Below are 72,089 nucleotides of genomic sequence, written 5' to 3' on the forward strand. Positions count from 1 at the left end.
AAATTATTATTCACTAGTGTCCTAAGTAGTAGTCGACTAGTCGGCTGATTTGACTAATCATGCTACTGGAACGACTAGGTAATATTTAATTAGTGATTTTAGATTTACTAACTGTTTTACTAGAGTGTACTCGTACTCTTCTCGTACTTAATACAGAAAAGATTATTGAATTTAGTTGACTTATGACTAGCCATTATTCTTTGAAGATATAAAATTAGCAAATGGTTTTAGTTTATAATGATTACATGTTCACATCACAACTACTCTGTCCTAACCATAGTATGAGGTCTATACCATAACCACTGTGTGCTGTGCCAAATTCCAATCGACTATTTAACAATTCATTAATAAGTTGTCATAACATCTGTTACTTACAGTATAACAACTAACGAATATACTCTAATTTATAGTTGTAGATTAAGTGAACAAAGATACTAGATCTCTATATCGTATTGTTTGCTTGTATTTACTTTGGTAACATTTAAAGATTTGGTCACCATGCCTTAATTGATTATTGTGGCATAGGAAAACAATTAAGAAAACTCCCTAATGACGTAAATCTGTATTTTATAGAACGTGGGTAGAGTCCCAGAGAACTGATATAACTAAATCATTTTCTAAAACCACTAATAATGGTAATATTAGAGGAGACATCCTTATTAAATTCTAAAATCAAATAATTACACAAATGTATGTTTGAATAATTTTGCTGTTTGCCCTAATAATACCTTTTTCAGGTAAGTGATATAAAAATATCAATTTAAGTATTTAACACCTTCACTGTTTGTCTATACTGTGTTCTTGTCTTGTCTCTGGAGGCTACTTCATACTAGTGCGTCTGCTGCAGTCAACGTTTTAACTAATTTGTTTAGGAGTTATTTTTGTGATTACTATTCAGGTATTATTTCTCCTGGCCTCTTAGTGTTACTGTAGGAATTAATTTTGAATTTTGTTAATACGACTCGATTTTTGTATATCTTGTACTGAACATTTTTGTATCACCATGAGATTTAAACCAATAATAGAATTTCAGGTTCAACTCCTTAGTAATAAACAAATAAACTAAAGTCACGACGATATTATAATCTGATCTCGATATTTTAGCAATCAGATTTACACAACCAAATTACGTTCAAAGTTCACAATATTTAAGTTATATTCATTTTATACAGTTATTATATTTTTAAACGAGGCACTTTTAATTTATTTGAAACAAAAATATATTGATAAAATATTAGTAAAAATTACAATATTAGATTATACGTAGAGTATTTGTTTTGTAGATCCAGTGGTGCCAAAGCAATGTAGATAGGATATTGAAAGTCTGTGATGGAAGAAGAAGACCTCACTCTCACCGGCCACCACACTAATAATGAATGATCAAATTTGTGTGTGTCTGTTTAGTAATTTAGTATTGCGTAATATATTTGAATTCGGTGACTTTAATTTAAATCCCCTCTAAAACAAGTGTTAATCCTTAAGTGTTTTGAATTGGTTGTGGAATCAGCCAAGTCTACAATTTGGTGTAGAAGTAAGTCAGTAACATACTAAATATAGGTTAAAGTAATGTTTAAAGATATCCGGTACATGCCGCTTATAAGCTAACCTAGGTAGATAATCTTCATGCCTAATACTTCAGTTACAATTGTTCATACTCATTTTCTTTGACTCAAATATTCATAAGCATTTTGTATGATGTGTAGCTGATTGCATAAAGGTTCGTTTAATTCTGATAATATTTATTTAGTATTTAAAATAAACTATTCAAATATCGGATAGGCCTTAATTCTAATCAGAATACCGCCAACTTTAAATGTCTTTGAGAGAATGGTTTCAATATTTCCTGGGAGATTATCTAGGATCTTATGCATTGCTAGTCTAATAAATGGCACATATCGGTGACTTGGAAAGTTCAGTATACTTTTATTTTGGCAACAAACTCTCTCAAGAGTTCGTGATGAGACACTAGAATTTTAAACTGATAAATTTGCCACTATCACTGGTCACCTGTGGAGCCTTTAAGACCCCTAACTTTGAAAAGTTGTCCGATTTTCACAGAATATTATTTAAAACAATTTAATAAAAAAAAAACCCACAAATATTCATATCCGTACTAACCTTGGGGAGGCTTGGAAAACCCTGATAAACCGCAAAACAGAGATTGTCAGTGTTCAAGTACTTGGTGCTAACCTCATTTATATGATAACGTACAGATTTGTTGAATTGAAGAGGTAATTTAACAACTTTGTTGACTTGACAACCTCGAAGGCCTTCCATTAGAGGGTATTTTGAACCCTTACTAGTAAAAGTTGGTTATTTGTAAAAGCTGGTATAAAAAAAATTTTTAACACGTGTTACTATGTCCGTTTTTATAAATTCCATAAAATATTTTTCGGGGTCCAGAAATACTACCAAACAACATGTCAAATATTGGGATATTGCATCTTTAAATTAAAAAAAGGATTGCGGGAATTGTCTTGTTTTGGTTAAAACTAAGACTCCGAGCATGCCCGATAAAACATTCTGACACACATACACAGTTCACTGTGATTAAAATTCAAGTGGATGGTTGATCCATTGTTAAGACACGCACTCGATCCGAACTGCAGTGTACACAATATCTAATGAAGCAATGAACCAGAGCGCTCAGATAAAAAATTACGCTCTTAGCCACAGAAACATTGAGGTACACAGATATCGAGACACACAGCAAACAAACAGAACATCAAAATATTGAAAATACAGTATTTATGAATATAGCCTACCCTCTAAAACCATGTTTGTCATTTCCACCTTCTTAAACCATATATATTTTGTTCAGGTGAAGGAAACAGGATTTTTCCGGACATTTGCAATCGTTCAGTGATACAAAAAAAATCAGTAACACTACGTTTCGAGATCTGCATTCTGATCTCTTCTTCAGGTAAACACCTAACTAACCTAACACATAATTACAAAGTAGGTTAAAATAAACAAATCATACCACCCTTGTAAGTCTGGAATCATAACCACCATGTTGTGTGTTAACTTCACTAACCCTAAAACATGCACTTAATAAAAAATTAAACACAACACTAATTAATAAAACTGAACTACAGAATACAGGTCACAATAAGTCAAAAGGAGTGGGCCTTTTTTATTACTGGTTTATGCTAGGTGAAATTCTTAAAACCATACTGTGACTCTGCATTGGTTTATTACAAATACCTGTTTGCTTGATACTTTTGGTTTTCTTCTTAGTTTATTTTTCAGAACTGGTTACCAAAGCCACCTAATCTTGACTGATGCCAATTTAATGTATGTAGCCTCGATTTATTTCCTTTTATAGAAAGGAATGAGTTCAGGTGGATGAGCAGAATATGTTATTAATGTGAAACTTGTGATTACTGGACTGTACATTTTCATTAATGTGTTAAATTATAAGATTCAATCAGTACCCTATTAGTGATGAATAATATCTTGAATTATGTTTCAGATTATTCTTATATTTAACATGAGACAGACTTCCATTAATTCTCAGTACAAACTATATGAAATGGCAACTCCCAAACCTGTACCTTCCCCCCAAGTACACACCGAAGTTCTGTCACAGAGTGACCCGAGATTCCGAGTTAAACCATTCCAACAGATGGCAGCAGCGTGCACTGGAGCAGTCATGACGTCATTGATCAGTGAGTATTATTTCTTATATGTTTTAACCCTTATAGCGCCATATAGTTGCTGCCTAACTTTATAATACCGCTTTATTTATGAAAAAATGAGCACTTATTTTATTTTCCATTTATCAATGCATTTTGTTTATTTTGTTTGTGCAGCTTAACAAAAGGAAAAGAAACTGCATTGTAATGTTTTTAATCCTTCTATATACGAGGGGTATTAGAAAAATAAGGTTCCCATGATTTTTTCAAATAGACAGCTCTATATTTCTACTTAGTGTTATACATCAATTTAAAAGTTAAGCTGTTTTTCCACATATCACCGTTTCTGTCCAAACACTTTTGTAGACGATGCTCCAACTTTTCTATCCCCATGTTGTAGAATTCTGCCGCCAATCCTTTGAGAAATCGAGTAACCTCTTCCTTGACTTCATCATCGGTACTGAAGCGTTGGCCACCCTATTGTTCCTTTAATTTTGGGAATAAGTGATAATCACTTGGGGCTAGGTCTGGGCTGTAGGGGGGATGGGGCACAACAGTCCAGCCAATATTTGTCAGCAGTTCTTGAGTTTGACGTGAGACATGAGGTCGAGCGTTGTCATGGAGAAGCCTCACACCACTGGACAATTTTCCTCTGCGGCGGTTCTGGATCGCGCGTCTCAGTTTTCTTACTGTGTCGCAATATCTGTCAGAGTTTACTGTGGTTCCTGTGAATGGTGATTCTCCGATCTTCAAGCAATATTGTCTCAACTTTTTGAACAACTCCATCTGAAACTGAAGGCTGTTCACTTCGGTTTTCATCGTGAATTTCCATGCGGCCTTCACTGAATTCTCTACACCATTTCCGAACGTGTTGAACAGATATGCAGTTTTCCCCATAAACTTCGATTAACTGACGATGAATTTCAACAGGTGAAATCTGTTTTGCATTTAAAAAACGTATCACAACACGAATTTCGCATCTGGCGGTAACAACGATAGGGAGCTCCATCTTCGAAAGCAGCTAGGCCGGCACTGTTGGACGTAGCGAGGCGAGAGTGGTATGGATATAGGAGAGGGACAGCTGATGAGTAAGACAGTGTTGCCAGATTTGTCCCAACATGTCGCATTCTGTCTCGGCGGCATAGGGAACGTTATTTTTCTAATACCCCTCGTACCCACAGTACACTTAATTTTCTATTTAGCTTTATAGCCTATTTATGCATTCGCTATTCTTAAACTTTTATTTCATAAGTTTCAAATATCCAAGAAAGAGAGTAATAAAACACCTGAAATGACGCAGCTGTTTACCGTTCAACTATTCACACCCTTTCCAAATGTTAATGAGTAACATTTTTATTAATGATATTGTGACCAAAGTCGATGTGGGGGCATTGCTGTTTGCTGATGATATAAGTTTTTCAATGAGATCTCTCATGCTTGGGACTGCAGTAATCTTCAGCTTAACATTGACAGAGTTAATGAAATGAAATGAAAAATGTCTTTATTTACAGAGGCGAAGTTAGGACTTAAAAGTCCTCTCTACCACTTAACCTCCACAGAGTTAATCAGTGGTGTGAGAAGAACTCGATGACCTTGAACAGGAATAAATATTGTCTTATGTCTTTCTATCGTTGTAGAGAGCCTATTCTTCACAACTATCCCTCAGGAGGTGACCACATTATTCAATGCTCTGTAGTTTGTGATCTAAGTGTTATCTTTGATGCCTGTCTCTGTCCACAGAGGCACATTGAGGATTTTTATTCCAGAGCCAACAGGAAGCTCGGCCTCCTTTATAGATTTCCTGCAAATGTATTCAATATACAAACTCTCACAATGCTGTATGTCACCTTAATTCTTAAATACTGTTGTGTGATCTGGTCTCTTCACTATAATGAACATTTTGCTTTTGGATAGGATACAAAGGAGATTGTTGGAATGAGAATTGGTTTCCCCTATCTTTAAGTGCTATTTGAAGAACTAGCTAATCACGTCCTTATACAATAGAAGACAACTTCCGGACACCACATTTCTATTCAAGCTTCTTAACCATTTTATCGACTCCTCATTTCCTCAGTCGAATCGATTTCTGCATCCCTACTGGAACTCGCTCTAGAGACACCTTTGGTCGCAGGCAACATGAAAGCTTGGCAATGAACTTTCCCTTAAATTGAACTTCTTCACTTGAGTTTCATCACTTTTAAGAGGAGCGTTCTCCAGTTTTTGAATCGCACGTAGATGAAGACTCCTCCTTCATTGTGATTGGTTTGTTGTTGTTAGAATTGTTGTAATGTCTGCCACTCGAGCTTAATGTGTTTCACATTATTCTTGTTGTATTTAATATGTTTATTGTTTGTTATATATTGTTGCTAAGTGGTTGTACTGTTGATAAATAAAATCAAAAGAGACTCGGCGCGACAGTAGGGTACGCATGCGACATTTGAGTGGTACTACCAAATTGCCATCTGTGAGACAAAAACTGATCTAGCATCGATCAATAAGCACAGAGGTGGTCACATGGTATGCAGCACATCTCTAAACTTCTGAAACATACTTCCCAAAGCAAACAATCGCTTTGCATTTAAAGCATGGTCAGCCCTCATACTTCTATGCACTTACGGCCCTGCAAGGGTTAGGTGTGGATAAAAATTTTAAAAAAATGACAAAGTCACAATTTAATATACAATTCCTTATCTTAAACAAAATTAGGATATTCATTTAATACTGTAACATTCAAATTGTGACTAATTTCAGTGACCCCTCTGGATGTTGTCAAGATACGGCTGCAGGCCCAACAAATGGCGTTGTTATCTAAACAATGCTTCATCTTCTGTAATGGATTAATGGACCACGTTTGCCCCTGTCTTGGAGGGGACCAATGGTATCGTAGACCCAGTCCCTTTACTGGCACCTTGGTAAGCAACAGATCTTTTTATTGGTATATCCTCAACTTCTTAAGTTTGCAATGTGAAATAGATCTTTATGGTGAAAATAGTTAACATATTTAATTTAGAAAAAATAATTTTAAATAAATATATGTTGTTTTAGATGGTTATGAAACATGTTTATTGGGCTTATAATAAATGAATACAGTTTTTTTATTTGTAGAGAATTATACCTAAAAAACCATGATTAAGCCGTAAGTTTCGTCCACCATTTAAAACACCTTAAGAAGTTGTGAAATTCATATATAGTGCGTGAAAATCTCTAAGACTTCAAACGGTCATAGTAGACAGTGGGTAATAGCTGGCCAATCGTAGCTGACCGTAGTTTGCTGGTGCTTGGTTGACACTAGCGAGTTCGCGGTGATATGGTACAACTGAATTGCATAAACAACATCAATGCCTTAACCCTTTGACGGCCACGGGCCGATATACTGGCTCTCGAATTTCTTTTTCCGAAACGGCCGTGAGCCGAGATAATCGGCATAGAAAAATCAGTTCGAAAACGGCATCGCGCCGAGAAATCGGCACCCTTCATTTGATTAAATTATTCCCTTACCTCTTTATTTTCGGTTTGTAATATAATATCAAAACGAAACGTAAACATATATCCTTTCAAATTATTATAATTTATTATAAAATGTTTTTACTTTTTTTTTGTTCAGTAGAAAGATGCAATTCAGAAGGCAGTGACGTGTCAAACAAGATGTTCGGTTCTCTTTGGAAGCAGCTGTTTGTTCGTTGTGGCTTTGTACACTTGGTTTTGTTCTTAGACGTTGTAATGTGAGGTTATGTTACATTTGCTGTGAAGTTTAGTAATGTTTCTTTTCTGGTTTACATTTAGCAATGAGTAACAAAAGACGTCGTGAAGCATCGCCTGTAAGTGAGGACACATTGTTTTCCTGTCTTCAAAATGCTAATGTAAGGACTATTAGTAATGACACTTCCAATTATGATCTCTTTTCTTCTGAAGACAGCACTACTGACTTGGACGATACGGACGATGATCCTACGTTCGATCCTGCCAATTTAGGACCGTCTACATCACAAACCAGATTTGGTCTGCCCCTACAAACTAGGCCCTAGATTTTTTGATGTGAGTTCTAGTTCTGATTCTGAGCAAAATGTTAGCTTAGGCCCTAGTGTAACAAATATTCCAAGGCCTAGAGGTAGGCCTAAGGGTAGTACTAATGCTACTCCTAATGATAGTGACTTAGCCTATTCTCCAGAAAGAATATGGGTTCCTGTCAGTGAAAATGATGATTCATCTATTAGGCCTAAACATGATTTTTCATTCAATGAGATTCCTGGTCCAAGACATTGCCCACCTCCAGACTCAGCTCCCATTATGTATGTGCTGCTTTTTCTCACTAATAACCTTATTGAAAATTTTGTTACCGAGACCAACCGCTATGCTCAAGATGCCATAAATAGGTAGTGGAATGAACAGGGTATGGGAAAAAGTTTCTTTTGCGGAAATGAAAGCTTTCATAGCAGCAAATTTGAATATGGGACTGAATAAAAAACCTTCTATAGATATGTACTGGAGCTCTTCTTCTTCTCCAGGTTACACCATGGTATTCTCGATTGTTCAGCAGAAATAGATTTGAAGATATTTTAAGATTTTTTCATATGGTTGACAATAAAAAATTGGCAAAACACGGTACCCCCCCATATTATGACCCCACAGCAAAATTTCAGCCACTTGTAGACCATGCTAATAGAGTTTTCCGTCAATATTATATCCCTAACCAGCATCTAAGCATTGACGAGTCCTCTAGTTGGAACCAAAAATCATACCCAACTATTGCAGTATATGCCTAACAAAAAGCACCACAAATGGGGGATCAAACTTTGGGGTGCTGTGTGATTCCGTCTCAAATTATTGCTTAGCATTCTTTTGTTATAAAGGAGCTAAAAGCAATGAAGACCAGGAAAACATAAGAAAAAGAGGTCTAGCTTTTACTGTAGTTACAAAATTATTGGACATGGGGAACTATCTGAACAAGGCTTATCACTTGTATACTGATAACTTTTTCACGTCCATTCCTCTAATTGAATATTTATATTCAAAAATGACATTGTAACAGTACAATCAGGAAGAATAGGAGAGGAATCCCTGATGAATTGTTAGGAAAATACAAGGTAGGGATAAAAGATACATGAGGAGTAAGGAAATTTTAGGTTTAGCTTATAGAGAGAAGTCATCTCCAAAAAAGTCAGGTGATTCTTGTGTCCTTCTGATAGCAAAGCTGCTAAACGTACAAGTAAGCAAGAATAAGGGAACAAAAGTGGTAATAAAAACAAAACCAGACATGATCCACCAGTATAATAAATTTATGGGTGGGATCGACACCACGGACCAGATGTTATATTCATATCTAGAAGACGAGAGCGTACCGTAAAATATTGGCGTAAGATCACATTCAATATTTTGTCTAGAATGATTTTGAATTCTTATATTCTATACAAAATGAACTGCAAAGACAAACCTAAGTCACGTTTGAATTTCACAATAAATGTTATTGAGACACTTGCTCAAGACTGGCTAATTGCTAAGAACATTCCCAGCTAATTTAGGAGGAGGTGATGGCCAAATGCCCCTTAGTCGGTTTGGAATGGATAAGATTCCTGAAAAGAAAGAAAAGAATTGCTGTGTCTGCAGTACAAAAAATCAAAGAAGGAGAACAAGACTGCATTGTTTAAAATGTACCAAAGGAGTACATGCAGAGTGTTTCCATAAACACAAATGTGCATAAAGAAGCACAAAAGACCGTGTAAATATTGTATATAGATTTGTTAACTATAATTATTATTGCTATACATTTTTAAATGTTCATGTATAAAGTGTTTGAAGACAATTGTGTAAACAAGAGAAAACTATAAGGTGACCATTGTACAGTAATTCACATGGCCTATGGACAAACAAAAGTTACAAGGTAAACACTTGTTATACCAAACTTTCATGTTGATTCGCATGGTGTGCTGTGTTGTATATTTTCTATAAAAATATTTCTAAAAACTTTATTTCTGAAGATATCCATATGATTTTTTCTATACTTGTTTGAAAATATGTATACTTTCTTATAATAATAATGGTTTCCTTGAAATAATTTTTTTTATCCTAGTTGTCACCAATCAAACACAAAAAATAAAAAAACATCCTAATTTTTTGAAAAAAATAAATAAAAATAATAATAATAAAAAAGTTTAATTGTTACAAAAATATATTTTGATGCTTTTATATATACTACTAAATAAAACAAAACAAACATCACTAAGATACTACTATTATAGATGAGTTACACCAGTGTTTGTAGGAGTGTGTCAAAAGTGCCATTTTGAGGCTGGCCTTTTTGGCAAGTAATCTGGATATAATGGCTGGGGTGTTTAGAAGTACAAATGAATTTATGGCTTGGCCTTCAAAGGGTTAAGATGGACGTGGCAAGATATAAGAAAAGTGTGTTGCGTTTGTTTATTATTTAATGTTTCTACCTAATAATAGATACTGATGCACCTTAAATATTCCATAGATCAATGAATGTACATTTTTACCGTAAATCTTGTATTCTTCACAACTATATGAACGAGCTTGGGATGACTACAATTTCAAAAATCCCTTCGGGCTACGCCTTATTGGTCTATAGTGCAAAATTCTATATCGGTCCTAAAGTTTTATTATAGCTAATAAATATTATTAATTGAATGATAAATGTGATCAACTGTTCTGTATAAACATTGTTTAACGACAGCACAACCATATGTTTAATTCATTTAACCACTATTTTCAATTTGTGTACAATTGTAATCTCGAAAGCATAGAGTAAACTTGATAGTAACGATGCATATAGTTATTTTAACTTTTTCTGAAACTGCTGTTGAGCACATAGTAAGAAAATATCCAGAAAAGAATATTAAACATTTAAATAAAAATACACTTTTAACTGTACATTTTAGCAAATATTAAGTATGCAGTGCTTGTTCAGTACTGTAATGCAGATATTAAAGACAAAATTACTTCTAATTCTTACTATAAATTTAAAGACTATTATGAAACCCATCTTAGTTCTCTTCTGAAAGAAGTAGGCTTCACAGACCTGTGTGTGTACATATATTTTCTTGATCAGGGAAACAAGGAGAAGTTAACCATGGCACAATATATAATAAGACTGGAGTAAATTACAATGGCCATAAATGGCCACACACTTAAATGGTATACACTTTTTGGCATATTTTTGTGATTGAGGCAATACTGTAAGGCAAACTCAATATTGATGTCGGAAATATAATTCACTCCAACCAGATGTGTTTATAGACGTACAAAGCTTACGAAATTGTGTGAAAAGCTGTCATTGCTAATAATAATCTATAAATGTTTTCTTGATTGGCATGAGTTAATTTTTAACTATACTATTTACGACATATTTACAAAAATAGTTTAGGTTTTAGTTTACTGTCTTATACTTATGTTGTGGGAGAACAGTGTGTGAAAACCCTCTTTACATTTTTCTCGTAAAGTCAAAGTCATTTGCTAATGCTTCATAGGATTTTCTGGCCAGCAGTAGGGTTGTATCACCAGCAAACATCAGTAGTTTGCAGTCTTCTTCGAGATACTGTGGCATATCATTTGTCAGTGAAATAAAAAAGTAAGGCCCATTACAGAGCCTTTAAGTACGCCTTGATTAGTAGGGAAGGTTTGGACTTTACCTTTTCCGTTGATCTAATGTATGTTTGTCTCAGTTCAACAATTTGTTTTCTTCCCTTGAGATTTTTAGGTTGTGCATTATTAGATGGACCAGGTAATCAAAAACCTTACTGGAGTCGAGAATAATAGCCGTTACAAAGTTTTTATCTTCAAGATTCTCAAAGATAAATTGTACTAGTTTTACAATCGCTGTGGTGGTTGATCAATCCTTGACAAATCGATGCTGTTGGGTCATTGAAGGATTTTGTAGATGCAGTGATCTATGATTCTTCTCAAAACCATTCTCTCAATTATCTTCGAGAATATTGATAGGAGTGATATTGGGTGATAGTTGCTGACATCCAGATGAGAGTCGCTTTTAAACTTACCTTTGCTACTATTAATGCTGAGCGGAAAATGGCCTGCCAGCAGTGACATATTGGTTATTTTAACTAGAGGTTTAGTTAAACCCTACAGTTCTGGCCTTCGCCTTCTGTACCCTTGTGTAATAAATGTATCTTTTGATAACTTGACAACAACTACAATAACATTTCATAACTATGCATCGATTGCCTGCCATCAACTGTTATGAACAATTTTTTATTTAATTTTAACTCATTAATTATAATAATTACATTTACTGCCAGAGCATACAGTTTCTTAAATGATTAAATGTTCCTATACAATTTGAGTAATTTAAAAAATAATAAGTCCTAATTTTGAACTTTACAAATAGTCAATGATTGAGCCTTTAGCCTTTTTCTCAAAAAATATCTAGACCATCAGATTTTGGTAGTCCGGTATATAAAATACCTATGAATGATGGAGTAGCCCTTATTATTCAAAGGAGTTAAATAAATAAATCATATACAGTGATTTTGTTAAAATTGGCAGACTGTCCTTTTAGGAAATTGTAACAAGTTTTATTGTTTGTTGCAGGATGCAATAATCAAAATTTCCCGCAATGAGGGCATAACCTCCCTCTGGTCAGGGCTAAGCCCCACACTGGTCCTGGCAATACCTTCAACGGTTGTGTATTTCACTACTTATGAACAGCTGCGCACTCGACTAAATGACCGCTATAAAGACCCTGTGACCAACAAGCAGCCTATCTGGGTGCCAATGTTGTCTGGACTGACGGCACGGTTCTCCGCTGCGACTTGTGTGAGTCCTATGGAGCTCGTCAGGACAAAAATGCAGTCACAGAGATTGAGTTATCTCGGTAAGTATTTAGAAACTCCAAAAGGAATTTGACTGAACATAAGTTGAAACATTTTTTCTTTGGTACCTAGGCACAGCCATATTTAGTGCACAACACGTTAAAACACAAATATATGAAATACATTTTACATCTCTGTTGCTCTGTATTGGTTTAGTAGCTTTCTGAGGAGTGACAGCTAGGTTGTAGAGATAGTTGAAAACAGTTCTGGATCAGTCCATAAATATCTATACCCTTCCTGCTATTTAGAGGCAGGTGTACCCCAAGAGTCCGTTTTAGACCTCATATTATTTTTAATTTCTATAAATGACTTACCCAAGCAACTCAATTTACGTGGCAAATTAATTCTCTTTGCTAATGACATCCAAATCTGGTAAGAAACGTGACCTAACTCAAAAACGACATGAAATCATTAATTTAATTTTTAATTGGCTTAAAGCAATCAAACTTTCCTTAAATATTCCCAAAACATCCATACTTCATTAGAATCAAAGAAGAGCTTGAAATTCCTTTTTATCAGAATAAATTAACTTCCACAAAAAATTGTTAATTTCTTGATGTTACTTTGGATGACAGCCTGGGGTGGAAAAATCACAACAGTCAGTTACATGAGAAACTAAATTTAGCATCTGTAAAATTCAAGATTTGACGGATTTAAGAACAACATAAACTATTTATTTAGGCTATTTTGAATCTGTAATGAGATATAGAACTGTTTGCTGGGGTAGTTCACCATTTATTGAACAGATTTTCAACACTCAAAAAAGAGCAATCTGAATTCTAATAAATTTTAATTTAATGAGAGTTAAATTTTTAGTCTTTAAATTTTGACAGTGAGCATTATTTACGTAATGAAAGTTTTAACTCAAACTTACAAAAGAATAGAATCCTATCCATTTATCTCCCATCATATATATAAAACAACCCATTTTAAAATATCTTTTTCTTACAATAGTGAGCATTTTTTCAATAAACTACCCTCAGCGTTGACGGAAGATTCCTACATTAAAGGTTTTTCAAAAAACCATTAAATAATATATGCTTTCAAGTTGTATAAATAACAACTTGATTTATGATGTATGTTTTATGATTTTTGTCTAAATTCACTAGAATACCTATATAACCTAATTTTAGGTATATATTACTAATGTTTTAGTTAGTATTTTTTTATTCATATGTAGTGTTTTTCTATCTTGACGAGACTTATAACAATGTAATGTTCTATTGGGCTAATAAATCGTGTCACTTCATTTCAGAAATCATTTAATTTGAATCGGTCAGCTTTATTTACTTCCCTTTATCTATTCATTTTTTTTATATTTGTCGGGAATGGGAAGGAGGCTTTGAAGGTGGTCAAAAAACCTATTTGTGGACACAATTATGATCTTCCTTCATGTTCATGGATTACCTTGAAGAAGATTGTTGAAGAGTTAGGCAGAAGAATACCAGGGGTAGACAATCCAGACTGTCCAGCCTGAGATGCCTTGAGACTGATCCTTCACGTGATTAGGAAAAGTAATTGGCCTTCAACCTCAGAAGAAACCCAGTGAAACTGTTAAAACCAAGATTTGAATATCAGTGTATGACAGAAACTTTTAAAAACCGACAATGTTTGTGAAGTTAAATAATAAGCGAACATGACGATCATCTCAAGATCTGTCATGGATGATTTTACCTGAAAAGTGTAACTAAAAAGCCCCTACACCTCACCGATCCTTCAACCTAATCAATAGAACTCTAGGAAAATCAAATGTCCAAAAGAGCCTTGGAGCCTAAGCATGTAAAATTTGAGAAAATTATTCATTACTAAATCAACTGAGTGTGAGAATGTCACAGTTACATGTGTTATTTTCACAATCAGTGAGAAAAAAACCGCTTACTCGTGGTGATGAACTTGGCAAAGTCAAACTTGATAACAGAATAAATGTTAAAAATGAAACACATAATTGATGGACCAGCACCAATTACATAAATAGTATCACTACACACAATTTGCACTCACCACAGAAGTTTGACTTTGACAAGTTATCATCATAACTGTATTACAAGTTATCGTCTTAATGTATTGATAAATACACAATGGTGTTTGTGCATGCTTAAACTTATGTCTTAAGTTTCAACGCCTGAAGATGAGGAAAGATTCCAGTTCTCAATATGTAATGTTCTATTTTTGTAATATACAGTGATGGCAAACATTCATTCAAAGTTTTGTTATCCTTTCAAGGCTTCTACCGTTAATAATTAACTTAAAACGAAAATGGTGTAGTATCGTAAAGTATACTATGTTGAGGTGACCTCTTGAATTTGCTTAAGTTTACCATACTTTGTGGCTAGTATTATTGTGTTCTACTAGTTTCACTAATAGTAACGTACAAGTGTCGTTAAAATTTGAAGTTTAGTACATTGCATGGTTGTAATTCCCCACGCTTCCTTTTATCTCCTAGTTTGATAATAAATTATGTTCCAGATGTGCATTATGTGATCAAGGGCCTAGTGAAGCTACACGGGTACAAAGGGCTCTGGAAAGGGCTAACAGCTACTCTCTGCAGGGATGTGCCATTTTCCGGTGAGAATTTTATTGCTACTGTTAATTATTGAATTTTAAATCGTTAAATAATTTATTTCAAAAGTGATTTAGTAATTTTTAAAGTGCAAATTTATAGTTATGCCTACTATATAAAGTTATATTTTGTTACTTGTAGTATAGTTACATCAGAGATATGTACACTGTATTTTTAATTACAGAATTGTTTAGATAAAAAAATTCATAATTTTTTTAAGTTAGTAGATACATTTACAAATGGTTCTCATTTCACTAGTTAAAATGATGATAATCACTAGGAAACAAAACACTATAATAATATTCAGACACAATAGATAAGGCCAGAAAGTACAGCCGACAGCACTGTAATGTCTATTGATCACTTCGCAAGACGTTCCCTCTCTTCCATCAACAACGTTACCGGTAGCTATATATTTAATGCTTATTCCCTCATTGACAATAAATATAACAAGAAAGCTAGTTAAAAAAATGAGGAGGTCATTTTCAGACTTATTCAAAATGACTTGAACCATGTCTGGAGTTGGTGCAATAGCACGAGTTTCAGCATAAATTCAGGCAAAACTTTAGTCGTACCATTCACTTAGAGAGGATATCAAAGACTGCCTTGTTGGCAACAGTCATCTTCTATAGGCTTCTGGACAAAACTTAGGGTCTCAAACCAGAAACGTATGCATTGGTCTTCCAAGGGGAAGTCTATACAGAAATGTATCTCAATAATCCTTGAGTAGAAGTGAAGAGAGCCACAATCAATATAGTGTCAGACAGTCAAACATTTCTAAAAACTCTAAGTTATTATACCTGTGAGTTGAAGACTGTGCTGCAATACATTAACACATTGAAAACACTGGTAAGGGACAATCATGTAAACATTGCATGGGTCACAGGTTGATATAGAAGAGAACAATAAGACTGACAAGCTGGCTACACATTTCAATGGCATTTTCAGATCATGGGAGTTGAATTCTTTGTTTAAAGTTTGTTTTTGATGATGGAAGGATTGTGAAGGACACAGGATTTTTCAGGACATTTGATATTGTTCAGTGATACACAACATGGTAGTTGTGACTAACTGAATGATGGCATAAGTTCAGAAAAAGTAGTTTCCTTCAAGGAGTTGAAACTGTGAGGTAGCCTGTACATTGTTGCCAATTTTCAGACTCGCAGGAAATAGGTTGAACATCGGTGCCAACTATGTTTCTAACGCTAATAATTTAGTTAAATTGGCATACTTGACTGGGTTCCATTGAATACCTTCCAATAAAATATAGGATTTTTGAGATTATTGATTGAAGTCGAGACAATAATCTGATCCCTAATTTTATTTGTTAACTGGTTATATATATATGATAGCTGATTTAATTTTTTTGTGTATTACTTTGTTGTTTTTACTAACCCTGGAGCTGGCAGTAATTTTTCCTGAGATGGCAAGTAGATTTTTGTGAGTTTACTAGAATCAGAATAATAAATCACTGCTCATCTGTTTTTCAAGCTACAACATTTCTAACTCATTTCTTTTCGTAAAGAAATCCATTTTTACAAAAATGGTAATTGTTAAACAAGTTTAACACATCTCACGCTACTAATAAATCCAATCACTTTCCTATTACGCCAAGACAAGTAAAAAGATTTTTTTTTTTCTTTAAGTTCATAGCTAATTTTTATTATAACCAAATTATAAAAGGTAAAATAAAAAAAAGTATAAAATGGCATTTTATTAAAAACTACTGTATTTATTGATAAAAATAAAAAATGAACTATTTACTAAAATGTTAATTTAAATTAAATTAAATACACCTCGTCGCACTATAAAAGAAGATAAATATTGCAAACTAATCACAACACTACTACACGATGAAGAATAATAACGAGATACGTTGTAGACGTGCACTCGTGACAATCAAGAAAGCTGTAGTATACGCCACGGATATGTTTGGTTATGGCTCTGTAAGAGACGCAGAACTGGCGAGCAATTCGTCGGAGTTGGACAAAGGGCTCTCCCCTCCCCCTGCCGCAGAGTGAAGATTGTTAATAAATGCTTCCTTGGCAACCGTGGTAGACACGGAGCGTGCACCTGGCATTTCAAAGGCCTTTTGTGAACTAAAAAATTCCAAGAGACATTATCTATAATATCGGATATAACTGTATCTGGCGTTTTGTTCAAAGCCTACCATTTTAATACATCTGTCTACGGCAAGGGAAGGGTTGACCTTTTCCACTTGAATGTCCTGCCACTTCTGCGGCATTCATGCATTGTTGGGTATTCAATATCACCAGAGCTTTATTATAAAAGCTCAAAAAAAAAAAAAAAAATCTCAAAATTCTCAATCTAGTTATTTAGTTTTACCAAAGCCGTTTTAACCTTTGTATTAACCCTTGGGAAGTCGTGCCTTGGATCGCGACGCCAGTAGTCACGTGCACGGTCAAAAAGACCGCACATGTTACACACCTTACATTTAATGTTTTATGTTAAAATTTTTTGTTTGTTTTTGTTTTGTTCTGGTTTTTTTATTTATTATTTAAAACTTATTTTTACAAAGTACAAACAAATTTTATGAATAAGTAATATGCTATACTATAGAATAATAGTATAATATAGAATAATAGAGTACAGTTTAAGGTAAAGTAAATAAGCTAATCAATTAAGGTATATACGTAAGAATATAAATAGCTATAATAACTAAAGTACGTGTAAACTTGATGAGAACAGAGGAGTTAGAAAACTTGATGTTTGAAATGTATAAAACTGACATAGTATTTAGAGCTATATACCAAGGTCTTGCAGCACCTTCTTTGTATTATTGTTCTTCTTCATCGGTTATTACATCTTCTGGTCTTTGACAGCATTCCAGGCCTGAAAAAATGGTATGCTCTCTGCATATTGGAGCCGAACATGAAGCACACGACGTTTTTGTCTTTCTGTTCTTCTTTCTATCACAGTAGTAACATCTCCCTGTGTTTGGATCTTTTAACTTCCTTTCCTCTCTCTTTGTCCCAAGGAGCTCGTCAAGTCTTAATTTGATGCTTTGATGGATGGTTTCTATACTATGTCGATATCGCAGATGATCTTGGCACAGGTCTCGAGACAGCGTTTTCAAAAATGACCGACGATTGATATCAACTTTGTTTTGAAGTATTACGAAGCTGTTGATACCTCCAATGTTTAGCATACTGTAAAACAAAGTCAGAGTCCACCTGCGGGAAATCCGAGACACAGAGTAGGACCCCTTCAACTTGTCTACGACGTCCACACCACCCTTTGTTAGGTTGTAAAACGTCAACATTTCGGGTTTGTTAGCTCTCCACTAGTTTCATCAATGGCATCGTCATTTGCATACTGGAAAGGAGTAAAACTACTTTGTTTTTCTTCTGCACATAAGAAAGAAGAGTGGAGACATTTCTAAAGCCAAACATACTGGAATTTACTGGCCTTTCTTTAGTTTGTACGAAGATTGGAGGAATTTCCCGCTTGTTTTTCCTTACTGTCCCGACCATTGTAAGGTTATGATTGGCTAAAAGACTATTTGCTAAAGGTATGGAAGTATACCAATTATCCATGGTGACATTTCTTCCTGAGATGGGTTGTACTAGTTTTTCGACTACATCTTGACCCTTGTTGCTAACTTTGAATAGGCCTTTGGGCTGTTTTGCTACGTAAACTTCCAAATTTGCAGTATAATAAGTTCTTGCATCACATAGAGTATGGATCTTCAAGCCGTATTTAGCAGGCTTACTTGCAATGTATTGACGAAACGAGCACTTTCCACGAAATGCGTCCAGCATTTTGCATTTCGTCAACTGTCACGTACTCGCTCAGAGAGTAGTATTTTTTGCACTTCTCAACGAACTCTTCAAATACCTCTCTGAATCCAGCGAAATTGTCATCTTTTCGTGTCCTGTAGTCATCAAAACGCAACGCTGTCAACAAAAATCTAAACTTCCGCTCAGACATGGTTGTGCGAATAATGTCAATACCAGTTCCGTCATTGGTGTAAAGATCCTTTAGGTTTGTGTGAGATGCTTTTAATACTCCGGCCAAGTACAAAACGCCTATAACTGCTTTTTTACTTCTGCTCTATTGGTATCAGCTGCATCACGAGGTCTTGTGAAGTTTTTTCTCCTATTAATTATCCACAAATTTGTGAATTCAACTATTTTGTCCAACGTACTATCTGGAAAATAAAGCTGCCATGCTTCCAAAGGATTCGAAACCTGCTTTGCGTCATTTAATGGTCCCGGCAAATGAATAACAATGTCATGGCTTTGGGTTCGTTTACGATAATAAGTCTTATGCATGTTCCATTTTGTTTCGTTAATCTTTTCCGGTAAACTGTGGCATTGGAACTTCATTGGGCACAGGATGGTCAGTTCCAAGAGCTTGTTCGTCCAAATCACTAGCAGACTCCTCACTTCCACTTTCATGTTCACTCGCTTCGACAGCTACTTTCTCATCATCATCTTCAGAAAAATAATCCACACGTTCATCAATTTGGTCATTGTCGATCTCGTCAAATAATCTTTTCCTCACTCGTTCTTGCCCTCTTTCAAGCTGAGCGTTCCTTCCTTCTTCTTTTTCAACACTTTCAAGCATTTTAGCTAGCCTATCTACATCTCTTTGGTTCATTATTTACAAAATTCAACTTAACTGAAATTGTAAAAATCATATACGCCAGTGGTCGCGCACAGAAAGGCACCGCGATAAAGTTACACAGTTCGTCGCACCATGGTCAAAAGCACCGCGAGGTCACTGAAGCAGCTCTCACCACGGATCAGGGGCAACTAACATAAAGGCTGGTGGCGAGGGATGAGGGCAAGGTAGTGGGGGTAGAGTAGCAGGAGCGCCAAGCCAATCTGACAGCCAGGCTAGCCACACTCAAAAAAATAATTCCCCCACGATGCTTTCGACCACGCGCACGACTTCCCGAGGGTTAAAAAAAATAAAATATATCATTTTCCTGCTATTAAGCTGCGTTTTTGTACAACATTTTAGTTGCAACACCGTAGCATCTAAACACACTGACATAGTTTGTTTTTATGAATTGTAGATATCTAGTCGTGTTTTCTGTTGGTGATTGATGGGAGTGCTTTATTTTTGTTGCCCTAAAATTTGCTTTTCATGATCTTTTGTAAAATTTTTACTAACCTGAATAAGTTTATGAACTTTGAAAAACTTGTTTAATAAATTAAGTCCAACAAATCAGTATAAAAATTACAAATTTCTTATAAATAAAAGTTTAAGTTGAGTTTTGGTAAAAAAAGGTTTTTTTAACAAGTATTAAAACAAATACAAAGAATAACATTACAAAATGAACACCAACATTTCTGATTACCAAGAATACATATAGCAGTTTACAGAAATGTACTATTATGTATGTTTATCGAGGTTATTTTTAAGTAAAATATAAAAACATGCTACTAACACAAAATTAAACCCAAACGGTGATTATAAATTTCAAAATCTAAAGTAATAATTTCCTGATAAAACTATTACATAAGATTGGATGATATACTCTTCTTCAGGTGAGAAAAATCCTGAGTTAAGCATACATAAAAAATTTGAAAAATAATCTTTTAAGTTGTGATGAAATGATCCCTCAAAACATTTAACATCAAAACAAGTTGTGTGTCAGAAACATGTTTCGATTTACTGTACAAAATGTTACTTGCTATTTTCAGGTATTTACTGGGTTTGCTATGAGTACCTGAAATCGTACTTCTACCCTGAGGAAAACGTCACATTCTGGTTCAGCTTCCTGGCCGGAAGCGCATCTGGCACTGTAAGTATATTTGTATAAGAGAATATTTCTCTCCACGTAGCCATTATTATCATTATCAAACATTTTCCTTAAAATATTAGTAAACAAACATACAGACACATAGTTTACCATGCTACATTTAAACCTGAATCAACTGTATGTTTTAAATTATATGCTGTTTTTAGCATACTGTACTTGTATGAAGTTATATTCCAGTTGTATTTAATGGAAATGTACCTTGTTTACAATTTAAACACCATTTTCTTCCCGACAGGCTCGGGAACTTATTGATAATCTTTCCTCTGTGATGAAATATACTGGCATCTATTTCGTTCGGAACTTAACACATTTCGGTGCTGCAAGCCTTACTGTTGTGTTTTTATATTTATCTTGCATATTGTTGCGATCTACATATTTTTTGTTGTGAGCTTCACTGCCATCCCTCAGCGAGTGTTACAAGCAAATTGTTATTAGTTCTAATCCGCTAGGTGTCAGGAACACGTGTGAATGTGTAGCGCTACTGGGCGAAGTCAGGTAGCTCCTACCAAACTCTAGAATGTGTCTCATCTTCAACTCAACCGCGGTTGTTTCAGTAGTTTTACAACTACATCTTTTTTACAACATAACGTTGATACGGTGGAAAGGGTTGATTCAATGTGAATGTTGGGTTTAGCTCCAGTTCACCTCCCTCTTAGTGCAGCGTCTGGAATCTGTCACAGACTTGACTCCTGGGATCTCATGAGAGAGTCATGTTTGTCTGAAGAGATCTAAAATTGAGATATGTGTAGAAAACTTGGTTGCTTCACTGTGCTTAAGAGATTGTGTCAGAAACCAGTGAAAATACCTCTTCCCCCGGCCCATACTATATTTTTATATTCTGTAGCCTAGGTGTCTCTGATATTGAAACAATGTACAGAGTTCGTTTTGAACTATTTTGTGACCAATTCTTCAGATGAACATGAATAAAATTATATTTCAAGAATAAAATTAAGGTTTACTACATTAAATATCCTCTTTTTTGTTCTTATAAAATATAGAATATTTAAATGTACATAATATTATCCGCTCTATTCCTTTAAAGAATAATGTTTTTCTGTAGAAAGTTGACTTTTTTGGTTAAATCAATAAAATAAAATTTTATTTAACTTTCTGTCAATTAATTTCGTTAATTTGTTTTTCTACACAATGAGTGTTAGTAGTAAAATTTGATTTTAGAAACAATGATATCATTATAATTGCCTTATTGTACATAATTTTCTACAAGTTTCTCTGTAAAAATTTGTGTTTTTATTACCTATTTAACAAATTATTTGTATGTTAAACATAAAAAAATCATTTTTGAATGTTCTTTTTTGTGTTTTACATAGTAAATCTTAAACAATAAGAGATACAGTTATGGAACAAACTTTATTTTATTTATCATGTCAAAAAGCATTATAAAAAACTACATTCGTCTCTAAATCCTTCTTCCCAAACTCCCAGCAAATGTTCATTTAACCTCGGGTACTAAATTGTGGGTGAAATCTTTTGTTGACCGTTACTCAGTAACAAAGCATTTCTGAACCTATGTTTATATGAACTTTTTTCTTCATTTTTTATATTACATTAAGCTCAGAAAGTGCCGGTAACACTACCCGAATCACCCTGTATGTGGTGCGTTAGTCAACACGTTTTACATATCTTGTTAGTTATAAAAAAATGCTCAGTAAGTACTAGAGCCTACTACATCGATTTAACATCTGATGACCATAATCGTCTGTCATTTAATAATTTTACAAGCACAATCGAGTAGTGGACACTGTGCTAGAGGATCTCAACAAGAGATGACATAAGTCTCCAATATTCTTTCTGAACTTAAAAAGTAGCACATTTTAGGTTCAAGTGTAATGGGTACTCTCAGGGCCATCCGAAGGGGGGGGCGAACAGGGCGGTCGCCCCGGGCGCCGCGCCACGGCTAGGAGGTGCCTTACTCATAGTCAATATTAAATTTGTAAAACAAAATTTCAACGATATTCTACTATATACATACAAACCCCCAATCCGGTGCCTTAATATTTGTTAAAAAGAACTTGGTTTGAACTATATACTTAAAAATACTGTTTATTTTTAGTAAGTTAAGTTTGGCAACACCACGCGGCAAAAACAACTTAGACCATTTGGCAACACCGCACTCGCAACTCCAACTGTCACTGTCATTGCGTCTACACCGTATAGGTTAGGTTGCTAACTACTCTCGTGTGTTTAGTGTTTGTAGAGACTTAGAGCTGTGAAATTAAGCGAATGTGTACGTGAGAGGTGAGCTTCGTATTGTATTAGTACCTACATATACAAAAGCTACAGACATGTGGTAGTTAAATATGTGTTGGTTGTCATATGTATTGGTAATAATTATGTAAATGTTGTTTCGACCAAGGTACTATGTGCACTCTAGCTTGCATGTCGTAGCGTAGGCATAAAAACTACGCAACATGTAGACCAACAGATTTAAACATTATTTTTTAATTTCATTTTAAGTAAACAAGCATAATTTTTTTAAGAAGTTTCATTTTATTTCAGATTATTTTATTAAAATGTCTAAAAAACTATCAGGTGCTCGGAGACGAAAATTAACAAAAGACAGTGAATTAGCTCACAGTGCTCTTTTAAGTAAAGTACCCAACTTGACAAAATTCTTCACAATAGCTGAGGGCACTACCCAACAACCTACTTCATCTTTACTCGCTACTTCAAATACCCAGGACTTCGACCATGAATGTGAACAAGACCTAATTTTAACTGAGGTAGAGGAGACTGCTGAAATACTGAAGGAGGAAACCAGTGACAAGCTTAAGAAGGGAACTGTTGAAATGTTAAACTACCAAAATAAAAATGTTTCAAATGACCCGTCAACTTGGCCTGAAAATTTAACTGTCAGAGACAGAGATGAAATCATACCAAGCAGTGCTCCGTCATTTAAAAAAAATAATGATGACTATCCACTAAACAGTGAAAAGCGTCATTTTTCAAATGATTTTCAATATCGCCACGCAGAAAATAGCGAGAAAGTGAAAAGGCGGTGGTTAGTTTATTCTTGCTCTTCTGTTGCAGTGTTCTGCTTTCCATGTCGTTTATTTGACAATAATCCACACTCAAGTTTTGGCAAAAAGCAAGGATTCAATAATTGGAAAAAATTTCATGAGCGAGCTTCATCTCACGAAACGTCATCTGAGCATTTTAAGTTTACCCAGCAGTGGATTGAAGCTGAACGTAGAATCAACCAAAATGCAGCAATTGATACTGAGCTCATGGGCCAAATACAAAAAGAAGCCGAGAGATGGCAAAACATACTAAGAAGAATTATTGCTATTATTATTTACTTAGCAGAACACAACTTGGCTTTTCGTGGAAACTCAACAAAACTTTTTACAAAAAATAACGGAAACTTCCTTGGCCTTATCCAGTTACTAGGAGAGTTTGATCCGGTTATGATGGAACATTTAAGATGCATTGAAGAGAGTGAATATCGAGTTCAAATGTTAAGTGTCGATATTCAAAATGAGTTGATAAACTGTCTGGCAAAGGAGGTGAAAAACAATATAATCGAGAAAATAAAGCTGTCACGGGACTTCTCAGTTATGTTGGATTGTACGCCAGACGTAAGTCATAAGGAACAAACATCTCTCACCATTCGCTATGTTCACGAAGAAGAGGAGATCGATGGTGAAATTGTTATTGAAGAAAGTTTTATAGGCTACACGATTACTGAGGAGTCAACAGGGGAAGCATTGACTCAATTGTTAACAGAAGAGGTAGAGTTATGTGGTTTGGACATGAGTAACTGCCGCGGGCAAGGGTACGACAATGGCGCAAACGTGGCAGGAGCTAAAAAAGGGGTCCAATCACGAATATCCTCAGAATATCCTTTAGCTGTATTTACACCCTGCGGATGCCACAGCCTCAACTTGGTTGTTGCAGATGGAGCCAGATCATCCGTCAAGTCTACTCTACTTTTTGGAATCCTTCAAAGGATTTACACTATTTTCGCATCATCTCCAAAACGTTGGTGCGTTGTCAGTGACCATGTTAAAGGTTTAACTTTGAAAAAGGTTTGTGAAACAAGATGGGAGGCTCGAATAAGTTCTGTATCTGCCGTTCGATACCAGTACAAAGACGTCCTTGACGCTCTTGTAGAACTGAGTGAAACTGTCAATGACCCTACAATCTCATCTGAAGCTAAGTCCCTCCAAATTCACATGGAAGACTTTTCATTTCTGGTTTGCCTTATTGTTTGGCACAATGTTTTGTTTGAGGTAAACTTGATAAGTAAAACCTTACAAGGTAAAAGCACTGATATTACTTTAACATCAAATCTGCTGCAAAAAACTTTACAGTTCATAGATGATTTTCGTAAAGACGGTTTAAATGACTCAGTTTCAAAAGCCAAAGAGATTTGTAGTGAAATTGACGTGGAACCATTGTTTAAAGAAAAACGCCAAAGAATAAAAAATAAGCTTTTTGATTATGAAAGTAAAAGTGACTACAAAGCAACCCCAGAAGAAGAATTTAAAAGAAACGTTTTCTAACCACTATTGGACATTATGCAGGCTTCCCTAAAAGAAAGGTTGATTCAGTTTTCAAACCACAACTTGAAATGGGGGTTCTTATACGACCTTAAACAACTCCCTCACGCAGAAGATTTGAAGGAATGTTGTGGAAATTTACAGAAACACCTATCGTTTGGGCAAACCTCTGACATAAGCGGAAAAGAACTTTATCAGGAACTCCTTCATGTTAAAACTATTGTGAATGAAGTAAGCCTAGCTTAGGCAACCCCATTACAAGTTTTAAAAGTGATTAAGAAGACAGACAGAAAGGACCTATACACAAACTTATGGATTGCACTTCGAATCCTTCTAACTATTCCCATATCTGTTGCTAGTTGTGAAAGGAGCTTTAGTAAACTTAAATTAATAAAAACCTACTTGCGTTCTTCAATGTCTCAGGAGAGACTGTCATCCCTTGCCATGCTGTCTATTGAAAATGAAGAATGTAAAAGGCTGAAGTTAGAAGACGTTACCAAGAAGTTTGCTAGTGCAAAGGCCAGGAAGATTTCTTTTTAAAAATAAAGCTATCTCTGTCAAAGGTAAATAATAGTTATGACATTAAGATTGAAATAGTTATGCATTGCGTTTATATCTGTTACTACTATTAATAGCCCTAAAGTATTGTATGCCAAAGAGCCAAAGTAATAATGTCTTTATCTAATATATATACAACCGCATGTGTAACTGACTGACTGACTGACTCACGTATACTAATTCTAACCTACTTCCAGATGAGTTAGAGACTTGAAATTTGGTACACAGATAGCTTTCCACGTGTAACCACCAGGAAAATCCCGAAAAGTGAGAATTTTTCATTTTCAACCCCTCAAAAAAATTCCCAAAAAATCGCGCATTCTTCACCCCTGCAGGCATTTTTTGTAAGCCCGATAGCGGGCGAACCGTTGGAGCTAGCTCGGATCTGACGGAAAATTCATGGTCAGGAATGAAGTGAACTACAAAAAAGGTCTCATGACTTTTTGCTCTATCTTCCATGGTTAAGCGACAAAACGCTCGAACATTTGAAATTCCAGAGATTTTTTCGATAAAAATAATGTTTCAAGCCCGATAGCGGCCGAACCGTTGGTCGTAGCTCAAATCTGATTGACCCATCAAATTAGCAAATTGCGCGATCTACAGAAAAGGTCCAGTAATCTTTTGCCCTATCTCGATTGGTTTGGCCGAAAAAAACGTGATTATGTACAATTTTGTTGTAACTTTTACGCGAAACTTTTGTTTTTGGGGTCGATAGCGGCGAAACCATTGGTCGGAGGTCAAAATAAGACTAACGTTTTATTTAGGAAATAAGATGACCTACAAAAAAGGTCCAGTGACTTTTTACTATATTTCCCTTAGTTTGACCGCAAAACGCGATTAAGTGAAAATATTGGACATTTTCGCCTAAAAAATTTACATTCCGGGCTTGATAGCGGCTAAACGGTTGGTCGTAACTCAAAACAAATTTTAAACGGGATTTAGGAAATCACGTGATCTACAGAAAAGGTTCAGTGACTTCGGGAGTTGGCTGAGCGTTAGCTAAGCGTCAATAGTAGATAGGGACAGAGGAATATTTATTATGTTCACAGACACAATACCCTCTAAAAAAGGCCCAAGTGTGTCATTAACCCCCGGTAATATTAACCCCCCCCCCCCGGGGATTTCCTGGTATGACCTGATAACCTCCTGTACATTCAACCCCCTGATGTGTTAACCCCCCTGGTAACATTAAACCCCCCCAGGGAATTTCCTGCCATGACCTCATGTCCGAATTTTACCAGTCGCCAAATCTCTTAACCCCCCCCCCTGGGAAGATCCTGGTATGACCAGATAACCCCCTGGAGACTTATCCCCCGGTAACGTTAACCCCCCCTGGGAATTTGTTCATATGACCAGACAATATCCTGACGAAATTAAACCCCCTCTATTTCTCGCCTTGACTAGATAGTCTCCTGGTGATATTAAACCCCCTGTTCGACTTAAAATACTGCCTTGAGGTCGGTTTTTATTATGTTTATACTAAACAATTCAAGATAGCTGACCGTGCAGACTTTTCTCCCGAGCTCATTTCTGGCTAAACCATAGGTCGTAGATCAGATCTGAGGGCACAATCGAAAGACAAAATTAAATTTCCAACAAGAAAGGTCCAGTCACTTTTTGTCGTATCTCTAACGGTTTAACCGCAAAATGCCCTCAAAGTCAAAAGTTTTTACGAATCCGGAAAAAAATCTATGAAAAAGGTCAATTTTTAAATCCCTTGTCATTTACTTAATGTCCGGACTTAACCAGTCACCGAATTCCGCTTATCCCCGAATTTGCAAGCGTTTACTTTGGGGGCCTGGGGGCGTAGCCCCCAGCGAGCCGAAGGCGAGTATCTATGTATATAGGTCTATTCAGTATTCTATTATCTATTCTAAAACATGTTTAAATGTACATATATAATATATTTGGTATTTTGTTACACACAGAAAACTGGAGTATTTATTTACATATAACAATTTCCAAAAATTCCTTATCACTTGGTATGGCTGTACTGACGAAATGTAATTTTTATGTGGGGGCCTCCAAGGCATGATTTGCCCCGGGCGCATTAAATACTGGGGACGGCTCTGGGTACTCTCTCATGTTTTTTTCCTTACAGAATAAAACAACAAAATTGTTTATTTAGTTTCATTTTTCTAAAGTAGTCTAAATCTGAACCTTTTAGTTTCAGTGTTGATAGAATGAGCTGTTAGGCTCTTAGCTTTGTCCTACCAAACAAATTTCTTTATATTAATTTATATTTTATTTCCGCAGATCGCTGCATTTATAACCACACCCTTTGATGTCGTGAAAACCCACCAACAGATCGACATCGCAGCTCAAATATATAAAGGTAAGTTTTACTTATAAAATACAAATAAAATTTGTTTTGAATAATGTTTCCAGAGTTTGAATATTCAATACAAATTCCATGAATGGCTTCAAGCACATTGGCCTACTAGCTTTCACCAATCAAGTATGTACATTTAGTGTGGAAGTACGATATGCAATAGAGATTTTTCAATATTAGCCACAAGTAAGCCTAATATTTTTAGTTCCAGCTGATCTGAACGTTTTTGAAGAATTCTTGAACTTGGTAATTTTTACTGCAATCTCATTTAATCAACATTTAAGGCAGTTCACATTTTTTAAATTTTACCTGCCAATATTGTCTTGAGTTTTTACAAGTATTAAAATTGTCTGGAACTTTCTGGGGTTGGTTTGTAAATTCCAAACATCCCAATATACACACATATGGTGTATAATTATTTTAACTTTGAATGATCTGCTTGTAACTTTTTCCAAGTAAACATTAGCTTTTTACTAACTTGTAACGTACTGTTGTATTTTGATCAGTATCTTTGACCATATTTTGTCACTCATATTATTTATAAATAAAACACTAAGTTTAAAAAACTGTTGATTTTATCGGTAGTAAGATATGGAAAATTATTTTTTTTTTATAGATAATGAAATATTAAAAATAGAATATTAATAAGTCATATAACTTAATTATGTCTATCCAGAAACACAATTAATAAAAATGGTATTATTCTTGCTATTTCAGGTATATTATTATGGTGATTAGTGATTCAGGGTTATATCAAAATGTTTGTGTATATGCCACAAACTTTTGCTTTTAAAATCAAGTATTAAACATTAATGGTAAAATAACTTGACTACTGTTTGCCGCTAATTGAAGTCTTCTAAAACAGTAGTTTTAATCCCAACTTTTAGAAATTCCCAGAACGGAAATTCCATTAACCACTGTTCAGTTTTTGTGTTGTTCCACACTGGATTTAGAACAAATCATTTATCGGACTCTTCAGACAAACTGTAAAAGTATAGTCATCTTGGTCATCAATAGTCATTTCAAATTGGATACAATGCATTTTTCGTATGTTAAATCTTTTAATACAACAAAATATAATCAGGTAATCTCACTTAAGTGATGAATATTCATCTCACGGAAGGCTACAGGCAGACTGAGCGTGCGTCAGTAGACGTCGTTGGCTCTGCGGGAGACGATGAACATCCGGCAGCCCGCTATTTTGTCGCTCGAACAAATTCCGTGACCTTCAAAATAGACACGAACGGTTGTTCCTTGTTTAACAGTTTTTGCTAAGTTTGTTACTCAGAAATGCTTTTAAATAATTTTAAAAAAAATTGATTTTGCATCAGTGGATGTTGTTGGATTTTAGCGCTAGTTTAGGCATGACGTCTAGTAACGTCATTGGCTCGGAAAGGGTTAATTAATTGTAGTATCCCAAGACTTAAAAACTACTCATTTTAATATCGTCCATAATAGGATTGGCTATACATAACATCCTCACTGAGTAGGATGGGAAGTATACACGTCTCTGAGTGGCTAAATTGTGGTTTTAAGGATCAAGCTTTGGTTTTAAGATTTAGGAAAAATTAAGGCAAGGTATAAGCATAATTATTAACCCTTTCTGTGTGGATAGTGTCTACAAAGACATAACTGATGATAATTTAAACGTGTATAGCTGGCTGACTTATGATGACTGGGAATTGAAGGGTCCTCAAAAAGTCCTGCATTGAAGGGTAGATTTTATGATTAAAACTCATACTATCTCTTTGATGTTAAAGACCACAGAGAGCCGAGCTAGGTCACATTGCTCAAATTAATTAGATAAAATCAGAAGTTTTATTGGCCATTAAGTAATCCAAAGATTACAATAAGCTTCGTCAAAATAAAACATATTTCAGCTAGATTCAAGTGATATCGTATAAAGATATACTAGTTTCCAGTCATGGAATTAAAATCTAAAAATTAAAAATAATAAATTATGAAGTATCCTTATTTCTTTTTATTTACAGCATATCACATTTCATATACTCCTCAACACTGTAACATCCTTAAGCTTAAGCCACTGTGACATATTTGATTTAAATTGTTTTAAAGGTACAGTTCTAACAAAAAGAGGAAGCTGATTAAATAGTTTTAATTGATGGTATTTATGGCTTTTATAATATTTATCTAGCCTTATATTAGGAGTTCTTAGATTATCTTTTGATTTGGTACTCATGGAGTGTACATTGTGTTTCAAATCTATCTTCATTTTCTTTTACATATATTAGGTTATAGAAAATATAAGTACATGCCAAGGTCATAATCTTAAGCTTTGAAAAATGTTGTCTGCAAGACTCTTGGTATGATAATCCAGCTAATATTCTAATTAATTGCTTTTTTCTGCCAGACAACATTTTTGCTGGACATGCTGTACAGACAACCCCGCAGTCAAATGCCATAACACAAGTGGCTATGAAATAAGTCGTTGTACATCATCTGTATAGAAGCCAAGTAGTTTTATAGGTTTGAATAAACTATCATTAATCCAATGATTGTTAAGTGTGAATATTATATTTTCGTAGTAAAATCTCACTATCTTGTTTTTCTATCTTTCCGATGGTAGAAGCAAACTAGGCCTCACTGACACACATTTCACAGATTGTAAGTAATATTTAGGTTTCAACTGCATACGAATATATAACTGTTGTAAATTGCTTTCAGATGAAGAGATGCAGAAGAAGCCAAAGAAATCGATGTTCTACTGGTTTCGCAGAATGTACGCAGAAAATGGTGTGCGAGGTCTATACACCGGACTTACCCCTCGGGTGGCCAAGATCGCTCCTGCTTGTGCCATCATGGTTTCGACATTTGAGTATGGCAAAAACTTTTTCGAAGTGTATAACATGAATAGGTACAAGCGCCAACACGAGGCCGAGTTTTAAATTGTCAAAGCTAAGCCTTTAGCTCACTTCCCGAACATTACATTAGAATTTTTTGTTTGATTTTTGTGTGTTTTAAGTTTGTTTTTGTTCAGTTCTTGATATACTTCATTAATTTGAAATACTCTTGTATATATTCAGTTTTTATTGTTAAGAACACCCCATTTAAGACATTTACTGCTGAAAAAATTACAGTTGACATTACAAATGGATAGTAATGGAAATGAGCCATAACTTAGCCAAACGACTCCTCTAGATAATAAATGGTTTTCATGATGACGTCACCGTTGATAGCACGGTTCCGTGCCACGCGCCCACAGCACAGCCCTCTCAACATGCAACATTGTCACAGCGCTTACTCCCCGACTCATTCCACTCTTAGGTTTACAGTTTATAACCTCTAAATATTGTTAGCTGCAATATCATAACAGATAAGAGATCATTATTTATTTACAGCTCTTCGACCTCCCAAAAATATTTGTTTTTGTTTTGGTGGAGTTTGTCAAAATAACAAATTGGACAAAATGCAGTTTTTTCTGGTACAGATAGGGTAAGTGCTTGTTCAATACATTTTTTGCACAAACTCTGCATATTTTTCTTTTCTGGTATCGTTTTTCATTTTGGACTAGGCCGTGAAGAGGATTTCTCCAAAGAATTCGAGCCGGCACTTTTGGCTTTGGGAGTAAAATTGCGTCTACGAATTTGTCTATAAAATCTTAAAAACTTATTTTTTTTCTTATATGTATTCATATTCAGGAATAACAAACAATTCACCATAGAAATTTGAATAATATGTACAAATATTCTTTTGTACTACCTGATGGTTTTTCTTTCTATAAGGTAGTAAGACATCAGTTGGTCTGCTTTGTCTATTCCTCTCATTTGGGCATTATAATGTACTACAGGTTTAGGTTTTCTTTTTGTTTTCCATGGTAATCATGGTATTTTCAAACTGAGTTTTGATGTATAGAACATTCCGCTCATCCCTCTATTTTTCCTCTAAAACCCTCTTTCAATGTGGCTGTAACAACGGGTTGTGGGTTGAACTTACTCGTAAGATGTCTGTAGAATTCGTTTTGTTGGTAAGCAGTTTACTTGCAAGTCTCACGCTGTTGTCAAAATTGTCCATGTAGGGAGCATGGCCTTTGTTCAAAAAGTCTCGCATGAGGTGCAAAACAACATTTCTTTAGTGTCCTCCTCCCCCCCCCCCCAAATCGTCCAGTCTTCTAGAGTAAACTATAAACCTCACAATTAAACCCTCAGGTTCACAGAGAGTGTACAATTTTATCCCATATTTATGGTGCTTTCCTGTCACTTACTGCCTAAACTGCGGTTGCCCTCTTCACAAAATCATCACTTTGTAGCAACAAAGAAGCAATAAACACCATACCGAAACTGTGCAGCGTGCTAGGAAGAAACCAACACAGTTGGGAGGTTATGTTCAATACTAGAACAGAGCACACACACATTCAACCTTCTGCGATGCATGCTAAGCTCACACTGAAGTCATTTGTGTCGAGTGACATTGCGGCATGGTTTCCGTGCAAGACACTCCTAGCGGGAAAGGGTACGGCATGGATCCGTGCCCCTTGCACCGGACAATTTAAAATGTTTTATGCAGTGGAATAAATTCTGGGTACATATCACTGCCTCATAATCTTTTTGTTTATTTTGTAACAAAACCAATTTATTATGTTTTATTTTATTAATTAATAGGTAATATAAAATTCTCATTAAGATGTAAGATGTACTGTTCCTTATGTCTCGTACATAGTACAAATTGAAGAATTTAATAAAGAGTTTTATATGATTAAGAAAAACAATCTTGTTTGAAGGCTGAGATCTTGTTTAGGCGGTTATTACATTACAAAATATATACATAGAAAGACATTCAATAGTGTAATACCTACCTAATCATGACAAAACTATTTTTGTAAATGGTGCACTTTTTATAATAATAGCACCTTTTTGTAATATAGTATTGTTTTATCTTAGACTTATGTTAGGCCTTACTTGTTATTATTAAGATATGTATGTATATATTTTATTAAGATCTAAGAATATGTGATATTTAGTACTAAGGCATTACTTAATTCTAATTAGTTATATCTTATTTTTAGCAAAAAGCTTGTGGCTGTCCTTGGTTAAGTTTTACACAAAGATTGATGTAATAATTTTTGCAATAAGTAAGCAGTACAAATAAGTAAACTTTTGTGTAAAACCACTGTAGATATCAGTATGAGTTTCATAGGTACAGTATGAGAATGTTTTCTGTTTTACTGTAGAAATAGAAATCTTAAAAAATGAAAAAATTTTTATCAAATGTTTTTTATAAGTCAAGAGTTTGACAACAAGAAGTGCTGGACATTGTTTAATCGTTTATCTTTTATGTAACAAGTTGTTCACTGCATTTATAACTATTTAATTATTAACCCTTTTAGTGCCAACACCCGTATATACAAATGTTTCAGAAATAAAATTCTATGACACGCTCATTTTTTAACGTAATATAAATTTGTTGATTGTGGTCACAATCAGAATGACCCAGATTTGAAGAAAAAAATATTTACAAAATTAATTAACTGTTTGGTTTTTAATTTCTTTTCTTTTCTTTTCAAGTGATATGGTGTTTTTGTGAAATATTTTTTCACAAGTGCTATTTCTCATGAGAAAGTGAGAAAAAATTACTGGTTGAAAATCCCAGAATTCTTGGAAATTACTTCATTTTTGGTCTGGCACTAGAAGGGTTAAAGCACAACTATTTAATTGTTGTAGACAAAACGTGTTACTTGAATACGTTTAATGAGTATAATTAAAGTCCGAATCTGTTTGTTAAATCATGTTTATCATGTAAAAGTTATAAAATAAATTAGTTGTCTTCACTGTCCTTAGTTTTTCATATGTTTACGTTGTTATTTTATAGTTAAAATTGCATTCACAAAACTTTTATGCTGTTATTTTATTTATTCCTAAGTCAACCCTGTCAAAATATTGTTTCTAGAAATCAAGAATCCTATCCATTGTGATCTTGGAATTACGATCTCCTACCAAGCGTCAGGGCTCTTCCTAAGTTCCGTATATTACATTTTACACCCCTCTGTGACTTGAGTAACCCAAACTACAACAAGAACAATAAAAAAGTTGGAAGACAACTTTAAATTCATTTTACAATACACACGTCCCTTTTCAGATTTAATTATTTTGATACATTTATAGGAAATTGTCAATTGAATAACGCTTTATGTGGCAGTTACATCATACTGAAGAGATCTGATTGGTTGATGTACAACATCTGTTAATCAGCTCATTGTCATAAATAAAGAATTTCTGGCAAGTCCAGTTTTGTCTCTCATAGTGGGGTTAAATCTGGACTTCTCGGAGGTCAGAGGATACCTACCTACTTACAACTTACCTACCAATCCATAGGTAAGAAATCCTATCATTATTACCACAGGTTATACCAAGACGAATGAATAGCGTATCATATGGTTAAAAAGTTACAAGACTATCATTTCCTAGTTCGATTTGTGGAAAAGCATATTTATCTAACATGTCAAAATAAAGAAACAATATATGTTATTGTTCACGGAAGATGGACACTTGTGTCTAATCGAATGTTCTAAAGTTTATTAAAATTGGAATCGTTGTATTTGTTTTACTATTTGGGTATTGAACTGAAGAAAATGTATATATATATATATATATATATATATATATATATATATATATATCTGACAAGATATGATGGTAGTACTTCTGCCTTACCACCAGATCCTCTATCCTGTGGTAATGCTTGACAATATACCAGAAGACCATGATTTGTACACAAACACACATAAAATGCAATGACTGGTGTGCCATTTTGGCTGTCTTCATTATGATTACTTGTATCTAAAAATAACAGAAATGAAGAAACTTTTAAAAAAATAGCGAAAACTTCAGGAGATCATAGCGCAGGTATTTAACCCTTTTAGTATCCTTCCCTCTTCCAGTGCCGGTTGTGTCTCCTAACTGCGGTCACTCAGCTGTAGCAATAAACTCGTCAGCATTATAGCCAATTATTGCCATTATGGTCAAACTGGACTCTACAGAAGAGCTCTGTAGGGATCTAAAAATTGAAAATGAAGGTCTTTGTTATCAATTACAAACTGTAGAGACTAAGTTTACAGATCTTAACTCTAGTTATAGGAACAAATGTAACGAGTGTGATGCTATAGAAGATGACTATGATCTTGAAATAAAAAGTCTCCAAAAAAAAAAACTCAGTCTTTGTAAGCAAGAAAATGTTATTTTACGGGACCAAGTGAGTAGTGTAGAAACCGGCTGTATTTGTGGTACTAAGTCAAAGGAGTGTTCTGGGTCTGATGTCATTCACAACACAAACACTAATTTTGGAACTGGAGGTCAAGATTTCTGACATGGAGACAGAACGTGGCAGATTTCTGACCACCGTACAGGTGTTGGAAGCTAACATTAAATATTTAAATAGTGAAATTGTAAGACTGGAGGGGGAGGTGCTGTCGGGGGCAGGGTATGTTGGTTCTCCCGATCTTGTGGCTGAACTGTGAGTCTATGGATGGGGGGGAGATGGATGCCTTACTGCCCGTCCCCTCTGTTTCTGGTCAAACCTCAACAGGTTCTGCTTGTTTAGAGCTTTCAAGTGGCGACAGCCTGAATTTTAAGAATGTTTTATTGATTGGAGATTCAATCATACGACATGCAGGTAAAAGTACTCAACGAAAAGGGGGTCATGTCGTGTGTTGTCCTGGAGCTAAAATTAATTGTATCAAGCAGAACTTGTTGAAGCTAGTTAACAGGCAGTTCTCTGTTATTTATTTACACGTAGGTACAAACAATCTTATACTACAAAGCGGCCATGGTAAAAGTCAAGCACTTCACAGCATGGCGGATTTGCTGTACACTGTAAGGACTCAGTTTCCAAATTCCAAAGTTTCTGTAAACAGTGTACTGACTAGGGCTGACATTTCATACAAGGCCCTTTTTCACTTTAATGAACAAATTGATCTGATGTGTGGTAACTTTGGAGTCACTTATGTGGAGGCTAACTGCTCTGTAGGGAGGCGTGACCTGGCCCGAGATGGACGAAACCTCAATAGGAGAGGTATAACTCATCTAGCTACGCTTTTTGAGTCTGTTTTCATTGCGGCATGACGACCACACGTAATTTAATTTAAAAAGTTCTCGGGTTCTAATTCGGACACGGTGATGGAATCTAGCCCAGGTTGCTGTAATAAAAATTCTCTCCTCGGTTGGCCAAATAAAACAATTTAGTTTATTGCGAAAACAATTCGAATTTTATTGCATAATTTAGAATCAGTTGAACAATTACAAATTTAGAACGGGAGAGAGAGCGAGAGAGCGATTTCACGCGAGCTTGACGCGTTCAAAACCCTGGCACGACTGCGACTCAGAACAACGAACTCCAGGGAGCAGCGTTGTTCCAGACGCTACCTCAGCAAATTCCTGCCTGTTTACCACCCAGTAACTGCGCAGCTGCTCTGGGTATGGAAAATTACCAGGCTTACTGCTGACAGACTTGGACTTACAATTCATGTGCTGAATTAAAATATATATCTTCTCCACCTGCACTGCTTAACCTAATAAGTCTGGCTGCATATATTCATTACTCGTTGCTACAATTAAATGTTATGCTGAATAAAAATAAAATATATTACTGATGATTTAATATTTTAAACTGGCTGATTAAGACCGCATACGATGTTACCGGTCTGGTCTTAGAACTATATGCTGGGGTCGTCACACTCCCCCCACCTTAAAACCATACTTGTCCCCAAGTATGAGGAACCATCAGCCAGCAGCCAGAAGAAAAGTCTCTAATCTGCAGGGGAGGATCTCTGTCCTATCCTTTAGCAAGAAAATCTTAGTATATGTTCATTGATTACCATGCCAGCTGTCACTCAGTAGCCTCAACTAAATGAAATTTAAATAAACAATTGAGTTCCCTAAAAAGGCAGAAATTTCTTTTAATAAAAAAAAAGTATGCAAACGCGATACGTAATTCTTTAATTCGATCCGATCGCTCGCTCTCTTCTCAATGATTGAACACAAAAGATTTCAGGCTTACAACACATATATCATGGTATACTACGATACTAATTCAAGACCAGTCATTAACATCAGATAACCATTATCTCTAATGACCCAAATACGACTACCTAACCAGTAACACATTTAAAGCAATACGTAGTACAAGGGAACTAACCAGTGCTTCTAACTTAATCTAAAATACTTAAACATTTCAAGTTGAACTACAACACAACTACATTCTATTAATCTGGTTGAGCACTCCAGGATAACTATGGTTTGATGGGTTTAATTTTAATGATTAAAAATATTAGTTGATAACATACCACATTTTGTAGAGCCTAATTAAATTTAAAAATAATTATAAAGTGGTAGTCTTCTTTGTGAATTTTGAACGCTACTCCCCCATTCCTGGTTAGGCCTCGTGGGTTTTCACTCGGGGCCGGTTTCCTCAGTCACCCCTACTATGGATTATAATGGAGTTATCCTGAGTTAGTTCACTTGTACATCGACTATAACACAAAACCATTATAATATATACAGCCAACAAGTAGCATGTCATGAATGACATCAAACTTAACTAACAAAATAAATCGTTAAGAAACATCCTCAAGAACAGTACAAAAATTGTTAACATCTTAATTGTTCTTATTAAGCTACTAAGGCATCGACCAAACCATTACAGTACTACATTCCATAAGGGCCCTGACAAAAAGACTTAAAACTAGTGGCTCGACCCAGTTTAGTGGGTGGCCGTTACACTGTAAATGCGAGGGGGGTCTCTGGAAAAGCGGTTCAAAAACCTTTCATCTTTTAAAAAGTTTGCGTTGACGTTCTTCTGAACATCCAACAACTGGAGGACACATTCCTCACACTTCTCGACCTTCTTCAGTTTCATGACAGAAACAACAACAAAAAAAAACTAAAACTAAAAGTTCCGCCCCCCACGCTTGGTTTTTAAGGGCATTGTGGACCTGGGGGCTCCCCAAGGTTTTCACCTCGCTTACCCCTGGAAACAGGGTAGCTCACCGAGACCTTCCTCCTACATTTCATTACATTCTACTGATGCCTTAGAGCTTAAAATTAACATAAGCCAAAAATGTTCATATAAAACTCACAATTCACTTAAAAGAAAACTAACAAACGAATTACAACTTTACTACTTCGGCCAGACTGGAGACGTTACACCGCTTAGTTGGTTGCGCAAGCCAACTAGGCAGTTGCGACAAGTTAGTCTAACAATTAATTATTGTTGAACGCATGGGTATCAAGCCAACAATGGGTTACACAGTCCAGAACTTTGGGGTAAAGGTAGGATCAGGGTTAAGGGTATGTTTGGATGGCCGGCAGGTCCTTCCTGTGCCCCATGTGGTTGTCTCACGTGTTTATTTTACTTACGTTTTGTCAATCGCTTAAAATATTAGCCAATTATCGAATAATTTGGAAAATTATATCTCCAAGTCTGCCTGATCAAAACATAAGACCAGTTACACATTCCACAACACTACAATTTAACAAATTAAAATGTTACATCTAAAAACATGGTTACATCAACAATCACCAATCTAACATAACTACGAGTATATTCCTTAATACATCTTCCAGTGTCTCCTTTAACAACTGTCCCGTGTGCACACATCTCTCAACACAACTTGACTAGTCAACCACAATTAACACAAATCGATCATTCCTTACTCAAGTTCTTTGAAAGATTATTCTGTCACAGCATTAACACGAATGTCTGGAGCAATCGGTATGGAGTTTGCCAAGCAAAACTTCCTCACCATACCACAGTGAGTTGAGGGACTCACACTTATTCAGAGTGTCATTACTCACAGTTACAAAGCTTGTATCACGTCCCGCAGTCGCTCGAGATTAACAACTTCGACTGCCTCCACGTTCTGTTCAACATCGTTTATCTCTCCAGGGTTCACACCCTCTTGGTCTCCTTCAGGACTGTCTAGTGACGTCAGGCCTCTCACTTTTGCGAAGACCTCGGTCAGAGTGGCGGAGCGACGCTGTCGGCGACGGTTCCGGCGACTCGACCACCATGCCATCACAGGCATAACAAATCTGTAACACATGTACACAAGCATCAGGATTGACACTAACCCAAAACTACCAGCAGCTGCCACTTTTGCAGCATAAAACCTTCGACCAAACAGAATGTGGGACTTCAGATGGCGGACTACGTCCTCCGGACGGTACTCCTTAACACCTAATGTGCCCAGCCGTTCGTTCAGTCCCTGCAGGACTTTCACAGCCGTCTCCTGCTCAGAGCTAAACAGCTCCTTCTCCTCGCTTGTGTAAATTTCTTCCACATTTGGAAACACAATTTCACTTATCTGTTCTGAGAACACAGAGCTGCCGTGAATACGGGCAGGCACCTTGAATTCTTCAGAGACAACATCACACATATCAATTCCTCTAAATTCACCGACCCCCTTCACTACCGCGGAAGTTATATTCAGGGTCCCGTCACTAGTTAGACAGTTCAAAGTCAATCTGTGCTCCTCTGAGGCACTGTATATCCATCGGCTTGGAGTTTTGACAAGTACCGGGGACCTTAATCCCGATATTAATTTTCTACCACAGAGCCTCACTTGCTCGTAATGAAACATCTCAACCGCACAATTTGGTCTCTTGCTTACGCTTAACAGGACATTCGATAACGGGCAAACAATCAGTTGTTCCCCTCGACACTCTCGGTCGAATTCCAATTGATTGTACATCGAGTACATCAACCGATCCTTACTGATCAATAATTTTTGGGTACCAACTTCCCACTGGGTCCATACTTTGAGAGAGGCATCATACACCGGATAGATAATAATATCATATAATTGGAACATCTTATTATCGTTTGAAAGAGGCAACCTCATCACTACCCTTAGGGTGTGAATCGTTGTATAACTATGAACAACTACAGCAGAATAAAATTGATGAATATTTTCTAATTTAACAGGTGAATACAATTTAGTCGTTGGAGGTATAACCTTTTCAATTTCCTTCAAAATTCTTAGATACTCATGAGGTGTTAGCAAGTTACTGTCAACCTTCCCAGCTGCTAAGCTCTCAATTGCTTGATGGAATTTAGTTATCTTTCGTCTTGCACTACTTACTGTTTCTTTAGTATCCGAAAGCGCAGAACTTAACTTCAAATATTCAAAAAGAGTTTTTAACTGATAATGAGCAGCATTTGCTTGTGTGAAAATTTTAACCATTTGTTCATGCATATTAGAATGATATTTTTTTTAATATAGAAATTACGTTATTTATTGTTTTTGCATGTGACACTATTTCCGCCTGCATATTTGCTAGAACAGTCACCTGCTCCTTAGCTTGATGCACTATTTTCTCGTTGGTGTTGTACAAATAATCCATTTTTCCATCAATAATTTCTAAATCGCTATTTTCAAGTGTACCAAACAGAAACTTTAACACATGACCTCCTGCATCTACTAAACCTCGTTTTCCACGTCTTTGTGGTAACAGTTTTATTAGATCATCAATTTCATTTAGGTATTCACTAACTGACTGCTGTAATAGCACAAATTCGTAACGAAATCCGGCTTCCAATTGAATTAATGGAGAGTGTGAACTCATATTTTCATTAAGTAGATCTTCGAAAAATGTATTAAAATGATTCTTTACCTCAGTTACCAAGATACTTAGATTTCGGGATTCCTCTTCAATCTGCGTCAAGTTGTACTGCAACGTGACCCTCCAATGGCTGTCCGTCAGCAGCACATCTCTGCCTCCTTCAAATATGACCCCTTGCTGGAAGCAGCTTACTACTCCCAGGATTAGAAAAATCAATCCTAAAACAGAACTTCAAATTTATATCGAGTTTTACCTTTACAACACGAAATACCAGTCCCATAAGCATGTCAAGCACTTCCCACTTGTCAAAGCACCACCGATATAATTCCCAACTATGAAACATAGTCTTCGAGGCGTGCTGGCCTCCTTTTTACACGTGGCAACCTATTTCCCGTACGAGGTGTACCAACACTTGGTACAGGGATACCATCATCTGCTGATGGTGTTCCCTCACCAATACAGATATTCGAGTCTGGAATCTCGATATCGCCAACATCGTCGTCAACGTGCACTTTCGGCACCTGGTTCACCTTGGTTCTACTCACGTACGGCTTTACTCGATTCACGTGAACCACGATTTCTCTATGTCTCACTTTCAAAACTAAATTCATCAACGATAACACCTTGACTATCCTGTAGGGACCCTTCCATAGTTTTGACAGTTTCTTCACTCTGTGACGTCCGATACTCGGCACGTGCAGCAGAACGTACTGGCCTTCCTCGTACAACGACTCCTTCACTTTCTTGTTGTACTGCCTTTCATACTTGGCCCTGGCCAATGCCTTACGTCGCGCAGCAACTTCATGGGTTTCCTTTAACTTCGCGCGCAGAGTCTCTACATGATCACCAAATACCTCGTTATCTTCTGTGATAGTCAAGTCACCCTCCATAGGAGCTTCCATTTTTCGCCCAAACAACATTTCGTACGGCGAAAATCCCGTAGCCTCATGGCTTTGACTGTTATAAGCCATAGTTATATATGGGAGATATTCATCCCAATCAGTCTGATGACGGTTCACAAAGTGACTAAGCATTTTGGCAATAGTCGCGTGTACTCTCTCTAGCCGACCATTACTCTGTGGGTGAAACCCTGTAGTCTGGATTTTCCTGATGTGCAAGAATTTGCACAACTGTTTGATCAGGTCAGAGGTAAAGTTTGCCCCTTGATCTGTAATCAAAGCCTTGGGAACACCAAACTTAGTAATCACTCTCTGCACTAGAGCTCGAGCCACCTGGTCTGCTGTTTGGTCAGGCAATGGTATAAATTCACAATACCGTGTGAAATGATCCATCACACTCAAGATGTACACGTTTCTCGACTCACTGATGGGCAAGGGCCCTACTATGTCGGCTGCCACTACTTCGAAAGGAACCTTGGGCTCGTTAAACAACGTTCCAAGGGGGCCTTTGCCTTTCCATAGTTGGTTCGTTGACTACAACTGTGGCACGAACGCACATAGTCTAATACGTCCTTATCCATGCCCTTCCACCAGAATTTTGCCTTAATACGGTCTAACGTCTTAGCCACCGCTGCATGTCCCGTCGTTGGCAGGTCATGGTTCAACCTGATTACCTCACGAGTAAGAGATGAGGGGACCACAATCTTCTTGTCACCTCCGCTCACTCTGTACAGGATCTTTTCTGGGCTCAACTTAAAACACTTGGCCTTCCTTAACTCTTGACAATGAGGATCATTCTTTTGATGCTCACGCAGTGTGGCAAGGTCAACCACAGGGAGCTCGTCCCTGCGAGTAGCTGCGCACATAGCTCTACTGAGAGCATCAGCGTTGGTATGTCTCTTTCCCGGCTTGTGTTCCACGGTGTAAGTGAACTCAGCAAGCCTCAGCGCCCACCTCATTAGTCTACTACTTGGATCTTTCAAAGATAACATCCACTTTAGTGCTGCGTGATCTGTCACAGCCTTAAATTCACGGCCTAACAAATAACATCTAAAATACTTTGTAGCCCATACTAAACCTAGCAGTTCTCTTTCGGTCGTAGAATAATTCCTTTCAGCAGGAAAAAGAGTGCGAGAAGCGTACGCAACTGGATGTTCTTCTCCATCTACTTCTTGGGACAATACAGCCCCTAGAGCGTCAATACTGGCATCAGTAGCCAAGGTGAACGGCTTACTGAAATCGGGGAAGACCAACACTGGTGATGAGACTAGCTTCTGCTTAAGTGTCTCAAACGCAGTTTGGCACGCTTGATCCCAATCGAACTCCTTCCCTTGCTTGGTCAAGTCAAAAAGAGGTTTCCCAATGGCAGCAAAGCCTTCTATGAACCGGCGGTAATATCCGGCCAAACCTAAAAAGGACCGTACATCTTTTACAGTCTTAGGTACAGGGAATCCCTCTACAGCCTTAACCTTTCCTGGGTCGGGTTCTACACCATGGCCAGTTATTACATGACCCAGGTAGTTAACCTCGCCTACTGCAAATTTACATTTACTGAGTTGCACGCTCAAATTCACATCACGTAGCTTACTCAACACTTCACTCAAATGCGACAAATGCGAAGCCAAATCTTTCGAGAACAAGATAATATCGTCCAGATACACTAAACACTTTTCCCCTTTTAATCCCATAAGAACCGAATCCATCAGGCGCTGAAATGTTGCAGGCGCCGTAGACAGTCCAAAGGGCATACGTAGATACTCATAGTGACCTCCTGGCACATTAAAGGCAGTTTTCGGTCGACTTTCCTCATCTACCATAATCTGATGATAACCACTTCTCAAGTCAAGTGTAGTATACATGGTACAACCTCCCAGCGAGTCAAGTGTCTCAGCGATGTTGGGTAGAGGATATACATCAGGTACAGTCACAGCGTTGACTGCTCTAAAGTCTACGCAGAAACGATATTTCTTACTGCCATCCACAGATTTCTTCGGGACGATGACTACAGGCGACGCCCACGGGCTATGACTAGGAGTTATTATCCCCTTGTCCAGTTGGTCTTTAATCAACTCATCCACTATGGGTTTCTGATGAAATGGAACCCGATAAGCTTTCTTATAAATCGGCGCAGCATTTCCCGTATGGATAACGTGTTTTACGGCCGATGTGCATTGCAGAGGCTGGGCCTCACTATGCGCAAACACGTCCCTGTATTCCTCTAGTACTCTTTTAACCTCTTGTCGCTCGGGTAGTCTCAAATGGCTAAGTTTTTCATCTACACATTTATCAAACAATTCGTATTCTTTGATAGCTAGTCCTACTCGCTTCGTTGTCACATCTACATCATCCAAGATGGTCTTCCGCATCAACTCTGCGAGTTTCAGCTTTCCCTCTTCATTGAGGTGTAGCCCATGCTTGGTATACAAGCGCCTAGCAAACCTTCCTCGCATCTCACAGAAGGACATCCTTCCCCGTCCCTCCGAATTGGTTCTTTTTACGAAGGACCTAAGTAGATCATTCGCTCTCTTCAGATCTCCTATTACATTCTTATCGAACCTATCAGGAATTCCCATAACTACAATGCGAGCATCCCACTTATTAGGTATTGCTTGAAAGGCTTGTTGTAGGGTGCGCGAGTAAGGAGCACCTCTATCCACGTCATTAGTTCCTGCCATCACCAGTACCGTATCACCCTGAGTCAGCTGTGCAATCTCTCTTTTAAGATTACCCATCGCATCTTTAAGCTTACCATTAGGTACAAACCACGAACTGAGCTCAAAGTTCCCTGGCAACCTCTCTTCCAATAACTGCTGAATTCCGCGACCGTGACTATCCGCTATCAAGACTATCTTACGTTTGACCTTATCTATCGTATCGTTACTAACTGATTCCACTATTCCAAATTTAGAATTTACCGTAAGGGATACTTCTTCTCCACTTACATTCACAGCCTTCGCCCAACATTTATTGTTCACTATTTTCGTTAATACTCGTGCCAAATACACGCCCTGTATGGTAAGACCCACTGGTTCGACCACTACATCCGAACCCTCCAGATTATCATTAGTCGTAGATCCAAATTTGCTTAACTTCAACTGAACCAGTTTCTCACTCCGCGCGGGTATTGTGACATCTTTTGCGTTATACACGTAATTCTCTATACAACTGTCCTGGCGTTTAGCCACTCGGACAACCTCAGGTGTCGTAGTAGGGGCCTGTGCCTTTTTGTGGCGCGGCGCAACTACTTGCCTACCTGAATCGGGGACACTCTCACCCCTGTGCAACCGATTTAACCAAATGTCATTTCCAGACATACGGAGAACACCTTCCGTGATGTCTATCGATGCACTTCCCTCTTTCAGAATATCACAACCTAACACGGCTAAATACCCACGGGGTAGGTTACTCACAACAAAGTTCCCTTTCACCGGCACACCCGGCTTTAACATCAAAGTCACTTTTTGTCTGCCGTAAATCTTCAGAGTTCGTCCTGAAATTCCCCGGATAATCAAGTCAGGCTTTGTCATCGGAGCTACAGCGGCTCCACGTTTGATGAGCGACACCTGAGCACCGGTATCAATTAATATCTTTCCCTCGGCATTATCCACACGCCCCATGGCAACTAGTTCCTCGGCTAAATCTTTCACAACCGGAACTATTCGTATTTCTTTATCTACTCGGGCGGTTTCACGACTCTTAACTAAGGCTCCTACTCTAGGTTCACAAGTGTTCTTTCCAGTCGTTACATTTCTTTTCGTCGCCTTGGCCTGCGGTTGTGGCTCATTTACTCTCGGGGACGGGTGGCGGCGACTCCACTGGCCCCTGCCCCGTTTCCCGACTGACTAGCACTAGGAGTGCTGTTTGGAAGTTTTACGCGACAATCCTTTTGTCTGTGCCCTGGCTTATTACATCGCCAGCACCTCAAGTCATTACTGGGTCTACTAAATCCCCTATTGTCTCGACACTCACGAGACGTGTGCCCCGGATTATGGCACCGATAACAAACAAGGTCAGTTTGAAAAACCTTCCGTTCATCTGTAGCGCGAGACGGATCTTTCGATTGCTTCAAAATGTGATCAATTGCCACCGCTGTAGTGACGGCTTCTCGGATGTTAGTAGGGAATTTTAGTCTCGTCTGATCACCAACGTGTCCAATAAGACCTCGGGTAAAAGCATCCAAAGCTCTACGATCGGCTTCTTCCCTTAGTGCAGCATTAACTTCTGGATTTGCAGTGACTCGCACTGTCTTTTCATTTAATGTCCGCACTCGATCAGCAAAAGCTTCAATCGTTTCACCCCTCCGTTGCTGTATTACAGACAACTGCTGGAAGTAACAATCTTTCGGAGCTTTGTCACTAAACCGTTGTGTCAAAACTTCTTTAAATCCCGCATAAGTACTCAACCGGCCTTGATCCTCCGATCGAATAAAACTCAAGGCGGTTCCAGCCAATCTCAATTTAGCAACCCTTAATTTTTCGTCGTTTCCCCAATGACTTAATTCACCGACATTGTCGATACTTTCAAAGAAGTGGAGAACAGCCTCCGGCTTTCCTCCATCAAAGGGAGTGATCGAGCCTACCATGTCGAACGTAGGTCGTTCTGTATGACCTCGCAAAGTTTCCTCCAACATGGTGTTCAGGTGGTCACTTCGATCCAACCTAGCATGACCAAGAGTCTCCAACCGTTCAGTTACCGCATCAATGGCTTCCTGGAGGTCCATTTCTTGCCCTCCAATACTAACGCGACCAGCCATTGTCAATCAGTTCAGGCACACTTACTTTCAAAAAGTGGACAAGTCCCAACTTAGTTTTCCAAAAATAATTTTAAAAGATTTTTTCTCAATTAAATTTTCAATTAAATAATTATGTGCTCTCTCCCGTTTGTGAAAAGTAATTAAAATCAAGAAATAATTTTAATTTATCGACTTGCAATCAATCAATCAACTTTCAATTCAGCTCTAATCAATCCACTTTTTGTCTAAGTCCTGAACACTAATCAAATACGAAATTACACCACGATTTATTCTAAGTCAAGACAACCTACTATGTCTGAGCAAAGAATAATTCCAATATTTCAATATTTACTTTTCCTTCAAATTACCCAAAAAATATTTAAAATACCTTTTTACCTATCACTCAATTCATCATACAATTCATCACGAATGTCGAAACCTATTCCACAAAATTTAATCTTCTTTCTTCGTGCCTGTAAATAAACTTAGCAAACTAACTCAATCAGGGTTTGCTGGTTCCACCACGGACGAGAGGAAGAATTTAAAAAATCAAAAGTCAAAACTTTAAAGTTAACCAAAAGTTTAAAGTTTAATTACAATTTAACTATCATCAGATGAACAAGTTCCCAAAGTTTCAACAAAATATAACCAAGTCCAACGTTAATTCTTCAAAAATATTTAAATTTATAATTTATTTCACTTCCCTTTAATGACTACAACCCCTTATCTTCCTTCTCTCACAACGTGGTTAGCCTCCTGCCCTGTACCGGTACCTTTGAGTTAGCCTAACCAAGTCAGAAAGGTTAGGTTATCAACTAATGTGTATAATTAAGTTAGTTTTAGAAGCAGTTAATTTAGGTTAATCAGGTTTTAACTACCAGTTAAATCAGTACATTAAAACCTTAGTGTACGTTTATTTTTGATAAATATTACGTATAAAAATTAAATTACTGAGGGACTAGTCCAATCAAAACAAAGTACTACCGAATAACTACTCAATTATTCACAACTACCGAAATAACGATTGTCGAGATTCAAGTAATCGACAACCGAATGCCTAACAAAGAATATAACTAGTTAGTAATGTCGAATGGAATTGTGGGAGCTTACAACAAGTATGGCGGACTATTAGCGTCTATTGTTCTCAGCCAATATGGCGTCTCTATTACAAGTATTACTTTAAAATTCAATAAAAATTATAAAAATCAATCAAAAAAAGTTTTCAATTAGTTTTAAATTTAAAACATTAAATTACCTTTGACTTAGCCACCTCGTGATTTCAACAATTTCAAATATTACGTTTTATAAACAGTTTCTAGGCTAGCATTATTCTACGGGCAGAATAAAAATTACTTACCCATCATCCTTGTCCCGGCTTCTTGCACCAACTTTTCGATTTCTTCAACGAAACAAAGAAACACTAATTTATTTTTAGAAAGACGAACCGACCGACAGAACCAACTGACACAACCCCACAGAATTTTACCAACCCCACACCTGACACCAAATATGTGGCGTGACGACCACACGTAATTTAATTTAAAAAGTTCTCGGGTTCTAATTCGGACACGGTGATGGAATCTAGCCCAGGTTGCTGTAATAAAAATTCTCTCCTCGGTTGGCCAAATAAAACAATTTAGTTTATTGCGAAAACAATTCGAATTTTATTGCATAATTTAGAATCAGTTGAACAATTACAAATTTAGAACGGGAGAGAGAGCGAGAGAGCGATTTCACGCGAGCTTGACGCGTTCAAAAACCCTGGCACGACTGCGACTCAGAACAACGAACTCCAGGGAGCAGCGTTGTTCCAGACGCTACCTCAGCAAATTCCTGCCTGTTTACCACCCAGTAACTGCGCAGCTGCTCTGGGTATGGAAAATTACCAGGCTTACTGCTGACAGACTTGGACTTACAATTCATGTGCTGAATTAAAATATATATCTTCTCCACCTGCACTGCTTAACCTAATAAGTCTGGCTGCATATATTCATTACTCGTTGCTACAATTAAATGTTATGCTGAATAAAAATAAAATATATTACTGATGATTTAATATTTTAAACTGGCTGATTAAGACCGCATACGATGTTACCGGTCTGGTCTTAGAACTATATGCTGGGGTCGTCACACAGCGGTCTGAGGGTTTTGAAGAGGTGTTGACCCCTTGCACAGATTTTTTATAAGTGGTCCCCCCGGGGTCTCTGCAGTGGCAGATCTTGGACATCTGGATAGCCCACCTGATACTGTAAAGATTCTTCATCAAAATGTTCAGGGTCTAAATAACAAGATTGATAATTTTCAACTTTTTATTGACGCCGAAAATGTAGATATAATTTGTTTATCTGAACACCACCTGAGAGATTTTGAGTTTGAGGTTTTGTCATTGCATGGTTACACTGGGGTTACAGCTTTCTGTAGGAAAATTTACCAAAAGGGAGGTGTTTGCATTTTTAGTAAATCTTCAATAATACACAATGTTTTAAATGTCTCCCAATTTTTTCAGGAGGGTAGGTGTGAGCTTGCGGCAATGATTTTTCAATTCAGACAGTTTCCTCTTCTTGTTGTTACCGCTTATAAACCTTTTTCAGTGTCAGTGCAAGAACATGAGATGTTTTATGAATGTTTATCCGATTGCCTCCACAAAATTATAAATCCATCAGTTAGAACTGTTGTTGTGGGAGATTTCAATGTTAATCTCTCTGTTGCTGACATGAAAGTAGATAGTCTTTTATCCATGATGGCATCTCACGATTTAAGCAATAAAGTAACTTCATTTACGAGGGAATTTAAAAACTCCCGGTCCCTAATCGATCACATATATACTGATCTTTCTGAAGACATTTTCAGTTGCTCTGTCGTGATAAATGCTCTGTCCGATCACCATGCACAAATCTCACATGTCAGGCATTTATCTAGTCCTGAATGCCCTAATTTTATGCTTAAGCGATCATTTGTAGAGGATAATGTTCGTATTTTTAGACATCTTCTGGGTAGGGAAACATGGCATGATGTTTATGCAGCTAGAAAAATGCTGTAACACCAGAAAGATGAGCTTGTTTATGTCCTCTATAGAGTTTTATTCATTCAGGCTTTTCCTGAGAAAAGAGTTCGGATTCGTGGGCGTTCTCCAAATGCCAAAGTGTCTTTAACCCAGGAGCAAATTGAGCTACGTAATTTGGTTGCGCATTGGTATTATAAAACTAAAGACCTGAGTTCTTCTGATGAGAGAAGAAAACAATACCTTTCTTTGAAGAGGCAATATAGGGCTAGTGTGAGGGAAGCTAAGTCATCTAAAGTTAAACATTTACTGCAGACTTCCTCAAATAAAGTTAAGACTGTGTGGGACATAGTGAACAAGCATAGAGGTAAGGCAATAGTTTCAGCAGATATCCCTCGAACCATCAAGAATAGTAATGGAGTTATTGTTAGGGAGTCGAAGGACGTTTCCAACTTGTTCAATGATTTCTTCATTAATGTGTCGAATGCAAGTTCATCTTCCATATCGTTGTCTCTTCTTCAACAACAATCATGTGCAGGGGTGTCTTTGTTTTTCTTTTCACCTGTTTCGGAAGTGGAAGTATCTGACATCATCAGATCTATAAAAGCAAAGGCTTCTTCTGGCTTCAACAATATATCATCAAAGCTTCTTAAATCATGTACGGAGTATTTTGTTAGGCCACTTGCTCATTTGATATATTTTTCGTTTGAAAATGACGTGTTTCCTGACATTTTAAAGTTGTCTATAGTGATGCCGTTACATAAAAGAGGACTGGTTGAGGAACTTGATAATTTCAGGCCTATTTCGATTGGATCGACATTTTCTAAGTTGTTTGAGAAGGCAGTTTTGATAAGGTTAACGGCTTTCCTGGAGAATAATAACGTTTTGTTTGACAAACAGTTTGGCTTTGTCAAGGGAGGCTCAACTGTGAAGGCTATGTTTGCTCTCTTGGATAAAGTTGTTAAAACTCTTGATGAAGGAAGTTTTTCTGCTGGTATCTTTTTTGATTTGAGAAAAGCATTTGACATGGTTTCGCATTAACTTCTTTTGCAAAAGCTTGACAGAGTGGGTGTGCGTGGCTTGGTAAATCAATGGCTATCATCTTTCTTGAGTCAACGTAGACAAGTTGTGGAAATTCCATACGTTGACGTAAATACTAGGAAAAGATGCTTTTCTGACGAGCAGATTGTCAAGACGGGTGTGCTACAGGGCTCCATACTTGGACCCTTCCTCTTTATTTTGTATGTGAATGACCTCAGCAGTTGTGTTTCGAGGGGCTTGTGTTTGTTTCCTGACTACACATCACTTGTAATTGATGAGTCTTGTCGTTTCAATATGGAGATAAATACGTTTGTTCAGTGTAATTCAATAGTCCAGTGGTTTCAGAGTAATGGTTTGGCCGTGAATACTGATAAAACTACATTGCTAGACTTTTCAATTTCATCAAGACGCAATGACTCTTTGAGTGTCTGGGTTGGCGATGCAGAGGTTTGTTCGGAGCAAGTGGTCAAGTTTTTAGGCCTAATTGTCGATAGGAATCTTAGCTTCTACTTTCATGTAAATCATGTCGCACGTAAAGTCTGTGCTGGTATTTTTGTTCTTCATAGACTTTCATCTTTCACGGGCACTGATGTGCTTCTGACTTCATATTTTGCATTGGTTTATCCCTACCTTTCATACGCTGTGGAAATTTGGGGTTTTGAAAATTGCAGAACAAACCATGTCTTTCTTTTGCAGAAGAAAGCGGTGAGAGCTATTGCTGGCATCCGTCAATCAGAATCCTGCAAATCACACTTTAAGAAGTTCAATGTGCTTACTTTTCCAAGTATCTATATTTACCACACATTGGTCTTTTTTAAGCAAAACCAGGGCATTTTCGAGTCACTAATTCCACAGTCCAGACACTATCTCAGGAATAGCAACAAATTAAATATTCCCCCCATGCAACCTCTTTTTTCAAACATCACTGTTTTTATAATGCCGTAATTTTTTATAATTCTCTTCCTAAAGAATGTAAATAATGTAATGGTCCTTAAGAGCACACTGAAGGCTTTTTTAATAGAAAAATGTTTCTACACCCTCAGTGAATTTATTGGAAATAAATAGTCTGCATGTATAGATATAAAAACTGTACATGTATTTTTGTAATATTTATGACACAATCCAATGCATGTTATATGTCTGATGGAAATAAAGGATATTTGATTTGATTTATAAAATGCTTCGGGATGCTAAAAGGCTTTTCAAATAAGTTTTTTACTGCAGTTGGAGTATTTTTTATTGATTCTGGCAAATCGTTGAAACGGACTCCTTCTTGTGAGGGCAAATGTTCGTAATTTATCGTCCTGTGTCTGCCAGTTCAGTAAGTGTCTCTACCTCTTTCTCATATGTATGTACGTCTTGACCACTTTTCATGGTGCATTTAGACATGGAAATAAAGTTTTTTCTAAACTCTCAGTCTCAGAAGAGTCAATAGTTGCTTGATTTTTTTTAACTTTCCCTCCTTGATTCTGTGTACTTCAAATTTAAGATAATGAGAACTGCTTGTTATTTTAATTTGAAAGCTCTGGAGAACTGGCTGATTGCACTGGCTCCCCACAACACCAGGTCTTAGGTAAGGTGGGAGTACAAGAAATAATAATACACCATTATCAAAACTTGAATAGGGTAGTATTTGGCTAAGGACCTCAAAATACAAGTGCATGAGAACAGTTAAGAGCATACATGATTAATGAGCATTCCAAGTTAATCCCTGATCCATGAATATAATAAGGAATTTTGAACAATTGACTTCATCCAATACAATTTTTAACGTAAGCCAGACTTTCATTAGTTCTATCAACAAACATAATAGTTATCCAAATTCAACTTTATTTTTTATGAGATATGATTGCTCATCATAAATTGGAATTGTTTTCTTCAGTTGCCAATCTTATAACGTGGCAATTCTAAATACACCCCCGCTATTATAGGATAGTTTAGGTTTTCCGATGGTCTGAACGCACTTTGTTTCATCAATGGCTGCAACTGCCATAGCAAGGGCCTATAGATATTTTCTGCAATACGACACTGTGGACAAGGAGTACATTTTATGGTTTCGTTAAAGCAGGATACCATTACAAATAGGTGAAGAAGGGAATTGTATCTTGCGCTCAAAATGAACTTTCTCATGATGGTGGACGAGACTTCATCGTGCTAGTTTGACAAGGTTCTATCTGCCCTCCAACTAGTTTTTAGTAAATTGAGGTTAAAGTTTGAAATCTCTAACTTTTTTATTTATAGATATTTTGTTTCTGATTTTTTTTATTTACTACAATATAGGCATTATCTACGTATGTATGTATAGAAATTAAACAATTTTGTACAGATTGGTTACATAAAAATACCCTTGTAATGCAGTTAGAACCTTGTCATAGCCAACTTGTGGAGCGTTCACTATGACAAGGTTCTAACTGCGCTTAGAACTTTGTCAAACTATTGTTTTGAATTAAAATGTCCAGTGACAAAGTTTTAACGGGTAAAATTAAATTATGTTTCAGTTTATTTTCTTTAGGATGATTCAATAATTGATTATTCTGAGGATATGGGAATAAATTAAGGGTAATTTAATAAAATTGGTAGTAAGGTATGATTATTTACAAATTTATAGGTAATATAGGTACTTCCGCTATTATGTGTAATAGTAAGGAGAAAATTAGTAACGCAAAATATGAAATTGAGGAATGTTTATGACTGGAACTCATAGTAACAAGTCAGGTTTTCAAATATTAATCAATTTTTTTTCTATTTACACCAGAATGCTCATGTTGCAAATCTCTTCTTTTTGACACTACAGGTTTAGTACTGCCTTGTAGTAATCCCAGTCTTGCAGAGGCATGTAGGGAAATGCGGCCTTGATGTCATTCTTTTTTGCCTCCTTCCCTCTCCGGCTTACATATTCTTGACCTCATGGTGTGCTTTCTTTCTTTTAGAACATGCCCAACTTCCAGGATTTGCAACTCTTTTTTCTCACATTTTTCTTTGGAGTGGTTTGTTTCTGAGCTCTAAAACATCAAAAAAACCTCAGGAAAAATGTAATAGAATTTATTTCAATATATTGAACAATAACTACAGATGAATTCAAGTATAAGTTGTATGCTCACTGGATAAGCTAATTTGCATTGTAGCCAATCTGTTATGAATAAAAAAACATATAAGCTAGTGTTACATTAAATGCCCTTCTTATTATTGGGGTGTGACCAGATGTATAAAGTATTATAAAGAGAAATACTGACAGTAAAAAAATAAACAATAGCCCAGCTGCATTCTGAAAAATCTGACTTCATAACTTGTAGGAAGGTCTTATGACTGTCACGTTTGAGGTATAGGATAATTATTTAAAACTAATTTAGCTTTTGCCCATGTATAAATTTAACCTGAATTCTGCCAGTAAACATCATTCCGGCTGAAAAAAGAATGCAAAATAGTGCATTGAATAAAACTTACTCAGTCAATATGTCTACGATATTTTGCTGTTCTTCAAGTTCTTCCTGAATTGTCACTGGTACAGGTAAATGTTCGTTAGAATTATTCAATTCTGCAGCTGGTACACATTTATTGTTTGGGTCTTGAGTGGATCCCTTTGTACCATCATTATGAGCCCTAAAACATAAAGGCAATAAAGAAACATACAAATAAACCTAATGAAATTTAATAGACAATTTTCATTAAATGTAGAGTATTAAAATTATTTCAGATTAAGGAGGCTGATACTGTTAGTCGGAATAATTTTGCAATGCATATTTAAATATTTTACTGTGACCTCAAATAAGAACCAAATGCAATGAAACTTTGAAGATATGCTCAATACAGATAATAGTTATTTTTAAAAATATTTGGAAGATATCAAAATTATTTTTTACTAAAACAAGGTATCAACAAACAAAACTTACTTACCTTTCAATATCTGACAATATATCAATGTCAGTGCTTTGATTTCCAATAATGTTCAAATTGTTTTCAGTTTCTGCTTATGTATGTGAAAAATCATCATTTAGCCCTTGGTTTTTAGTCCTACTTGATCCTGCACTCATTTTTTAATCTAATTGTTTAAAACATTTGAGAGGGTTCTTTCATAAATCTTGCGTTTCTTCTTCCTGAAAAGCACCAGTAAAGTTAGATATGAAGACATTCCTAAATACAAAAAACCCCTTTGCAGAAATAATATTTATGAAGCCCTAGGCCTAGTTTAATTTTAAAGCTAAGGCAATTATTTACGATTCAAGCCTTGTGAGTTTCTTAGTGAAATTTACTAAGAAAAATATGACCTAACCTAACATACCCAACCAATCAACTGCCTATGCTGATCACAAGGCTTGACTAGTAAATAAATACCAAAGCTAATTTTAAGCTAGGCCTAAAATATGTGGGTTTAACTGGAGAGTTTGTGTTATGAAAATGGCAATAAAGATAATGTTAGCTAGGCTAATTTATTACAAATTTAGCTTTGTTAAACTAAGGCGCTTTTTGTTAAACTAAAAAAGCCTTTGAGTAGCTTTTAATGGTTACTAGGCCTACTGTAATGAAATCCCTTACCTTGTGCTAGTGGTTGTAAGCTCATCATCACTAGTTGGAGGAATAAAATCGTCTCCATCGGCACTAAATAAATCAGACACACTAAAACTCAAACTTTCATCTAAAACATTACATATTTTATCCTCATCCATGATATTGTGATCAGTTGATAAACCACAGTTAGAACCCTGTCAAACCTAAACTAACCCTTTGCACTCCTCAGTCCCTAAGAGGTGGACATGGTGCTTTACCATTACCTGTTGCACTCTGTGAATTCTCGACGCAGCTGTGTCCGTACACTCCTCAGTCCACTTCTTATGGCCCAAGGTCATGTTCTCTACTACACTGAATATAGATAGTGCCAGATGTCTGTTCCACTCTTGACATGTTATTCACAATCACAACAACAGGTGATTTTAAAGCGGCATTTTAAAAGGACAATTTTAAATGATCGTTTTATGCTAAAGCGTTGCTTTCATTTTTCTCTTATTGATCATTTAATATATTTTGCATGGATTTAAAAATCAAAGTCTTAGATATATTTCTTTAAAGGTAAAAAGCAAAATTACTACAAGCAAATCCACAGATATAAGTAGTTAATTTTAAGGCAAATTTTAATGTTATTTATAAAAAGTACTAATTAGTAGTAAAGTAATAATTAAAGAATTACCAAAATGTTCAAACAATTTTTAAGTCAGTATTGGTTTGTAATGTGTTGTTTCGACTTTTACCAACTTAGAACATTTCAAACATTCAGTGACAGTAATTCAGTTTGTTTCTTATCATTTTAATAAAATAAATATCAATTTTGCTTTATAAAATTTCTGGTCTACTTTCCAACATAGCTATGTAGAAATGAATTTTAAAAATAAAAATAATCAATCTGAAAATGTATATCATATGGAGATATTGATTTAATGTAGAGATTAGTTCACAAAACTAAAATTATTTCTGAATTTCTCACGATTTACTTATGTATAATTTACTAATATTTATTATGTATAGTGTATATATAGGTGTTTGAAAAATCTGGGTACAGCTTAATATTTTACAAACCATAGCAGATAACATCTATAAACTTTGCACAGTGTCATATGGCTATGTAAACTATTTTTCCTTGCTATTACATGCCAACCATGGGGGGACGACCCACAGAAGAAAACATGGAAACCTTAAATGATTTAGAACTACGTCATCAAACTGTGACAAAATATCTGAACGAAAATAACATACAAGCAAAAACAAGAATCTCATTGGTTGTCACAACAACGATAGCTCACTGGAAGGTAATTGTTTGGGTTTGTTTAAATAGTCATGAGTCACCCAGCTGATAATTGCCAGCTGAGTTTCAGCGGGCAATCATCTTACAAAACAGACTTCAAAAATATTATTTCATATTTATTACCTCTGTTTTGCATTAAATAAGTGGTATAAAAATTAATAAAACTATTTAAAAAATATTTTATTCATCTATAGTCTTGTCATCAATAGAAAGGGTTATTTTATTTTGTATTTTAAGAAACAGATAAATAACATTTCCCCCCAAAAATTGCATAATCTTGTTGATTATATAGTTTAGAATCAGCCAAGATATGACAGAAACATTATATATAATATATATATATAACAGAATTATTTACAAAAAATGTAATATAGTTAAATGTCACTGTCCATAAGAGGTGGCCAGAGGAGTTTTAGCATCGGCCACTACATATGGACAGAGGAGTGCAACGACACGGCTCACAACAAAATATTCAGTGTTGTAGAGGATATGACCTTGGGCCATAAGAGGTGGCCAGAGGAGTGCAAATCACAAGTACTGTCATGCGGACGGGGAGTGCAAAGGGCTAATAAGAAACACTATGCAGGGTAGAACCTTGGCACTTTAAACAACAGTCAGAACCTTGTCGAACCTAAACGAATAAAAAAAACAATGCAGATAGAACCTTGGCACTTTAGTAGTTCGATTATTTTTCAACTGATCGCATTCAAATTCACATCACATGTTCTTCTATGTAGATACACTGTAAAAAGCACATAACCTCAGTGTTGACAAAAATGTTAGTTAGAACCTTATCAAACCAGCACGGCGACTTATTTGCGAAAAACAAGTGAAGTGGTAGTCCACTTGATTTCATAGTCGTTGAATGATTTGTGCTTAAGGACACTATCTCAACCTATGAATGTCACTACCTCAACTGCATGAGTGTAGGTACTCTGATGCATTTGGATTGTATGGTCAGGATTATGATCAGTGTATTCATCCAAAATAACTTTGTTTCCATAAGAATAAACACGACTAGGGAAATGTGACAAATCTTTCAGTGCCTAGCCTGTTGCCATGTGTCAGATTGCAATTTACATAGCAGAAGTTGACCTCAAACAGCCTGATGCTGAATATGATTCGTTACTTACAATTTTGTCGTCTTAGGCAGGATCAGTTGTTACTTTTAATGAGGATGCTATAAATTCAATATAACATGTAAAAGAAAGGACAAACTATCATTGACACTCAAATGGAATGTAGAATTCCTGTATTGATTAGTTTGCATGCTGCTAAAGTGGCAGAGTAACTAATTATTAATATTGACTTCCCATTAAAGCCAATAACACCATCTTCAATTTGAACATGATTTTGGCATGGCATATCGTAGTTCATAAAGATCTTGGTGACTTTGGGCCTAGTACATCAGCTAGCATGATAAAGTACCAGCCATGAGCTTTATAGGGTAGAATAAAATGACTACCGTTCACATATGTAAATGAGGTAATTTAGACAAAGATCAATATAGAGGTTACCAGCAACTCTCCTATACTTCCTACTCCTATATTTGAAAAAGAATTGCCCAAGCGGTTTTCAAATATATTTTACTAGGTCTATTTCAGAAAATAAATATTTTCACCTCCTTGAGAGATAACTAGCAATAGGGTGGAAAGTCCTGTTGTTAAGGAGGAGTTGCAATGGTGTCCATCCAATGAGCTTTGGGTGGTGAAGGAATCCCCACTCCCGAAAAGGGAAAAGTACATCAAAATATACCACTATAGAACAAACATATACTGTACCCTCAGATCTGTCACCAAAGAAAAGTATCAATCTTGGAATGTACAGGTAATGTATTAGACGATTTAATGGTAATGACATAAAAAATCAGTTCTGCTGTTATCAGTCAATATCCAAATAGCTAGGACATTAGTATTCTCTAGTGTCCAAAGTAGTCGGCTGATTTGACTAATCATTGTAGTAGCATGACTAATATTTCATTAGCGACTTTAGATTTACTAAGTAGTATTCTAAGTATTCTACTAGAGTGTACTCATACACTTCTGGTACTTAATACAGAACAGATTATTGGATTTAATTGACTGATGACTCGTCATTATTCCCTGAAGATATAAAATTAATAAATGGTTTAATAGTTTGTAATAATTACTTGCACACATTACAAATACTCTGTCCTAGCCATGGTATGACGCCTATACCATAAATCACTGTGTGCTGTGCTAGTCGACTAGTTTAACAATTTGTCATACCATTTGTTATAGTATAACCAACAACAATTGTACTCTAGATTGAAGTTGTAGATAAGGCTGCAAAGAAACGAAACGGTTTCAATTTACCAAGATACATGATATTATTGAATATTACACAATTCCTAGTAAAATATGTAAGTAACAGCAGGCTACTTATATTTTTGTTTTAACTAATGTTCTAAATAATTAAATTTCATATTTGTATATATTAACAATACAATGTTAACAGTTTTTAGGGAAAATCTACTCCTGTGATTTGTGACTCTCCCAGTGACAAGAAAGTTTATCAGAAGAGCCTGCCTGAAGTAGCTGCTATACATTGTTTTTGCAAATAAATTTCTGTAATACTTTACAGTCATAGATTAATAAAATAGTGGATGCTGCTTAACAGTGAAATACCTACAGATACTTTTACATTGAACACTTTAAAGTGTTTTGTGTATTACACTTATTGATGATTAGTTGTCTATTAGCGACAATAGACTCAGAAATGTTTACATGCGTAAACAAGGACAATTAGTCGACGAATGTTTCTGACAAGACTGGACGATTATTAAATCTAGTTAATAATCCTACCACTATTATTCACTCAGAGATGTTTGTCATAGATAACGTTTAAAATATGAGTGGGATAATGAAATTAAATTAAATGAAATGGATTAAATGAAAAACGTCTTTATTGAATACAACGTAAAACATATTCAATTGGCGAGGTTAGGACTATTAAGTCCTCTCTTACACCTAACCATAAATTAATAAACTATACTATTACTGTAAAACAAGAGCCACAATACAGTTTACTATTTTACATTCAAAAATTATAATCTTTATTTATATAAAGTAATAAAATGAAATAAAGGTTCTCTATGAAACTAAAAATAAATAAATAGAATAAAACTTGCAAGGAAATTAACAGACATTCACCCATCACCATTCATACAAAGCCATCGTCCCATACCCTATGCCACGATATCGTCAACCCGACGAGGCCCTAAACAGATGGTCCTTAAGCACCCCCCGAAACCGTTCCCGACTACGAATACCTCTGTCATGATCCGGGAGATTATTCCAGAGTCGACAAGCAGAGACTGTGAATGATTTACTGTAAATAGAGGATCTATGAACAGGAATAGATAACAGAGAGGCTCCACGTCGAGTATTCCAATTGCTTGTTTCAGAAATGAAAGAAAAGCGTTCAGACAGATAGGAAGGGGAATAATCGTTATACAAAATAGAATGTAACATGCTAAGAATGTGGAACTGACGGAGTAGATTCAACTTCAACAGATGTAACTGATTGATGAAGGGTGTTATATGGTCATATCGTCTAAGGTAGAAGATAAAGAGAACTCAATAATTTTGAGCACGTTGTAATCTGTCCGAAAGCTCAACCGTCATGTCATTTATAACTTCGCTACAGTAATTGAAATGGCAGAAAATCAGGGTCTTCACTAGCATTACTTTCAAATTCAAGGGTAAATAAATAACAAATTGCTTAAGACTATGAATACCAGCAAATACCCTGCCACAAGTCTCAGTAACATTATCGGCCCAACTAAGAGTTTTTGTAATAGTCAGTCCAAGATTTTTGACCTTGTCACTGTATGAAAGAGGACGACCATTCAATATGAGCGTAGGAGAGTTGTTCAAGTCGATACCGCTCAGAAGCCTGGAAGATCCAATAAGAATAGTTTGAGTCTTGCTTTCGTTAAGTTTCAGTCCGTGTTTGAAGGCCCACGTTGCAATAGTGCCAATGTCAGTGTTCATGTCAGCAACAATGTTTGGATAGTTTGAAACGGAAAAGTGGCTGTAAATTTGCAAATCGTTGGCATATAGGTGAAAAAATGAGTGTTTGTTCATAGCAGTCAAATCGTCGATGTAAATTGAAAAAGAAGAGGGCCAAGGGCAGAGCCTTGTGGCACCCCTCGATTCACAGATTTCCAGTAGGAGTCTTTGTCGTTGGACCTAACACACTGCTGACGATCTAACAGATACGACCTAAACCACTCCACACAGCCATCAGAGAATCCGATTTTATACAATTTCAAAAGAAGCAATGGGTGGTAAACGCAGTCGAAAGCCTTAGAAAAATCAAAAAGCGTTAAAATGGTAACAAGTCTTTTGTCCATTGCCGAGCGTATATCTTCAGTGATTTTTAAAAGAGCACTGGTTGTACTGTGATTAGTACGAAATCCTGATTGAAAGTTGGACAAAATTATATTGGATTCGAGAAAGAAACATACTTGCTGATGCACCACTCTCTCAAGGCATTTAGATAAAGCTGATAAAATGCTTATAGGTCTGAAATCTGAGGGGTCGCCAGGACATGGACATTTTTGAAGTGGGTGAACAATAGCGAGTTTCCAAACAGACGGAAATATTGAAGAAGAAAGAGATCTGTTAAAAATATTTGTAATTATAGGAACGACTACGGGAAGAATATATCTCAACAATTTCATAGGTATTTTATCGGTTCCAACTGCGTTACTGGAAATTCTCAAGATCGCACTCATAACGTCAGTCTCAGTCATACCAGCAAAAGAGAACTGATGCCGAGCACGATTAAGTGGAGCAACACTCAACTCATTGGTATAATCATGGGAACCGGATAGATCGATAGGGATATCCACAAAGTTGTTGATTATATTTAGATCAATTGAGATAGGCTTATCAGAGTTAACTTTACCTATGCCGAGCTCTTTTACTTTTTTCCATAGCGATTTTGTTGATTGTTGAATAGAAATTTGTAGATAGTAAAATCTTTTTTGGCATTGCGAAATTGTTGCTTGGCTCTGTTCCTTAGTCTTTTATATATTAGCCAATCAGCAGGTGACTTAGTACGTTTTGCTTTACGAAACGCAGAATCTCTTTGAGCCTGCAAATGACGTGTAACATCTGTGATCCAGGGAGCTGGCCGCCTAGTAACTCTCCTCGTCACCAGTGGAGCGTGCTGGTCACAAATTGAAGACACGAAAGAGCTAAATTTATTGACCATAAGATCAACAGTAGGGGCTAGAATCACCTCATTCCAAGGTAAAGCCCACGCATCATTGAGAAGAGCATCTGAATCAATATATTTGTAATATCTGAAGGATAAGAATTTGGGGCTCGCCTTAGGAATAGATAGTCTGTAAACACAGAAGATGAGGTCATGTCGAGAAAGGCCAGGTGCAGGGTATTGTCCATGATGCACAACGCGATCCGGGTTAGCAACCGCCATAACATCCAGCAATTACAGGAATGTAAGAGGTTAGTCAAGTTGGTCTTGTCGTAGTTATCAGGTCCCAGTAAATTGCAGTTAAAGTCCCCCATTACAATGACATGTCGATAAGGACCCATAATATTGATAAGTGAGTGTTCGAATTCCACATGAAAATCCAGGCCAGGTGCCCTGTAGAACACAGCCACTAGAACGTGTATGCTATTACAACTAATATCGATAATCATGTACTCAGGACACCCTAACCTGGAGTTATCGGAAGAGTAAAGGACAGATATTATTAAGATGAGATTTTACAAAGGCGGGTAATTGCTTGTTAACTTTTAACAATTGATAACGATCACACTTGGAAGTATTAATAGTGACACTTTTCTAAATAGTCTATTTGTAAATTGTATCATTTAGTGTAACTACATCTAAACAATATTTTTTTGTATGTTAAGTTTTATTGGTAATAGGTATTTAAACCTATGTTTAGCTTATAGAACAGTGTTAATTTATTTACTTTTAATATAACGCCAGTTAACTATAAGAAAGAGCCATAATGTGGTCCCAACTTTGCCTATTAAAAAAAGTTTTTTATACGTATAATTCAGGGCTGAATTGTAAAATAGCACACTGTCACAAACAAAAAGTGAATAAAAATACCCGTTTCTGTATTTTCGGATCAGGTTTATTATAATTAATGTATGCATTTACCTTAAAGTACAAAATGTTTATATTATAATCGTGTAATATTTAAATTTGTTTTGCTGGTTTTTACTTGAATAACACAAAAAATCTGTTCATCTTAGCTTAATGTAGTATCACTAATATGGTATAGGTCAACAATTCAGGAACCTTACTAATAACGTGAAATATACGTTTACAATATTGGTATTTTTGAAAAATGTTCCATGCATAATATTGACAATAGACAATATACATTTTTATTAACCATTTAACAAGTAGCATACATGTAGTAGGTTTAGTCAGTAGAGGCTAAAAAACCAACATGTCTAAAACTAAAAATCAAAGGACATGCAAAACCATGGAGGGTTAATAAATTCTAAAAGCAAGCACTCCATGCATTAGAAATAAGAGTTAAAGTCACTCTAAGATAAGGTAAGAAAATCACTTTGATTGTAGAATGGGTTTGCCAAAAAGAAAGAAGCCATTTTGTTTTTAGATTGTGATGTCTTCAAGGTCCGAGCTGAGCCTGGAAGTTTATTAAAAAATATAATACCTTGGTATAATAATAATAAATACATAAAAATAAATATAAAATCAGATTAGATTTAGATTTAGTGAGCCTTTTTTATAGAATATAAAATAAGACTTCAGTTCCTAGTATTATATCTATGGACATCACTTCTTAATATTAAGCTCTCATAATTTTCCTTAATAGTCATAATGACATTAAATATATACAGATTAACCAGTCATGATATTCTGGGTTATAAACAGTGGTCTACAGCTAGTTCTTGGGTTAACTTTACGTATGATTCTAAGAGCTTTCTTTTGAAATATTAAAACACTATTTACACCAGAACTGCCTCCCCATAGACTGAGCCCATACTGGATTAGGCTTTGAAAAATGCAAAATATGCCGTCTTAACATAATATGCCGTCTTAACATATTCAATAGGGACGCAGTCCTAAGTTTTCTCAAGAGATACATTACTCTAGATAACTTACTACTTAAAATATGTACATGCTCATGCCAAAATAACTTACTATCCAAGGTTATGCCCAGAAGGTTAACACTACCTTTTAACATATTTACAATACTCAAGCTAAATATTATTTTCTGTGTTTTATTTATGTTAAGCATACAAAGTTTGGCTCTGAACCAACTCGAGACAGAGTCAAGTGAGTCCTGCATCGGTATGACCAAGTCACGTATATCGAGCATTAACACCAATCAGAGTGGTGTCATCAGCGTAACAAATTACATCAGAGTCGGAGTTACAAGATCTGTCGTTTACCATTGCAAGAAAAAGTAATGGTCCAAGAACGTACCCCTGAGGGACTCGGTGCACAACAGCACCTACCCAAGAGCTACGACTATTTACTGTGACAATCTGCTCTCTGCCGCTCAAATAATATCTGAACAATTAAAATTAGTGTGATTTACACTCTGATAGTGCCTTAATTTTTCAAGGAATATACCATGTGATACACAATCGAAGGCCTTACTGAGGTCACAGAGTGTTACCCCCGTATGTAGTCTATGCTCAAAACCATCTAGTACGTCACTAACCAGGTGAGTGGCTGCATTCGCTGTGGAGAGGTTTTTCCTAAAGCCGTTTTGGGCATCCAAGACTGAACCACCATCCACGAGAAATCCTTGGAGTTGAATCTTAATAAGAGACTTAAAAACCTCCCCAAAATGGGAATATTAGAAACATGCCTGTAGCTCTCGGTCAATTATCAGTCTCCCTTCTTAAAAATTGGAGTGACCCGAGCAATCTTTAACTCACTGGGAAAGACACCTTCATTTAGACATGCATTGAAGCAGGCTATCAAGGATAACAAGATATATCCAACTACTGATTTTATAAGGCTATTATTTTATAAAGCTGATTTTATTTACTGTCATTCATCCGCCCAACTGTGTGCAGAATCGGGTCCACCTTTATAGATGTCCACCTCATGTCTTCCACTGGAGCATCAGCTCTTCTGACTATGTCCACCGGGTTGAAGGAAGCAGCTTGAATTTTCTTGAGGGCATTCTTTCGCAACACCAAGGAAATATTAATTAAATTTATCCGGTGCAACCAAAACTGTCATTATATTTGCACCAGACCTTTCTTGCCTAATTAACTTCCAGGCAGCAGAACACTTGTTTACTGCACCTTCAATAAAAGCAGCATTTTTGAACCCTGAATTTTTATTGGACTCTGTCACCATTATTACCGGTCTCATTACATCATCCCTTCCATCAGGTAGCACCCCTGGCATGTTTCAAAGTGCGTCTCACCTGCTGGAAAACAAAAACTTAATTTAAGTGAAAGTGCGACACATATGTTTAACACTAAGACAATAGTAATATTAAGGGGATACCCTTTTGAATCTTTAAATCAAATAATTATATAAATGTGGTTTCATCATTTTGACAATTGCCCTTCTAAATAAAACTTTCAGATACGTGACATAAAAATAGAAATTTAAATCTTAAACGGATTTGTTTGAGAGATATTTCCGTGATGACACGGACTCCTTTATTATGTCATCTATCTACAATCAACGTTACTGCAAGAAAAAAAATTGAATTGTTTACAATTACATAAGTTTTGTACATCTTATACAGAAGATTTGTATCAATTTGGAACTAAAGTCAAAGATACCATTTCAGTCTCTACTACTTTGCAATGTGATCTCTACATTTTAGCAATTTGTTTTACAAGGTCAAGATATGTTAAAAGTTCACAATTACCATATTAGAATATATTATTTGGGGTCAGTAAGTATTTTTAAATAGTAATTTTATAATTTATTTGAAACAAAAATATATTGATAGAAAATAAGACAAAAATAATTACAATGTTGGAAGGTATGTGGTATATTTAAATATAAATGTGTGACGATGGGTACACCCTATCGAACACAAATAAATGTTTTCGCTGTTACACTGGCGCCAAATAAGCGCGAAAAGATATTGTAAGTCGGTGACGGGAGAAGAAGACCTCTCTCGTTTCTCCTCTCCTACCGGCTCGGTTACCGCTACCAACCACACTGTAAACCTGATTGTGCTGTTGGGACTGTATTTCAAATCGGTGACAGTGTATTTTATGTGTTTTAAAAAGATGTTGAACTTTATAAGAGTATTCGGCATTTATAAATAGTTTTGTTATCAGCAAAGACTACAGTTTTGGCGTAGAAGTAAGTTGATAACATACTAAATATAAAATAAAGTATTGTTTTTATTCATCTGTCACAGGGCGCCGACATGATATCAATAGGTCAAGAATCCATCAAGCGTAATGATACAGTTACGCTTATTCAAACTCACTGTCGTAAACACAAACGTTCATATGCATTTTATATGATGTGTAGTTAATTGCATAGGTCCCTTTAATTCGTGACAACAGTTATTTAGCTTACATAACAAACAATTCAAGTAGCACTATAGGCCTTCATTCTATATCAGGAAACCATCAACTTAAATGTCTGATTAAACGCTTGAAATGCTTCATAAAGAGATTATCTGGGATATTATGCATTGCACGTCTCATAAATGGCACATATCTGTGACTCTATACTTTGAGTGTTCAGTTATTCTCCAACAACCATTTTTTATAATTGTTCTTTATAGGCATGTCTTAACTAAATCATAACATACATTTACCCTCCCTTAAAGGAATTCCCATGACCCCCACTCTTTTAAAGTCTGATTTTCTCAAAGTGTTTAAAAGTATGTTCCTGCATGTCCATTTTTATAGCTTTGTTACGTGTGAGGGGATGGGGTACAAGTAGGCTACTTTACTAATGCCATTTAGGCCTTATGAAAATGTATAAATATATAGCCTAAGCTAAACAAAATCTGCGTTGGTACACCCAGTAAGTCGTTGGTTAATATTTACTGCACCGATTATCAGTCCGATTTCAAAAATGATCTTTTATTGCATTCTATAGACAGTTTAGTGATACATTTTTGTACTAATAGTTTATTACATGCCTTTGCACATAGACTATTTTTATCTACAATTAATATCTCATATTTAGATAAATCTATTGTATGTTGTTAATTTAATTTCTCAAAATTAAATATCCAGATAATATTTACATTACTGTCATTATCTATAATCAAATTTAAGAAATTGTTACAGTAGTAGGGTAGAGTACGATAAGCGGACCTGGTATTTTATATAGATAATGATAAACAATATTACTTTCACTACAAGCAATCGATACAGATTTTTTAACAATAACCAACTTGTAACACTTAAATATAATAAACATATTATCTTTTATAGATAACAGACAGTCAAAAGCTTATGGATGACTAAGACGAAGTTTAAAAAGGGGCATATCAGCTGACATGCTTGTAGATCATCTCTGTGAGTATTTGTACAGAAGAGAAATAAGGTTTTCTAGAGAAGATGCTTCAACAACTTGCTTTTGCCTCCCGGAAGCGATGTTGATGAGAAGGAGGCCTATCTGTCCCTTTCTACTATTTTTATAGGCTATACATATGTACGTATTATAAATATAAAAAGTTAAAGTTGACTTTCACAAGTTATTACATGATCTGAGCTTGAATTTGGGTCCTGTATAAAGAGGTTTTTCTTTTTTCACCAGAAGTGCGGAATGGCCTTGAAGGCCAGATCATCCATTGTAATTTGAAATCGGAAAAATTAGAACATGATCAGAGGTCGGGAAAGTACCGATCAGAAATGCTCCAGATTATCAGGGCTTTGATTGTGCCTTAGTTGCCACCCCTACTTGTGGCAAAAAAACATCCCTCGAGATAGTATCCAAATTCAAGCTCAGGTCACGTGAGCGCTCGTAAAGGATATCGTTAAATTTGGTACTACTAATAACATATTTATGATAAAATAATTGAAACCTACGTATATCACGTAATAACAAGAAGTAGGTAAGGACAGAGTGGCCTACTTCTTCCGACATCGTTTATTTTTTGGATGCAGAAAACAAGAAACGATTGTCATAATGATATGTAATTTTCACAGTAAGTCAAATAAAATCCGTTTTTTCTAATCATGTACATTTTTTATGTCCCTGCTAAAAATGACTTCCAAAAGTAGTGGCCTCAGCATAGTACTAAGTACCAAATGTTTTTCATTTATCGCCAGAAACGTGGGGCAGCACTGTGCAGGCTTTCTTGATCAGATTCTCTGGAATTAGGTCTGTTACTGTATAGGTAATACCTCGAGGGATGTTTTTCGTTTATCTCCAGCATATGTGGTACAGCATAATGCATTCACAGTTTACACAGATGGCCTGAGGCATTTTTGATAAAATCATTTTGGTTACTTGATAAGTAGCCTACTATCACAAGGAATGTTTTTCATTTGCCGCCAGTATTGTGATAAAAGGTATTCGTCATACCCGCTAGAATGTTGATCTGTTACCTGATAGGTACTATCGTGATTTATATTTTTGATACGTCGACACCAGTTGTGCGGGGAAGCATGGTGCAGCTATCTGCTCTGATGGCCGAAGACATTCATAATCAGACCCTATGGAACATTGATTTGTTACCTGATAGGTACTATCGTGATTTACATTTTTGGTACCTCGACACCAGTTGTGCGGGGAAGCATGGTGCAGCCATCTGCAGTGATGGCCGAAGACATTCATTATCAGACCCTATGGAATTTTCATTTGTTACCTGTAGGCTATATAAAATGAAAATTTTAAATTATTTAACTACAACCCATGAATGCAAAAAATAAGTTATAATTGTGGTATAAATACATTTGTTCTTATTATATCATTACGACAAGTAGACTAATTAATGTTAAATAGAACTAAGTTTGTAGATTGTATAATTTAAGACTATAAAATTACACTCTTGAAATAAAACAAATAAAGAAATATCATGTGGACATTTAGTTCAATATTTAAATTATTAGAAAAATTTACAAATATAGCAAATCAGTTATAATCTTTTAACAATTGTTGTTGCGCAACAACTGCATTGTTTTTATTAAAATTGGCCTGTAAATTGTTGTGTAGGCTATTATATGAAAATGTCGGGGGCCAATATAATGGCTCTCGGCGCTTCAAAACCCATCTGGCTCGAGTCAAAATATTGGCCCTAAGACAGTCTTCGCTACTCAGTAATAACCTAATGAACTTAGAGAGGCCTGACACAATCAGATCTAGTTTTTTGGTAATTAATTTTTCATAGTATACACCTAAAACATTATTAAAACTTGTACAGTTACTACATTAAAATTCTTTTGTTTAGGAACAGTCAGTATTTTAATTACATATTCTACTATTATTTAAAAAAAGGCATTGAAAGAAAGTACAAGTAATACCTGTATTATTGGATTGTATATAACATCATTAAATACAGATTTTCCTCTGATTCAGTAGAGCCAAAAAAACGTAAAAGGATATTGTTAATTGATGGTGGAAGAAGAAGACCTCACTCCAACTAAATGAAGTTCAGAAAGGACTTTAGGGTATTTGAAACCGGGAATATGTATTTTACACGTTTCTTTTATGTAAGTGCAATCTTGTGCATTTTAAAGTTGTTTTCAAAATATCCGGAACGACAATTTGGTGCAGCAGTAAGTTGATGGTTTTACTAAATAAAGTAAAGTTTAAAGTTATTTGTTACATGCTATTCCTTAGTGGGGAATCCATCTGGCCTAATAGTTAAGTTACTTTTATCGAAACAAATGTTTGTTTACACACACCTATATACATTTTATATGATGTTTAGTTGATTACATAGGTTGTTCTCATTGCTGATAACTATTATTAATCAGACAAAATATACTATTCTTGTAAAGCTATAGTTTAAGATTTTAATATTAAGTCTGTACTGTTTCAGAAACCAATCTTATTATTAAATGTTTTTGACAAAGTGTTTGAAATATATGTGAGGAGATTATTGATTCATTTGGAACTAAAACATGGCCATGGGACTGAATATCTTATCGTTCAAACTTAAAAACATAAACATTACTCAAAACATACCATAGTACAATCTGTAAATAATATAAACATACTGTTAATTCTTCCTGGGTAGGCTATTTATTTAAAATGTTTATTTCAATAAACTATATGTGACCACCGGCTCTTGGAGTTTGCTTATTTTCTGTTGTGAGATTTTGTTTGAAATTTTGCAGGCGTTTTCCTGTGACCAATAGGAAATATATGATGTAAATTTTACTCCTCTGTACATCAGGAGAAATACCATGACCTCCCTCAACTGTGTAGGAAAAGATTATTTTTAACTTTATTTATGAGCGTTGAAAGTTTGCTTTGACTGGTTTGGTTTTTTTTAGTAAATACGGAATACCCTTCTCAATTTTAAAGTCGGTGTCACTGATGACCTTGACACAGTTGTTTGTTTTTGGTTATTTTACTCTTCTTTTATACTTCACGCTCATTATAAGAATTTTTTCTTAATTAATTTTTAAAAAAACCATTTTTCTGTAATTTTTATACAAATTTCTAAGGAATAAAAATTATTTGGCAGTTATTTTGGTCTAAAGTGATTATATTATGTAAGTTTTATTTTTCGTAGTAATTATTAAATATGTTATATACATAAACGCAGTTTTAATTTATGCTAATCTACAAAAAAAGCTACAAAAAAAGAAATCATTAAATTTACATAAAATGTAAGTGCAGTAAATAGCTTAATGTAAAAGTGTACAAATAGACCCTGGCGATTTTAGGTAATATTTCCCTCTCGGGCATTGACGATCACAGGTTGGGTAGCAGCCTCGAGCACTGACTTACAAAGGGTTAAACAGGAAATTAAACGTATTATAATGGGGGTACATTACAAGGATTTTAATCTTAACATACTTATTTATTGAAATCCCAACTAGGTTGTTTAAAAATGAGGAGACATGGTATCCCCTGAAAGTAAGTTTTTGGGCATGTTATAGAAAATATTTTGTAAAAATCTGAATTTTATAAAAGGAGGGTAATGGACACCCCCCTCTCCACCGCCACCAAAGATGGGCCTTTCGGACGTACTCATCACAAAATTTTCTTGTTTACATATTTGTAGTTTCTTTTTTATTTGAACTAGTACAAGTACGTTTACTCTAATACCCTTTGTCATATCTTTTTACAAGCTTTTTTTTAATCCCCCTTGGGATTATAATTTTTCAATTTGTTTTCCACAAAATAGACATGAGACAGGTATTTCAAAACAACGGGGGCCAGACTGCTTTAGAATCAAACGAACAGGTGTCCAATGCCTTTAGTGCAGCCTGGCTGTTAGAGTATTAAATATTTGGTTCCTTTTGGCCTAATTTGTGTGAGTCTTCTGGCGCATGATTCTAATGCCATGACTTCCACTTGGAAGACCGTGGCATGTTTTCCCAGGGACACAGCTATGTTAACTCCTGGACTGTATATTCCGAATCCTGCCCTAGAGTCAAGGTGCGAACCATCTGTGTAAACTTCTGGACTCCTTTGGTAGGGTAGGCCTCCTTTTTGATACTCAATGATACTCATTTATTACTGGTAAAGATATTAATACATTGTCACATTGAAAACACAAGATTGTACATTTCAATTTTAAGAGCAATGCAATCCTCCAGTTTGTCCAGATTTTTAAAAGAAGCATACATTAAATAAATAAAAAAATCAATTAAAACAAATCAATTAATTAAAAACTAATTACAACACAGATAAAAAAATTTCCCAAGATCAACAATAATTGTTTAATTCATGACTAATCCCAAAAAACTCATCCATTTCATAAGATGGATGTTCCAAAAGGAAAAAGCCAATTTGTCTTTTGAAAATACTAAATGGCAGTGATCTTAATGTATTTGGCAGTGCATTCCATAATTTTGGTCCAAGAGATAATGTTGCTAACGAACATTGTTAGTTTTTTGGTTTTACTCCATTTCTCCCTATCCATAATAGAGACTGTGTATGGTTTATGAAAGGAATATTTTATTTCTTAACCATTCCTTCTGACACGTTGGTTATCATTTCAGCTTCAGGAAATTCCTGGATTATCTTCATATGACCTTCTGAGGTAGCCTCTAACGCCTGTGTACCCAGAAGCTTTTTGCGCTTAGTGTGGCTGTCTTCATTACCTCCTGCCCCAGAGGAGTGTATCCCAGGACACATTGGGATACAGCTTGGCAGCTGTTTTCTATTCTACTGTAATTACAGGTAATTTACAGATGTTGATTTGACTATACCTCCATTAGAGGATTTTCGATCCCTTACTTGTAAATGTTGTTTGATTCTAACAAAATGTTTTAAATATGTGTATTTCTGTTTTCAGAAAACCTATACTTAATTTTTCATTGTCCCGAGTTAAAGAGGTTGGGAAATACTACCAAACAACATGACAAATACAAAGGGGTATTGCATGGATTGTGGGAAATCCAAAGCATGGGAGTCACCCAAATATATAATTTAAATATGTGAGTGCAGTTAAATAATACAGCGTAGTCAGCGTAGGCTTTGTTATCAATGGCACATAGACCTAAAACAAAACTTCACAAAAATATATGGCCCAGAGAAACCCAATTAGGGATATTTTCATTCAGCTTAGATATTATTTAGCAGCTAGTAAATCCATTCTAGGTAAATGCTTATCACCTACTTGCCTGTAGGTTTACATTATTGAAAAAATAACGTTAAATTATAAGATTCAATCAGTACCCTATTA

At 35.9% G+C, this 72,089-nt stretch overlaps 2 protein-coding genes and 1 long non-coding RNA gene across 4 annotated transcripts in view; 2 read left to right on the plus strand and 1 right to left on the minus strand.

Moving 5' to 3' along the window:
- The first annotated feature begins 1,362 nt into the window (after positions 1-1,362).
- On the plus strand, positions 1,363-34,095 carry LOC124370002 (solute carrier family 25 member 40-like). 2 transcript variants are annotated; one of them, XM_046828267.1, is made up of 8 exons: positions 1,363-1,531; positions 3,476-3,671; positions 6,390-6,550; positions 12,201-12,483; positions 14,948-15,046; positions 20,717-20,817; positions 28,170-28,248; positions 30,931-34,095. In XM_046828267.1, the coding sequence occupies exons 2-8, from the start codon at positions 3,494-3,496 to the stop codon at positions 31,149-31,151; spliced, it is 1,122 nt and encodes a 373-aa protein (XP_046684223.1). In that variant the 5' UTR covers positions 1,363-1,531; positions 3,476-3,493; the 3' UTR covers positions 31,152-34,095. The 2 variants fall into 2 exon arrangements, with proteins under 2 accessions (XP_046684223.1, XP_046684224.1); XM_046828268.1 differs by lacking the exon at positions 1,363-1,531 and adding an exon at positions 2,862-2,923.
- Positions 34,096-53,074: 18,979 nt separating this feature from the next.
- On the minus strand, positions 53,075-55,271 carry LOC124368623. Its single transcript, XR_006922973.1, has 4 exons — positions 55,024-55,271; positions 54,385-54,584; positions 53,935-54,090; positions 53,075-53,492 (listed from the first exon to the last, which is right to left on the minus strand). It is a non-coding gene; the product is annotated as an uncharacterized LOC124368623 (long non-coding RNA).
- Positions 55,272-65,477: 10,206 nt separating this feature from the next.
- LOC124370003 (solute carrier family 25 member 40-like) overlaps positions 65,478-72,089 on the plus strand; it is a 26,885-nt gene continuing 20,273 nt past the window's right edge. Inside the window, exons 1-2 of the mRNA XM_046828269.1 lie at positions 65,478-65,617; positions 71,404-71,584. The gene's annotated coding sequence lies outside the window, so the exon portion shown is untranslated. The remainder of the gene's footprint in view (positions 65,618-71,403; positions 71,585-72,089) is intronic.

This window comes from Homalodisca vitripennis, chromosome X (genome assembly GCF_021130785.1).
Source record: "Homalodisca vitripennis isolate AUS2020 chromosome X, UT_GWSS_2.1, whole genome shotgun sequence".
Classification (NCBI taxonomy): Eukaryota; Metazoa; Arthropoda; class Insecta; order Hemiptera; family Cicadellidae; genus Homalodisca; species Homalodisca vitripennis.

Excerpts from the sequence above, each read along its gene's own strand:
- LOC124370002 (XM_046828267.1), top strand. The coding sequence starts at position 3,494 with ATGAGACAGACTTCCATTAATTCTCAGTACAAACTATATGAAATGGCA. Across the intron at positions 3,672-6,389 it reads AGTCATGACGTCATTGATCA|TGACCCCTCTGGATGTTGTC; the intron begins GTGAGTATTATT and ends GACTAATTTCAG. Across the intron at positions 28,249-30,930 it reads CGCAGCTCAAATATATAAAG|ATGAAGAGATGCAGAAGAAG; the intron begins GTAAGTTTTACT and ends AATTGCTTTCAG.